The sequence below is a fragment of the Camellia sinensis genome, chromosome 10 (genome assembly GCF_055761805.1).
Source record: "Camellia sinensis isolate YWXY chromosome 10, ASM5576180v1, whole genome shotgun sequence".
NCBI lineage: Eukaryota > Viridiplantae > Streptophyta > Magnoliopsida > Ericales > Theaceae > Camellia > Camellia sinensis.
Window position 1 is genome coordinate 77,964,310 of NC_138970.1, and position 72,089 is coordinate 78,036,398.

Consider the following 72,089-nt stretch of genomic DNA (forward strand, 5'->3'; position numbering starts at 1 on the left):
TTTCACTTTTTTTCTCACAAAAGTGAAAAACCAAAAAACCCTACCCAAACAAACTTTTTAGCTCTAAGCCAAAATAATAATAAAAAAACTAACTCACTTCGTAAACAAAACCTTAGTTATTATCATATCTCATAGGAACTACAATATGCCCTATAGTAATGCAATGATGTTGATGCTAATATGTTGATAAAAGGAAATTCTATTTATTTTAGTTATGATTCAAGAGTTTTTTGGTTATACATCATGTGATATTTGGTCGTAACTCAATTTCTTTCTTTCTTTCTTTCTTTCTTTTTTTTTTTTTTTTTTGAAAGTTATGTGTCCCATAGTATTGAGTTATGTCATTTGTGATATATCACAAATGACATAACTTGCACATGGTATAGCGTTACCCCATTGATAAACTGAACTTGGATGAATCCTTTGCTATATGCTCTCCTTAGCCTTGACTCCCTTATCATGCCCCTACAAGATAATGGGAGTAAGGTCAACAAATATCTTAGACTGAAGGTAGAGAAACCGGGAGACAGAATGAGGCTTTGTGAGAACATTAACAACTTGATCAGTATAAGAAATATCATGAATTTGAAGCAATCTTTGAGCCACTGTTCTCAAACAAAGTGGTAATCTACTTTAATATTCTTAGTTCAAGCATGGAAAACAAGGTTAGAAGCAAAAGAGATCGCAAACTAGTTAGAACACCAAAGAGTGGGAGCTAAGGTGGGAATATGAAGATCAGTGAGAAGCATTCGAACCCAAAGAAACTCAGTAGTGATTTGGAAAAGTGCTTTATACCCTGCCCAATAGAAGAACATGCCATTATTGGTTGTACTTTAGCTGCCCAAGGAATCAAATTAGTACCTAGAAACACATAGTAATCAGTTGTTGATCGTTTATCAGAAGGATTGCCAGCCCAATCAGCATAAAAAAAGACATGCAAATCAAAGGAATCGGGCCAAAGGAAATACCATATGTCAATGTACCTTTGATAAATCTTAACAACCTTTTTACATGAATGAAATCCTCACAGTAGGATTATACATGTGGTAACAAGAAAGATTTACTGCAATAGCTTATATCTGGTCTTGTGATGGTGAAATATTGTAAGGCAACTACTACATTATGATAGCAAACTGATTGAAAGAAAAGGTAAAGTAGAAGAGTGAGTAACCAGAGGATTTTAAGGCAAGGATTGTACAATAAGGTTTACAATCTATCACACCAGCCTTGTGTAAAACATCAGTGGCATACTTGTGTGAGAAAGAAAATAGCCAAAAGATGTAGTTGAAATTGAGATTCCTTGAAAATAAGACACATGATCGAGCTCTTTAAGAGAGAAACCGAATGCATTTGGTGAAAAAGAGAAGTGATAAGGGTGGAGGGATTCTCATTGACCAAAATATCATCTACATACACTAGCAAATAAGTGAGAGTAGTGGAAGTCTTCTAAACATGGTCTATTTGAAACCAATTGCAAGAAGACTTGTTCTGCATACAGTAGCAAATAAACGAGAGTACTAGAAGTCTTTCGAACAAAGAGAGAGGGATCATAAATGCTCTATTTGAAGCCTATTGAAAGAAGAAATATTGAAAAGCAAGAGTACCAAGCTCTTGGTGTTTGCATAAGACCATAGATGGCTTTGTGAAACTTACAAACAAAATTAGGATGAACTGAGTCTTTAAAACCAGGTGGCTGGGCCATATACACTTCCTCCTCTAATTGGCCATGAAGAAAGGCAGTAAAGATGCCTGATTGCAGAATTGGTCAGTTGAAATAAGATCAATTGAAATGAAGAGTAAAACCGAGTAAAATGCGAACTGTAGGCTATTTAGGCACATGGCTAAAGTGTCATGAAAATTGACTCCATCACCTTAAAGATAGCCCTTCGCACTACTTATTGAGCATTATATCGAGAAATAGAGTGTAGACACCCCATTTTTTACCGTCCTCAAGACTTGGACGTCACCGCTTCTCGGTGATTATCCATGTTTGTGTTCGTTTGGAGTTCCTGGAGGTCTCGACTCGCGCGCCCTGCCTCGGGATCTCCGAACTCGACCGTTTAGTGTCTGGTTTCGCACGAAACACTTGTGTTTTGCCTTGGAGGGGCAGGGAATGCCTTGTGAGGCATCCCCACACACCACCGGCAGTGGCTAGAGGCCACCGGCTGGTTTTTGCTGCCATCGGCACTATTTGTTGCCGGTCGGCACATTTTATTACTAGTCGGCGTAGTTTGTTGCCGGTCGGCACTCTTTTTTGCCGAAATGACATTTTTGGGCAACCGACCACTGTTCATCTACTTTATGGAGATATTTTGTGCCAGCTGTGATAGCTGGCACCAACTCTGCCTCCCTCCATACACGTGTATGGAGGGATCTCCCTCTAACCAAGCTTGTTGTATAAGCTTTGCAAGAGGGAGTCCTATAAGAGGAAGGCTCTCCTCTTTGATCTAGGTTAGAGTTTTGGAAGCAAAAACCAGAGCTTAGAAATATAGATACATCCTATCTCTATATCTCCCTCTCTCTCCTCCTTTGTGTGTGTTTCTTGGCCCAAAAGTGTGTTTTTACCTTACTTTTGCACCAATACACACACTATTACACCTAGCTCCGAGATTGAGGGACTTGGGGGGTTGATTCTTGAGTTTTTGGACTGATTTTGATCAAAAGAAGAGGGCTAGACCATTTGTTCTTCAAAGGTTCTTCAAGGGTGAGCATCTTGCTTTATATTCCCCAAACTTGCAATAGTTATTTACCTATCTTGCTTGCTGATTTAGCTTTTGTGAAAAACATGAAAAAGGCTTATATTTTCATGCTTTAGAACTTTCATTAAGGTTGTCTTGTAGTTTGAGTGCAAACTTACCTTGTTAGGCCTCATTTGGCCCCTTTTGTTGCCTCTTTGGTAAGGCTTTGTTTACTTCATTTTTTTTGATCTCCTCACCACTGAAAACTAGTGTATTTTCAGTGGTAAGGAAGGTGGTTTGAAGTCTTGCATAGGGGAGGGACACCCCTCTCCCTTCATTGTCTTGTTTCTTTACTTTTTGGCTTAAAAATGTAGCATGTATGCTTGATCATTTTTGGCCTCATTTCAGAAGTTTTTTGGGTGTTTTAGGTCATATGTGACCTCTTTTTTTGGCCGGATTTATGTCTCTTTGCATGCTTAAAGTACTTGCTTTGTATTGCACCATGTGGCCTAGAAAGGCCCCTTGTGCTTAGGTCATGATTCTTGCATATATTGGCATGCTTCCATGAAGGTTTTGGTATTATTTTATCATGTTTGAGGTCTGTGGGTCATCTATCTCAGCCATGTTTGCCATGTTTGGTGTCCTTCCTTTGTGTTTTGGCTTGTAAGCCTTGAGCATATTGACCTCTAGCATGCATAGTTTGGACCATCCTCATGTTTTGGCATCATTTAGGACCATATTTTAGTCCATAAATCATGCTCATATGTGTGCATTTGTAACCTCTTTTGTGCCTTGAAGGTGTGCCCTCTTATGCCTACACATGAGCCTTGGTGCACACACTCCTTTGGAGTCATTTTAGCTGCCATATTAGGAGGTTTTGGAGTCCTATTTTGTCTGTAAAAACTCTGTTTTTTACTTGTCTAAACCATGCCATGATTTGGTCTTGTTGTTGGAAGTGAAGTGGCCCTTTTTGTGCCTTAGCCTTGAGACCATTGGCTTGCATGTTGGTATGAGAGTTTGTTCACCATTTTAGGCACTTTTGGCCACTGTTTTAAGATGGTTTGAGGTCTGCCCCTTTGTGGTTTATGGTCACCCTTGCATGCTTATCTCATGTCCATTGCTTTATTGCTTCATTAAGCCTTGTAATGTGTTGATCCCATTGCTCAAATGGTCCATGCTTGCATCATATTTATATCTTGCATGCCTAACATTGTATACTTGCCATATTAGTTGCATGACATTGGGCATGTCTTGCATAATTGGTATCATGTTGCACCTCGAGCCATGTTTGCATAACATGCATTGCATTATTTGGTTTGGGTGTCAAGCCAAATGTGAGGATCAAGGGACATTCATACTTCAAGTGATGTAATGTGCCTTGATTCTCGGTCATCGAGGCCTTTGACTCCGACTTGATAAGGCTTTGGTTCTCATTTGTGATTGCATGCATTTTTACATCAAGTGGAAAACTTGATCCTTTGGGCTATCATGCACCATTGATGGCTCGAGGATCGAGGGCCATGCTTCCTTGAGTTTAAAGCATGATAGGAAGCATGACCATGCTTACATATGCCTGGAATCCCATGCCATACTGTCTGTCCTCTGTTTGCTGTCAAAACTGTCTTCTGCAGGAAGTTTCTGCCGACCGGCATAATTTAGTGCCGACCGGCAATCTGTTTACGGCCGATAGATCCAAAAACGGCCGGTGGGAATTGTACACTGCCGGTGGGGATTTCCCCCAGCCGGTGGTACTCTGTGGCATGCAAGGAGCCTGTCCTAGGGCTTTGGGAATTTTCAGAGAAGCAGGGCAGTATAAACAGAGCTGGTAGTGATGTGGTACGGGTTCTTTGGGCGAGCCGGATTTCGAGCATGCATCATTCGCGCATCCCAAGGCTGAGGCTGAGGCCATCCTCTTCTTTCTTTTGCATTTTTTTTATTAATTAATTAGAAATTCTGTAATAATTTATTTGCTTATCGTTTGGACTGTAATACTTATTTGGCCCCTCCGAGTGAGGGCAATTATGTAATAAGTGTGGGTGAGTGTGTGTATGTCTTCCAATCCCCACTTCTTTCTTCCCTTTTATTTACCTGCTTATGATGGTAGATTAGGGCATTTTTGAAATTAGCATACCTTATGCTATGCATGCGTGCATTCATGCATTTGTATTACACGCATTAGGCTCGGTACATCATGCTAACTGCATTCGTATTTCAAATTCCAAATTGAATACGTGAATCAATTGGTTGCATCTCATATGCCATATTTAGGTTAACCGAGCCTACTCTAATTACATTTTTGCATGCGATGCATTAGTCATTTTAACATGAATTAGGACATGCATATTTGCTAACTAGTTTACTGTTTTGGCACGGAGTACGATGTAAGTAGTTATGCTTTAGCATCCCGCATGCCTGTGAGTCTTGCCATGACAGTATGCTTGCCATGTGGCTAAGTGCTTATATGAGATAAATTGTTTGAATGCCTGTGGGTGAAGGGTGGATTGTTTGAATTGGAAAAAACTCATTAAAATCTGTGCTTTAGCCTACTTGCGAGTAGCAAATTCCAAAACGCTTTTCAAAAATAAACGGATATGCAATGCTTATTTCCAAATTAGGCAATCTAGTCTATACTTGTTTGCTGTGCGCATAATATAGTAATTCTAGGCTAATAATTGGAATAAGAACACATAAAGTTTTCAAAAACGGATATCATGATTAGTAGAGGCCGGTCTTCGAACCGGGCGAGAGGGGGTGCTCATAGCTGACCTTCCTCAATCGTACCCTAGATCCCGAGCGGAGACAACTCCGGTGATGACGGACACGTGGCCTTCGGCACCGAGTCAGGGTTTCCAAAATTTCCCCATTTTAAAAATATTTAGGTGGCGACTCTGTATCTGGCAAAGCAGTCCATGTTTGGCACTACTTTCTTAAAATCTGTTTTCTCAAAACGATTTGCCAGATTTGGACTCTTTGGTTCAAGATTAAGAACCGTGACAATTTGAGAGTCCGAGCTGTAGTAACCCCAAATGGACAGAACGGGACTCACCCTCCCGGGGCGTTCGGGGGACGTCTACAGTTTCTGGCGACTCCGCTGGGGATTTTGGAGAGCTTGACTCGAACTCGTGATATCCTGTTTTGATTTCACTTATGTGTTTCATTGCATTGCATTTGCATTGGTGCGCATAGGAACACAGGGTTTGCCATCTGCCATTCCTGAACGGTTTGCCGGAGGCTTGTCTTGTCAAGGCATGACCATAAGGCTGACCGATTGTGGGCTCTGCCAGTATGGGAACACAAACCCCGGTTTTACTAGGGCACCCTCTTTGACCATTTGACCTAGTGCATATTCGGATCGATAGTGACCATTCCAAACTAGGACAGGTTGCTTACCCGTTTATAGGTTATTTGAAACCGCTGTGTGCGTAGTGAAACCCTAGCTCCTGACAAAATAGGACAGGGAAACCCTACCCCAACATAGGGGTGTTTTGGCTCTCACTTATCTGCTATGTGCTTTAGAGTGCGTCTCTACAAGAATGCATGTATCAGTTTTCAAGTCTGGGCATCAGGCCTGAGGGCATTACTATCAGTATTTGGGAGTCAGCTTTACCCGTGGGTATCAGACTCAGATTTGAGGCAGAATTATGGGGCAGAATTCAGCAGAGGGCACACTCACTCAACTATGCTCGTATCTGTTCATATGGAATCAGGCTGAGATGCTGTCTGTTTTCTCTTTTGTTAGGTAGTTTGGGAACCATAGCTTCAGAAGGCTCCGATATCCCCCGAGGTTCATCGAACTTATGCTGATAGACTTTGCTAGGTCAGAGATTCAGTTCACGGGCAATCAGTGTTCCTCCGCTAGAGGCAGGGTAAAAGGGCTAGTCGGGCACAAATCACCGATTCAGCAGTTACCAGATCAGTGGCCCTTATCTACCCCACCAGCGAACAGTCAGGCTGAGGTCTCATTTTCTACTGCAGGGATAGATACCAATCAGTCAGATGGATCAGCAGAACACGTCAGGGATGGAGGCAATGATGCGCCAGATGCAAGAAAGTATGAAACTCATGCAGCAGGATGCTGCCCGTCAGGAGGAATTTGCCAAACAACAGGCTGCGATCATGGCTCAGTAGGCCGAGCTCATCATCAAGCTGCAACAGCAAAGCGACGCTCCGCTTCACAACAAGTTCCTCCCCCAGCAGGAGCTCCAACACCTGGGGAGACACCAAATGCCCAGGAAGGTATGGACATTCCGGTAGGGCCGGATCCGCCCCCAATTTTACCCCAACTATCCAAAACACCTATCAATCTACCGGACTCTCCCTTCGAGTTCGAGGTCGACCCCACAGCGTTGAAGTTAAGCAAGCTTGAAAAGTTGTTCCAGAAATCCCAGGGGGTAAAGTCCATCCCGGGCATTGAGGACGGGTACGCCGACGTAGCTGTAACTCTGCCGGATAGGTTCAAAATGCCTCACATCGACCGTTTTGATGGGTCAGGAGATCCCATGGTCCACCTGAGCTTGTTTTCAGATGTTTTGCGCTCGATGGGCTTGACAAGATTACAGAAGCTCTCCCTTTTTGGCAGGACCCTGTTGGGTATTGCGGTCACCTGGCATGCCAAATTGGAGGATTCAGTGAAACGAAGCTGGGAGGAGATGGCCGAGGCCTTCATCGTACAATATTCATACAATACCCAAATCGAGATTACGACCCGTGATCTTGAGATGATGAGGCAGGAGCCGAAGGAGAGCTTATCAGAATTCGTAGCCCGCTGGAGGGCCAAGGCTTCAATGATGACCCTTAGGCCCACTGACAAAGATCAAATTCGGAAGATTGTGCGCAATCTCCAGCCGAAGCTAATGCAAAAGATGATTGTAATCCCCTTCCCTACCTTTGCTGATCTACACGAAATGGGGGTGCAGATCGAGGATGCCTTAAAACAAGGCCTGATTGGTAATGACCGGGAGCAGCCCCGCAGAACTTTCAATCGAAATACTACTGCAGGCCCGAGTGGCGCTACAACTACCAGGACCTCCGAAGTGAGTATGGTCACCACTAACCCTTCCCCAAGGACTACGGTAGCCACACCATTCTCCGGTGCGTCCGGAAGCAACCCACAAATAGCCAAATACCCTCCCAGAAATACCAGAACCTTCGCTCCGCTTTATATGCCCCTGTCCAAAGCTTTGGGGGTTTTGATCAGAAAAGGGCATCTGAAGCCCCTAGAGCCGCGGCCCCTACAGGAAAGACTCCCCGCTGCCCACAATCCAGCCAAGTATTGTGCGTTCCATCAGCCGCACGGTCACGATACTGACCTGTGTTTTCGATTATGTCATGAGATCCAAGATCTCATTGATAATGGGGTGATTTTACCCCTAGAGAAACCCAATGTTACTACAAATCCTCTCCCCACACATAACCAAGCTCCACCACCCAAAAGAATCAATTTCATCCACACTGGGGTCGCGTCCTACGATCCTAGTATCTATACCACACCCTCCTACCTGCCTAAGCCGGAGGTTTCCCTTCCTGATTGCACCGATTTGTGCATGATGGACGTCTCCATAACCCAACCTAAGCCAGTGGTGGTGACCATCGAGGGCAGGAGGGAGAAGACTCCGAAAGAAAAGGGGGTTGTCAAACTAGAGTCTGCGGAATCTGGGAGTGATGTTGGGAACACTTACAGTCCGAGTGACTACATTTCACCAGTGGGCCAGAATAGACCAGATATCGAATTTCCAGCCGGGGGAGAGCTGTGTGTAATCCAAGGGGACAGTCCAGGACAGGGAACGGATAATTTGGCAGCCGTGGAAGAGGATATTGCCAAGTTCCAATTTTACGATAACCAAGATCTAGAAGACTCAGCCATCAACTGGTTCGATAATGAAGAATCGGCGGAGGCCACGGGATGGTTGGACGATCAGCCAGACGTAGTAGGGGAGTTCCAGTCAGAACAAGGCCCGGCAGGGGCAGGAATGACAATAACGGCCGGGAGGGTCGAGGAACAGAATACATCGCCGGAGAGCGCCGGTGTCGAGAATTTCGCTCGAGAATGGAGCATTTTCAGTACAGGGATCATTGAGCAGTCTACTGCATTGACACAGTCAGAACAGGAAAGATTCGAAGATTCTGAGAGGATCAGGAAAATAAAAAAGGCCACGTGGGGGTCGAAACTGCCACAAGTACAGGAATGGAGAATGCTGCGAGCATAGGGATAAAAGGTACTACAAGTATCGGGATAGTTATGCCAGAACCAGACAGATGCCTATCAGCTGCAGATGGTATGTGGTGGGAAGACGACGACCTATGTCTGGCCCACACGGACGACGATTGGGAAGGTAACCAACCAGATGATACCTGGTATATCGGCGAAGTCAATCACATGACTAGGAGTGGACGGTATTTCAAGCCTCCACACCTAGATCAACCGGAGGCGTCTGGAAAAGATAAGGAAGCAGAGAAGCAAAAGGAAAAACAACTCGAAGACGAGGCTGTATTGAGACAATTGAAAAAGATACAAGCGGACATCTCCATCTGGGGACTGCTCATGGCTTCTCGAGTACATAGGCAGGCTGTCCTTTCAGCCATGGACAAAGCCAAGCTTTCCATAGACACCACGCCCGAGCAGCTGGTGGGCTTAGTCTTTTCGGGAGGAAGTTCCCCGGCATTGAGTTTTTCTGACAAAGAACTGCCACCTGAGGGTGCGAACCATAACAAGCCACTCTACATCTCTATCGAGTGCAGAGATAAATGGATACCCGTGGTGCTTGTCGACACAGGGTCGGCCATCAACGTCTGTCCGGCAAGAACAGCCTACGCGATCGGTTTGAAAGTCGCGGATTTTGTGCCAACGGCCCAGGTGATTCGGGCGTATGACAACACAAGCCGGGAAGTAATGGGGACAGTTAAGATTCAGACAAAGGTTGGGCCGGGACAGCACGAGATAGATTTTCATGTCTTGGAGGTTCCTGCAACGTTCAATCTGCTTTTGGGGCGGCCGTGGCTGCATCAGGTAAAGGCGGTCTCCTCTACCCTACATCAAGTGGTGAAATACCCCTATGGGAAGAGAGTAGCCATTGTTTTTGGAAACTCGTCAATTCATCCGCCACCGGAAGTGTCTACGCCTGTTCTAGAAATTGAACACGGTGTAGAAGATGTGTTCATATCGTGTTTTACCTTGGCTGAGGCTCGGGTCGTACAGAACATCATGGCAGCTAATGAAGGGATATATGTCAGTGCTCAGATAGTCTATCTCATGAACAAACTCCAACATATCCCCGGGATGGGATTGGGCAAGAGCGGCCAGAAAGGCGTCGCAGCATTGGCCGATGTGCCGCACAACCCTCACACCTTTGGTTTGGGCTACCTACCCACCAAAGAGGATTGGATAAGGAAAGGAAAGGAAATGGCCGGAAGGGCCAGAGCGAAACAGATAGGGAAGCCCTTTGACTTAATGCACCAGCCCATTCGGGGTACCCTAAATGGACGCTTCGTCCGGGAGGGGGAGGACTTCCCGTTCTGTGGCTTCCCAGAGCCGTGGCTGAACGCGGAGAAGAAGCGCGTACCGGGGTTTGAGATTTTCTTTGATTTGCAGTTGCCTGAGGATGACATCGCCGAAGGGCAGGCAGATCTATCGGCTGAGGCTGAGCAGAGTAGGGAAGTGCAGTCTGAGGACGCTGAAAATGAAATGGGGGTAGCACTGGCATGTCTACTTTCAGATCCTCCGATTGAACAGAAGTGCTTGGGGGATAACTCCTCGGTATGCATGATTGGGAATGAAGCGGCTGCGGGCCTACCATCAGCTATTTTGGATGCATCCATTGCACCTTCTCTCATCTGGCAATATGAAGAAGGCTTTTTATCTAGCAGCACCGGGTCAGGTAGTGAGTCGGAATCTGATTCCACCGAATCTTGCGCATCGGAATCAGGTTCCAGCTCGACTGAGTCTGAGTCCGGTATTCCTGGGGGTGATAACCCGGATGCCACAGTCCTGTCTAGGTCGTCATTTTCATTTTCTTTTGAGTCTGTTATAACAGAGGAATCCGACGGCTTGGAAGTATTTAATGAGAACGACGTGGATGTGGTTTCTGAGTATTTTTCTGTGCCTTTGATTTATTGCTTAAATCAGGATTTTCAAAATTTTGATGAAAACGACGAGGAAGAAATTCCTCCGGTTTTGCAACGATTAATTGATCAAGAGCAGGAAAGATTTGTTAAACCCTTAATGGATGAAATCACTACCGTGAATGTTGGTACTGAGAAGGACCCGCGGCTGGTCCAAATCGGGTCCACGTTGTCTTCTGAGGAACGCGAGCGCTTAGTCGCTTTATTAAAAGATTTCAAAGATGTTTTCATATGGTCCTACGAAGACATGCCTGGAATCAATCCTGAGATTGTACAACACCGGATCCCTCTTGATCCCGAGGCCCGACCTGTCAAGCAGAAGCTCAGAAGGATCCGCCCTGATTGGGCCATTAAGATCAAGGAAGAGGTCGCCAAGCAAATTGATGCAGGCTTCCTGCTGGTATCTGAATACCCGACTTGGTTGGCCAACATTGTTCCGGTGCCGAAGAAGGATGGCAGAATTCGGGTCTGTGTAGACTTCGGAGATTTGAACAGGGCCAGTCCGAAGGACGACTTTCCCTTGCCGCACATTGACAAATTGGTAGATTTCACGGTAGGACACGCCTTGCTTTCGTTTATGGATGGCTTTTCAGGCTATAATCAGATAGTAATGGCACCCGAAGACCGGGAGAAGACTGCATTCACTACCCCGTAAGGTACATATTGTTATAGAGTGATGCCATTTGGGTTGAAGAACGCTGGAGCTACTTATCAACGGGCAGCAACTACAATATTGCATGATATGATCCATAAAGAGGTCGAGGTGTATGTGGACGACATGATTGTCAAGTCCAAAGAAAGAGAAGGCCACTACACCGCCTTACAAAAATTCTTTCAAAGGATCAGAGAGTTTCGGCTGCAGTTGAATCCCCAGAAGTGTACTTTTGGTGTTACAGCAGGGAAGATGCTAGGGTTTCTGATTACACAAAGGGGCATCGAGGTCGACCCTTCCAAAATCAAGGCCATCTTAGAAATGCCACCACCAAGGACTGAAAAGGAGGTGCGAGGCTTTCTGGGTAAAGTGCAATTCATAAGGCAGTTTATCTCTCAATTAACCTTGACTTGTGAACCACTTTTTGGTCTCCTGAAGAAAGGAAAGAAATTCCAATGGGACGGTCGATGTCAAGCAGCTTTTGAACAGATCAAAGAATATCTACAGAACCCGCCCGTGTTGTCACCACCAGAGCCAGGGAGACCGTTGATATTGTACCTTTCGGTAACTGAGACTACCATGGGCTGCATGCTCGCACAGGAGTCAGAAGACAAAGTGGAAAGGGACATCTACTATCTGAGCAAGAAGATGCTGGATTACGAGACCCGCTACACTCCGCCGGAGAAGGCTTGCTTGGCCTTGGTATGGGCTACCAGGAAGCTGCGGCACTACCTGTTAGCTCACTCTGTAATGTTGGTTTCACATTTGGATCCCATCAAATATCTTTTCGAGAAACCAGCACTTACGGGTAGGCTAGCTCGTTGGCTGCTATTGCTTTCTGAATTTGACTTGAAGTATGTAACACGCAAGTCAGTGAAAGGAAGAGCAGTAGCGGAGTTCCTTGCCGACCACCCGGTTGAGGGGGATGAAGCGGTTGAGTACCTATTCCCAGATGAAGCCATTCTGCACATCGAAGATGAAACTTGGACGATGTACTTTCACGGAGCGTCAAACCAGTATGGGTATGGGATAGGGGTGTTGCTGATAGCACCTGATGATTCCCGTATCCCTCTAGCATTCAAGCTCCGGTTCAAAGTCTCGAACAATGAAGCAGAGTATGAGGCATGTATTGCTGGTCTAGAAGCAGCCCTAGAACCAGGGGCAAGACGGTTGGACGTCATTGGGGACTCAAACCATGTTGTATCTCAAGCAAAAGGAGACTAGAAAGTCAAGGAGGAAAGGATGATAATTTACCACCAAACCTTAGATTTGTTAATTCCTCGGTTTGAGAAGCTAAATTTCACCCACCTCGTAAGAGAGAACAGCAGGTTCGCAGATTCACTAGCAACTCTATCTTCCATGATAGACATCCCGTCCGGAGTCCGGATGCGTCCAGTTATCATTGATCAGAAGTTTGCACCAGCATACGAGTCGATTTCTGCCATAGATGAGGCTCAAGATGACAACCCCTGGTATTACGACATTTGGAACTTCTTGGAAAATGAGACGTACCCACTAGGGGCAAATGCCAAGGATAAGAGGGCCATCAGAAGAATGGCTGTTCAGTTCAACATCTGCGGGGGTAAGCTGTACAAAAAGGGGTCATCTGGGAATGCATAAGCTTTGTGTAGAAGCCGAAGAGTCGAAGCGCCTGATGGAGGCCATCCATGGAGGGGAGTGCGGTGCACACATGAATGGAGTAATGCTAGCCAGAAAGATCCACAGACAGGGTTACTACTGGTCAACCATGGAGAAGGATTGTATCGGCTTTGTTCGGCGATGCCACAAATGCCAGATCCATGCAAACCGTATGAACATCCCACCATCCAAGCTATACAACATGACGTCCCCATGGCCATTTTCCGTTTGGGGAATTGATGTGATTGGGGCTGTTACCCCGAAGGGGTCGAACGGACATGAGTATATCCTGGTAGTGATAGATTATTTCACAAAGTGGGTCGAGGCCCAATCGTACGCGGTGTTGAAGGCGTCGCACGTCGCAAAGTTCATCAGAAACAACATCATCTGTCGCTACGGGGTGCCAAACGAGATTATTTCAGATAACGGATCCTACTTTAAGAAAGAAGTGGTTGACTTGTTGGAGAAGTATAACGTAGCTTTTCATAAGTCATCTACATATCTGCCGCAAACCAACGGAGCAGTTGAGGCCGCCAACAAGAACATCAAGCATATACTGCGGAAGATGGTGGAAACCTACCGGGATTGGCCAGATAAGTTGCCATTTGCTCTGTGGGGCTACAGGACTTCAATTAGAACTTCTATCGGAGCGACTCCGTATTCGTTAGTTTATGGAATGGAGGCCGTTCTGCCTATCGAAATTGAAGTTCCGTCTTTACGGGTATTGGCTGAGTGTCAGATAGCTGAGGCAGATTGGCAGCAGAGCAGGTTTGAAGAACTCATGCTCTTTGACGAGAGAAGGCTGAAAGCACTGTATCACGTTCAGAGTTATCAGCGCAGGATTGCTCGGGCTTTCAACAAGAAGGTTAAGTCCAGAAATCTAAAGGAAGGGGATTTGGTGCTCAAGGACAACCGAGCTCCCATCCACGACCCGAGGGGCAAGTTCAGACCCAATTGGACTGGTCCCTACATCATCAAAGCTATCTGGTCTGGTGGAGCTGTGGTTCTGATGGACTTAGATGGCTTAGAATTCTCCCAACCGATCAACATGGACAAGTTGAAGAAATATTACCCTTGAGAGGCTCGCTAGGCCGAAAACCCGAAAGGGCGACCTAGGCAAAAGTTAGAGCACAAAAAAATTAAAAAATATAAAAACTGAGCTCGCAAGGCTGAAAACCCGCAAAGGGCGGCCTTGGCAAAAGTTAGAGCGCAAAAGGAGAGTGAAAATACTCGAGCGAACCTAAGCTGGAACTACGTAAGGCTTGATTCCCATGTTTGGGATACGTAGGCAGCTTCATCCTGAAGCTCAGCCATAACACTTCCCCGATCAATTTCGTCCATTTGATCATCTCAGTCATCTTTGTCTATCAGCATCCGTTGGAATCTCCAGTGCAGTGCCACTCAAACTAGGGGCAACTTTCCGTTGCTGTGCAGTGCTGCGGCGCTCTTCAGACTAGGGGCAACTTTCCAGTTGCAGGGATCTGGGGTTGTGCATCTCAGTGACAGATCTCAGGCGTGTCCAGTTCTGATCCACATCGAAAATGATTTTGAAAAGTTTTAATAAAAGTTGACTTTGTTCAAATAACCTTTTTACAACTTTGACCATTTTTGGACCAAAGTGGAAAATTTTCAGTACCACAACTTTCAATTTCATTGATTTCAAAACAAAGTTCTCCTGCTCTTGTATACAATCGAAGTTGCTTTTTTTTATTACATTCATAAAGAAAACTTGAAAGTACTAATAAAGCAATAAATCTGGGGCATAGTCAAGTCAGGTGCTCCTGCGCCCCCTCCTAGAGCTGGTCGAAGCCTCTGGTGCCAAGCTGGGCCCAATCTGTGCTTCTTCGTTGAGCCAATCCACGCACTCATCAGACAAAGTGCAGCTGAAAGTAGGAGCGGGAGCCAGGAGTTCTCTCATCCTCCATGCGGTGGCCTGCCAAGCAAGCTGTGCTCCTCGGGCCGGGAATGCAGCAGGACACTCTATCCCCTCTGGCGGGCAGGTCTGATCATGACCAAATTGGCGTCGAATCTGAAATGGGAAGTAGAATACACAGTGAGTGAGACCAACCAATTGAATCCCAGTCTACCGGGGCATATTGTAACTCATTGCCGGAAGGTTCAACCAAGGGCACCGCCAAGCAATACGGTCTGCGGACAAGCGGCACATCCAAGCGAACCACCATCCCTCGTCCAAGGCATTGACTAGGCAGTGCCGGAAGAAGTATCCGCGAGCTGAATATGCTGGGCAAGAGTCCACAACCTGCAGTTTGTCCATCAACCATACCTGGGGAGGGATAAAAAATGAGAGAGTAAAGAATAGAGAGACGTACGAGGAGAGAAAAGTGAGAATAGGGTTTTTGTGAGAAAAGACCGAGCTTGAGGGCCGAGTGATGTGAGCAATACATAAATGCGAGATTGGGTGGGAAACATACCTGCAGTAGTAGTGGACTCCCTGCTAATCTAGTCGTCTCATGATGATAAAAGGCGTCTAAACCCATTAGCGTCTCGGCCATAGTCATCGCGATGCAGCTCTTGCCCTCCTTCAAGCCTTGGGCAACCTCAATCAGCCGGACACTAGCCCCTCCAGAACCTGAGACGAATAGAAAATGGGATAGCATACACAAGCAGAGGGCATGTCGCCGGAAGCCTTGCCAGTAATGGTTGTTGCGATCACCAGCCTCAAAAAATCGATTGGCCAAACTCGGAATGTCCAACATCCCGTCACAAATCAGAGACCGAGCATCACGCATGTTGAGTCCACACATTCGCCCTAGGGATTGGGCATGGCCAAAATTAAGTTGGGGTAGGAGCTCCTCGTCACGCTTGGACTCCATTAAGGCTCGGAAATCTTCAAAGGTAGGACATACCTCTTGCCCAGCAAAGCTAAAGACGTGTGTCACCAGATTCCAAAACCTTGTCGCGGCATGAAGAAACGGGAGGTGCAATGGGGTGCGACCCAGAGTGAATAGTGAATTTATGCCAAAATCCCAGAAATTCACTTTTTCCAAGCCATCCAAGCCAGCAATCCAAGCCGTGAGATTTTGAGCAAGAAACTCTTCCATTGGAGCAAATTAGTGTGAAAATGAGAGAAACTATGAAGCTGGGATCTTTTGTAGGAGATAAGGTTGAATGGGGGACAGGTGTCAACATTCTAGTGATCCCCTCATTAAGTGCCGGCCGGCCAAACTCTTTGCCGACCAACCATAATAGTTTGCCGACCGAGAAATTTCATGGCCGATAGCCATTTCTTGCAGCCGGTGGTCTCTACTCCAAGCCGGTGGGCTTCCTTCTGGTTTCCTGAGCTGTTTATGCTAGGAATTGGGGAACTTCACCACCTCCAACCCCTCCCCGGCGACCGGTTCTTGCGGGGGCACGCCTGTCCGTTTGACAAATTATTGTGCATTTGCTTATCGAGTTGTATTTCACCCTCTTTGAGCTCTTGATTTGTTTATCGAGTTGTACTCACACTTGTTTGGTTATATCATGTCTTTGTTTTGCTTATCGAGTTGTAAGTCGGTTCACTACCTGATTATTACGATGCAAATTTCCAAAATGAGTTCAATTTCGTTCACATTGTGGTGTGATACCTTGCGATGCGATGCATAGGAAGTTTACAAATACAACATCTTTTGAATAAAATAGATTGTTTCATTTCCATCACGTGTTTTGCAAAATGTGTAATTTTGAGAAAAAAATAAAACCTGCCCGAGGCAGTGCAATGTGCTTAAACTACCAGTAAAAAAGAAAGTAAAGCATAGAGTGGCAAGGTAGCAAAGTACCAGAATTGATACCAGTGAAACTCCCCTTGCGGTTAACGCACCTTCCGCACCTCTGTTCGGGTCAACCACGTCGTTGGACGCCTTCACAATACGGGAAAGCACACCTTTGAAACGTGAACCTTCTAGTTGACCTCAGGCCACAACTACTGCGAGCAATGCTCGATGCGTGCAAAGAATGTCCTGCCCCGTATCCTTTTCATGCTTTGTGAACTCCACAAATTGTTTCAATTATGCTGTGTAATAGTACATTCCTTTACTTGCGTATACCGCATGTTAATTACATTACCTGCGTAGACCGCATGTTTGTAATCATTTCTTTACTTGCGTAGACCGCATGTTAATTACATTACCTGCGTAGACCGCATGTTTGTAATCACTTCCTTTACTTGCGTAGACCGCATGTTAATTACATTACCTGCGTAGATCGCATGTTCGTAATCACTTCCTTTACTTGCGTAGACCGCATGTTAATTACATTACCTGCGTAGACCGCATGTTTGTAATCAATTTCTTTACTTGCGTAGACCGCATATTAATTACATTACCTGCGTAGACCGCATGCTTATAATCATTTCTTTACTTGCGTAGACCGCACGTTAATTACATTACCTGCGTAGACCGCATGTTTGTAATCATTTCTTTACCTGCGTAGACCGCATGTTCTGATTGCGTAGACCGCATATTAATTTCATTACCTACGTAGACCGCATGTTTTGATTGCGTAGACCGCATATTAATTTCATTACCTGCGTAGACCGCATGTTTTGATTGCGTAGACCGCATATTAATATCATTACCTGCGTAGACCGCATGTTTTGATTGCGTAGACCGCATATTAATTTCATTACCTGCGTAGACCGCATGTTTTGACTGCGTAGACCGCATATTTAATTTCATTACCTGCGTAGACCGCATGTTTATAATCATTTCTTTACTTGCGTAGACCGCACGTTAATTACATTACCTACGTAGACCGCATGTTTGTAATCATTTCATTACCTGCGTAGACCGCATGTTTTGATTGCGTAGACCACATATTAATTTCATTACCTGCGTAGACCGCATGTTTTGATTGTGTAGACCGCATATTAATTTCATTACCTGCGTAGACCGCATGTTTTGATTGCGTAGACCGCATATTTAATTTCATTACCTGCGTAGGCCGCATGTTTTGCTTGCGTAGACCGCATACTTGTTAATTTCATTGCCTGCGTAGACTGCATGCTAATGATCAATTTCGTTGCCTGCGTAGACCGCGTACTCCACTTACATCTCCGTATTTTCACAGCCTTGTTTTGCTCCCCACTTGCTTTGCGCTGTCACGCATTTCGAGTACACTACTATGCATCTTGTTAACGATATTGTACCTGTTAAGTTTGTTTTCTCTACAGGCACAATATTGTATGTACGGTTCATTTGAGGCTGGTGCAACCAGACGAGCCGCACATGTATTATATTCTCCGAGTCAGACATATTGAGAATTACATGATTCTCTTACATCCCTTCTGCATTGTAGTGTAGTTTGGTGTATGCTAGCTTAAAATTGTCGCATGTGTGCTTCGTTACAACTTTCTTTGCATGATCATAAGTTATGTCCGGCTCTGTGCATTGTCTTGCATTTTGCCCCTGCCTTCGGGCGCATATCTTGTTTGTCTTGCATGTTTGTCTGAGTCTTCGGCCTTGTCAAAAATGGGTCGTCTCTGGACTTTGACATTCACTCCCGTCATTGTTATGACTTTCGAGTTCTGTCAAAGAGGGGCAACTGTAGACACCCCATTTTTGACCGTCCTCAAGACTTGGGCGTCACCGCTTGGAACACTCGGTGATTATCCATGTTTGTGTTCGTTTGGAGTTCCTGGAGATCTCGGCTCACGCGCCCTGCCTCGGGATCTCCGAACTCGACTGTTTAGTGCCTGGTTTCGCACCAAACACTTGTGTTTTGCCTTGGAGGGGCAGGGAATGCCTTGTGAGGCATCCCCACACACCACCGGCAGTGGCTAGAGGCCACCGGCTGTTTTTTGCTGCCATCGGCACTATTTGTTGCCGGTCGGCACATTTTATTGCCGGTCGGCGTAGTTTGTTGCCGGTCGGCACTCTTTTTTGCCGAAATGACATTTTTGGGCAGACGACCACTGTTCATCTACATTATGGAGATATTTTGTGCCAGTTGTGATAGCTGGCACCAACTCTGCCTCCCTCCATACACGTGTATGGAGGGATCTCCCTCTAACCAAGCTTGTTGTATAAGCTTTGCAAGAGGGAGTCCTATAAGAGGAAGGCTCTCCTCTTTGATCTAGGTTAGAGTTTTGGAAGCAAAAACCAGAGCTTAGAAATATAGATACATCCTATCTCTATATGTCCCTCTCTCTCCTCCTTTGTGTGTGTTTCTTGGCCCAAAAGTGTGTTTTTACCTTACTTTTGCACCAATACACACACTATTACACCTAGCTCTGAGATTGAGGGACTTGGGGGGTTGATTCTTGAGTTTTTGGACTGATTTTGATCAAAAGAAGAGGGCTAGACCATTTGTTCTTCAAAGGTTCTTCAAGGGTGAGCATCTTGCTTTATATTCCCCAAACTTGCAATAGTTATTTACCTATCTTGCTTGATGATTTCGCTTTTGTGCATAACATGAAAAAGGCTTATATTTTCATGCTTTAGAACTTTCATTAAGGTTGTCTTGTAGTTTGAGTGCAAACTTACCTTGTTAGGCCTCATTTGGCACCTTTTGTTGCCTCTTTGGTAAGGCTTTGTTTACTTCATTTTTTTTGGATCTCCTCACCACTGAAAACTAGTGTATTTTCAGTGGTAAGGAAGGTGGTTTGAAGTCTTGCATAGGGGAGGGACACCCCTCTCCCTTCATTGTCTTGTTTCTTTGCTTTTTGGCTTAAAAAGGTAGCATGTATGCTTGATCATTTTGGCCTCATTTCAGAAGTTTTTTGGGTGGTTTAGGTCATGTGTGACCACTATTTTTGGCCGGATTTATGTCTCTTTGCATGCTTAAAGTACTTGCTTTGTATTGCTCCATGTGGCCTAGAAATGCCCCTTGTGCTTAGGTCATGATTCTTGCATATATTGGCATGGTTCCATGAAGGTTTTGGTATTATTTTATCATGTTTGAGGTCTGTGGGTCATCTATCTCAGCCATGTTTGCCATGTTTGGTGTTCTTCCTTTGTGTTTTGGCTTGTAAGCCTTGAGCATATTGACCTCTAGCATGCATAGTTTGGACCATCCTCATGTTTTGGCATCATTTAGGACCATATTTCAGTCCATAAATCATGCTCATATGTGTGCATTTGTAACCTCTTTTGTGCCTTGAAGGTGTGCCCTCTTATGCCTACACATGAGCCTTGGTGCACACACTCCTTTGGAGTCATTTTAGCTGCCATATTAGGAGGTTTTGGAGTCCTATTTTGTCTGTAAAAACTCTGTTTTTTACTTGTCTAAACCATGCCATGATTTGGTCTTGTTGTTGGAAGTGAAGTGGCCCTTTTTGTGCCTTAGCCTTGAGACCATTGGCTTGCATGTTGGTATGAGAGTTTGTTCACCATTTTAGGCACTTTTGGCCACTGTTTTAAGATGGTTTGAGGTCTGCCCCTTTGTGGTTTATGGTCACCCTTGCATGCTTATCTCATGTCCATTGCTTGATTGCTTCATTAAGCCTTGTAATGTGTTGATCCCATTGCTCAAATGGTCCATGCTTGCATCATATTTATATCTTGCATGCCTAACATTGTATACTTGCCATATTAGTTGCATGACATTGGGCATGTCTTGCATAATTGGTATCATGTTGTACACCGAGCCATGTTTGCATAACATGCATTGCATTATTTGGTTTGGGGTGTCAAGCCAAATGTGAGGATCAAGGGACATTCATACTTCAAGTGATGTAATGTGCCTTGATTCTCGGTCATCGAGGCCTTTGACTCCGACTTGATAAGGCTTTGGTTCTCATTTGTGATTGCATGCATTTTTACATCAAGTGGCAAACTTGATCCTTTGGGCTATCATGCACCATTGATGGCTCGAGGATCGAGGGCCATGCTTCCTTGAGTTTAAAGCATGATAGGAAGCATGACCATGCTTACATATGCCTGGGATCCCATGCCATACTATCTGTCCTCTGTTTGCTGTCAAAACTGTCTTCTGCAGGAAGTTTCTGCCGACCGGCATAATTTAGTGCCGACCGGCAATCTGTTTACGGCCGATAGATCCAAAAACGGCCGGTGGGAATTGTACACTGCCGGTGGGGATTTCCCCCAGCCGGTGGTACTCTGTGGCATGCAAGGAACATGTCCTAGGGCTTTGGGAATTTTCAGAGAAGCAGGGCAGTATAAACAGAGGTGGCAGTGATGTGGTACGGGTTCTTCGGGCGAGTCGGGTTTCGAGCATGCATCATTCGCGCATCCCGAGGCTGAGGCTGCGGCCATCCTCTTCTTTCTTTTGCATTTTTTTTATTAATTAATTAGAAATTCTGTAATAATTTATTTGCTTATCGTTTGGACTGTAATACTTATTTGGCCCCTCCGAGTGAGGGCAATGATGTAATAAGTGTGGGTGAGTGTGTGTATGTCTTCCAATCCCCACTTCTTTCTTCCCTTTTATTTACCTGCTTATGATGGTAGATTAGGGCATTTTTGAAATTAGCATACCTTATGCTACGCATGCGTGCATTCATGCATTTGTATTACACGCATTAGGCTCGGTACATCATGCTAACTGCATTCGTATTTCAAATTCCAAATTGAATACGTGAATCAATTGGTTGCATCTCATATGCCATATTTAGGTTAACCGAGCCTACTCTAATTACATTTTTGCATGCGATGCATTAGTCATTTTAACATGAATTAGGACATGCATATTTGCTAACTAGTTTACTGTTTTGGCACGGAGTACGATGTAAGTAGTTATGCTTTAGCATCCCGCATGCCTGTGAGTCTTGCCATGACAGTATGCTTGCCATGTGGCTAAGTGCTTATATGAGATAAATTGTTTGAATGCCTGTGGGTGAAGGGTGGATTGTTTGAATTGGAAAAAACTCATTAAAATCCGTGCTTTAGCCTACTTACGAGTAGCAAATTCCAAAACGCTTTTCAAAAATAAACGGATATGCAATGCTTATTTCCAAATTAGGCAATCTAGTCTATACTTGTTTGCTGTGCGCATAATATAGTAATTCTAGGCTAATAATTGGAATAAGAACACATAAAGTTTTCAAAAACGGATATCATGATTAGTAGAGGCCGGTCTTCGAACCGGGCGAGAGGGGGTGCTCATAGCGACCTTCCCCAATCGTACCCTAGCTCCTGAGCCGAGACAACTCCGGTGATGACGGACACGTGGCCTTCGGCACCGAGTCAGGGTTTCCTAAATTTCCCCACACTACTACAAATATAGATAAAGATCACACTTTTTTGGTGTGATGTATGTTTTTTAATCACACCTTTTAAGTTTTATTAAAGTGTGGTCTTTAAGAGTGTGATTAAAAATGGTCATTTTTAATCACACTTTTTAAGTGTCATTAAAAAATGCTTTCATCACATCTTTTAAGTGTGATTAATAATATTTAGATCACACCTTTTAAGTGTGATTAAAAACATTTAGATCACACCTTTTAAGTGTGGTTAAAAACATTAGATCACACCTTTTAAGTGTGGTTAAAAACATTAGATCACACCTTTTAAGTGTGATTAAAAATATTTAGATCACACCTTTTAAGTGTGATTAAAAACTTTAGTTCACACCTTTTAAGTGTGATTAAAAACTTTAAATCACACCTTTTAAGTGTGATTAAAAACATTTAAACCACACCTTTTAAGTGTGATTAAAAATATTTAGATCACACATTTTAAGTGTGGTTAAAAATATTTAGATCACACATTTTAAGTGTGATTAAAAACTTTAGTTCACACCTTTTAAGTGTGATTAAAAACATTTAGATCACATCTTTTAAGTGTGATTAATAACTAATAAAACCTGTAATAAAACAAATTGACATATTTGAAGAATAATCAATATTATTTTTATACGCGCATTTCAAGAATGTAATACACATTATATACTATACTTTGAATCACAACCACATATTGAATAGAATAACGTCGTACATTTCATAAATGAAAATTAAATATGTTCAAAAGTATATACAAAGGAATTAAATAAAAAGTTTTAAACTATGCTTACATATATTAAAAAATGAAAAAACTTAAAAACTAAGTTCTTGAATTCTTTGACCATATTTTGTATCTCTCCAAGAATTTCTAACCTGAAAAATAAAAACAAAAATTAATTCAGAAACCGCTAGAAGCATATGAATAAACTAACTATTTGTAGAGATTGTTCTAGTCTTATAAAAGATAAAATCCTACCGATCACACCCTTTCAAATGTCTTAAGACTTGGACAACAAGTATCATTTCTTATATCGCTGAAGGGAGGCAAAGATGAACTGAAAGATGGAAAGTGGCCAGCAATCAATGAAGACAAGGTTTCACCAGTCCTCCACAGGCAGCAATTTGCTGACAGCACACAGGTTGTCATTTGTTAAATTCATCAGAACCTGCCACAAGGAGCATAGTATAAATGTTGACAATCATCACATGAATCACAACCACGTCAAACAGATTCTCAATAAAACACATTTTTAGCCACTCCATTGCTGATGCTCTCATCTTTTCTCCAACTTCTATATTTCAATATTCTATTTGGCATAAGTAAAACCAATAATATAAAAAAAAATTAGAACTGATGGGCAACTTATTAATGTTGTAATTTATCAAAGATATTTTGTTACAGGAAGGATCATGCTCTCTTTCATTTTCTATTTGTCTTCCTCGATTAAACAACACACAATCAAATCTTAAAATCAATCAAGTTTTAGAGCAAAGCACACACCCTTGTGAATCAATTCAGAACAAAGTGGCTTAATGACAGTTGTTAATGTCACCAACTACATGTAAAACGATAAAATTTGTATGCTATGTTGCCTGTTGTCTTTATGTTGAAGTTCACACCAGTCACTATTTGTTTATCTATTGTTCTGAATCCTTTCTTTTGCGTATGAAGTTTATGCTAGTAGTGGTGTTGGTGGTGGTGGTGGTTAAGTTTCTATTTTCCTATATACTTGTGTTACTCATTTTACTGTTGTTACTTATCAAAGAAAAAATTACTACAATAATTTTTACAATAATTAGGCACCTTGGTATTAACAGGCCTTATTAACTCAAATTACTTAATACACTTTATGGGTAAATATCTAATTACACATGTTAGAAAAATACAGATTTGAGACAAATGATGAGTCATAAATACATTTTTATGAAAATTTTCGGTATTCATAAAACAACTGAATAACATTAAATTGGGCATGGTTAAGTTTGAAAACATTAGGTTATGGTGTGCCAATATCAAAAAGGTATAAAGCCTTCCATCCCAAAGGACATTCCACCCTCCTATCACTAATTTCAATAAGAATAATGATACATAAACATAGTTTTTATATATGATTCTCACGAATTCAAAAATATCATTCATTTTCAAATCATTTTCCTTTCACTAATATTACTTAAACAAGCAGTAAGTAATAAAATAATAAAATGATTATTAGGAAAAGTTGAGAAAGAGCTAACCTTTGGCTAAAGGCTTTGAGACCAAAGGTGGGAAAGTTACTAAATCCACAGCCATCAGCAGCAGTAAAGAACCATTGAAAAAGTGCATTAGTAAAGCTACCACAGAGGGAATAGAATAGCATCATTACTTGTTTCCTGCATCCAAATTAATTAACTCATTAGCTCCCAAAAAAATTTAAAAAAATAAATAAACAAGATGCTAATTCTAATAATTTTCCCCCACCAGCCCTCACAACTTAAATTTTAAAAAAAGATAAAAGTAAAAGGAAAAATTGTAGATCAAGAATATGAATAAACCTAAATGTTAAAAGTCAATTGTTTTTGTTAGAAAAAGTGTGGTATAAATATTTCTTCTCTTTTTTCCTACATTATCCATAGAAGGGTCAAACTATTCATTGGGTGTACTCGACTAATCTCAAGGCTCACGCAAAGCATTTCCTTCCATGCGAGTCAGGCAAATCTTCGACTATGCTCACAGGCATAGTCCCTGAGCAATTGATAGCACTCAATGGGAGGAGAAGTTATGTGGTGGTCTTGGGGCATGGCTAGGTAGTGTCCAAGAATATTGTGATTGGTAGAATGAGTGGAGCCTATAATTTGGTGTTTGGCAATAGAAGAACAACTAGGGATATGACATTTGATAATTGATAGGAGTATTACCATGTGATGCTCCAAGACTATCTAATAATTTTTTCAAATGGGAGTTGAATCTCAAACTTAATGCATCATGAGGGCCAAGTGGTAAGTAATATCAGTTTTAGTTCTAAATAGTTACATTGTGTGGTAAATAATATCAATTTTAGTTTTAAATAGATACATTCAATAAGATTAGGGTAAGAGACAATATTAGTTACTTGGCTAGTTTGGCTCCTTTAGGAGTGTGAAAGCTGTTGATGAGGTAGGCAGTTGCAGTTCCACTAGGGTATGTTAACTTGTACTTGAGTATCATCATCTGAGGAGGAGAGGAAAAACAATTCAAAAAAAAATTACAAATTAAAAAGCTTATCAATTAAATATATTATTAAAATTAAAATTGGTTTGTTGTAATAATCTATTATTATTATACCTTTCTAAGGGGTGCAATTGAAAAGAGACCAACAAAGCTGACAAGAAAAAGAAAACCAATCATCCAACCCAAAGATAGATTCTTCACATTGATTGGGTTGCTTGCTTCATCTGCTTGAGCTGCAATACGTCCACTCATTCCTAGTAGATAACTTGCAGTCCCACCTGATATAATTTATTTTGAAAACTTCACTTAAGCTCTCAAAAAGAATAAAAATAAATTCTTTTATGTAAGAGCTTTTCCAAGGGGGGGAAAATCTAGCATACAAGAGGAACAATTTTGTTTTTAGTAGGCAAGAGGCCCCCCAATTTCCACTACCATGCAAGGAAAATATCTAACTTCTCTAAAGATTGAAAAGCATCAAGGCATCAGCCATGTGCCTCAGAAGTCCCATAATCCATAAGGCTTCTTGCAACTAAATAAAAATGTAAGCTTTGATTCCAACTTTGCCTATTTCTCTCCAAAATTATTGGGGGTGAAAAGCAAAAATAAAAATAAAAATAAAACTCGAGAAAACTAAGCATGGTCAAACTATTTGAAGATGGACAGTAGGAAAGACATCCTTACATTAAAGATATTGAAGGATGCTTTCCTTGAAGCACATAGGACCAATATCCTTAGTTATGATACCTAATGCCTGAAAAGTGACACTACGATCCTCCATGATCATTTTAACATATCAACCTTCATCAAACTACTCTCAGCCCATATTATGTCAAGCAAAACATAGGAGGTGTACGTGTGTGCTCACATGTGTGTGCATAGGGGGAGAAAGAGAGGACCTTCTCTTGCCCTCAGGCCTCTGCCAACTTGCATTTCTCTATAAAACAAAACATCACTATTTGTAACTGATTACCGGCACAAAATCAAACAATGGATCAAGATAAGATAAAATTGAAGGAAAAAAAATGCAAGAACAAAATGAACCCAATACACATTTATCAAAATACCCTACAGACAACTGAGTATCGAACAAGAGATCAATAACATATTTGGAGGAATGTAAACATCCATTGCCAAGTAAATTTAAGAATCCACATGAATACGGCAAAGAGAAACAGGTACTACAGAACTTGGCTTCAAATAAAAACAACATTAAAAATCAAAATAGTAACAATGCAATAGCAACAAAAGCAACATACTTAGATAAACAACCTGACCAACTTTTACTGCTTGTAGCAACTTTTCTTCGGGGAGGAAATTACAATAACCCTGTGGTGGACAAGTTACACAAATCAGTGAGATGATAGAGACTGTAACATGTTTTGTATCAGTTTTGGTATACTCCGCATCATATCTTTTGTAAACAGGTTCAATAGAAGAAACAATTGAATATATAATTTCAACAAAGAATGAAGTGAAATAATTTAGGATCATTAAAAGAAGAATAAAGTGCAACAAATTCCTATCATATTTTAAGTATCTACCACCTGAAGTCCTTTTCCAAAAAAACAAAAAGATTGAAAAAGAACATGAAAGCCAAAAAGTATTTAACATCCAACAAAAAAAAGTGAAACCAGGAAAAAAAGGAAAAAAGAAAATGTAAAAGCATACAAGGTTTACCACATTGAGTCTTGAATAGACAAAATTCATAACAAATAACATCATTTTCTTTCAACTTCTACCATCAAGAAGAATCCAATGCGGAACAGATAAGTCAGATGAGGATAAAGATTAAGATTTTTATTTATTTCGGAATTTTATTTATCTAGGAGTTTTATTTACTTGGGAAGTCAAGTTTGTTCAGGATTAGTTTGATTTGTCTATACATATGGACTTCATGTGATGGATTTAGTAGACTATATGATTTGTATTTTGATTCATTGAGAAATTTGATAACAGATTGTAATCCCCTGTTTATTCTTCTCTCCTTCTTCAATCTTCTTCTTCCTACTGGTGCTACATCAGAAAACACAACCACAAACTATTTTAAATCAAAATATATTGTTGAAGTTTCAACATCTAACTACTAATTTGGTTCAAAATGTCACCATTAAATGTAAAGCATTGCCCCAGAAAGTTGAAAATCAATCAATGCCAAGTTCGATAGATACAAAATTATTATTTAGGGTTTCAATTCACACTAACTGATTAATATATGGAAATTGTACTCTATTTCACATATTGTTAAAAGCAATCCAGGACACATTTCTAGAAAATTAACAAATCATAGTAAAATTGTGAACAAAGTAACAGTAACAGAGATCAGAATCATCAGAATCTAAAAACAATTATATACATACATATATATATAGAGAGAGAGAGAGAGACCTTTACAGCTAGTGCCCCTGTAAGTGTCTTAAATGCAAATTCTAGGCACGAATCGGACCAGGAATCCCCAGATGGATTGACTTCAGATCCTAAATTTTCCTGGTTTTTCATCTCAGTTTTTGGCCTTGCTGGTTGATCTTCTGGAACAGCTTGGTCCTCCAAAGGCTTCTCGTTAATGTCTGACAGTTCTGTGCCTCTCAAATCATGATCTGTAATCTGCGTTGAAATCGTCTGCAACGGTTTGACTTCAGTTTCACCAGACTTTCCAGCTGCAGCTCCATGAGCTTGTTCGCTTAACACACAGTTGGCCACCATCTTGAGTTTGAGCTCCTCGAGTCGTTTTGAAGACCGATGAGGCAAATCAAAGATTCAGAAGAGAGAGAGAGAGAGGAAGAAGAAACAAACCTAGTAGTCGATTGGTTCAGTAACCCTAGCAACCGAAGAGAAGAGATGAGATGATCAGCCTAGCAATTGTTTTGGCCTTCATCATCATCAGATAGAGAGAGAGATATTGAACCCTTACGATGTTCCATCAAAATAGTTATTTGGGGGGAAAAATGTTGGCGCCCAAAATTTCATTTTAGCGCTTCTTTCTTTTTTCTTTTTTTTTTTTTCTTTTTTTTTTTTTTACTTTTATCATACAATTCACGATATGCATTGTGCGTCATGAAAAAGGCAATATTTTTAATGACAGGTGATGTGTGCGTCGTAAAAAGTATAATACTTTTGACGGTGGCCGTGGTGTGCACCGTGAACAATTCCCACAAAAGTAGGTAACACAGAGGGTCTGTTTGGTAACATTTACGTTTTCAGTTTATATTTACAAAAATTTTATAAATTAGTTTTTGTTTATTTTTAAAAAAACATAAACTAAAAACGAGTTTCGTAATTGACAAAATGTTTAAAAAAATTTAAAAATATAAAAAAGAGTGAGAAATGGCAAGTGGTGGCAAGTAGCGCAAAAGACGGTGGTGGAAAGTGGTGACGGGGGGTGATGGGTGGGTGGGTGGGTGGGTGATGGTGACGAGTGGTGGGTGGTAGCGAGTGGGTGGTGGTGGCGGGTGGCGGGTGGTGGGCGATGGTGGCAGGTGGGTGGCGGATGACGGGTGGTGGCGGGTGGGTGGCGGCGGCGGGTGGTGGTAGTGGGTGGGTGGGTGGGTGACGGTGGTAGTAGTGGTGGGTGGGTGGATGACGGTGGCAGGTGGTAGTGAGTGGGTGGTGGTGGTGGTTGTGGTGGGTGGTGATGACAGGTGTGTGGCGGGTGGGTGGTGGTGGCAGGTAGGTGGCGGGTGGTGATGGTGGGTGGGTGACGGTGGCGAGTGGTGGGTGGTGGCGAGTGTGTGGTGGTGGTGGTGGTAACGGGTGGTGGATGGTGGTGGTGGGTGGTGGCGGGTGGCGGTGGTTGTGGGTGGGTGAACGTGGCAGGCGGTAGCGAATGGGTGGTGGTGGTGGGTGGTAGGTGGTGGTGGGTGGTGGTGGTAATGGCAGGTGGTGGGTGGTGGTGGTAGGTGGGTGGCAGGTGGTGGGTGGTGGTGGCAGGTGGTGGTAGGTGGTGGGTGGTGGTGGCAGGTGGTGGTGGCTGGTGGGTGGTAGATGGCTGGTGGGTGGTGGCTGGTGGTGGTGGCGGGTGGCGGATGGTGGTGGTAGATGGGTGCTGAGTGGTGGTAGCAAGTAGGTGGATGGTAGTGGCGGGTGGTGGGTAGATGGCAGGTGGGTGGTGGTGGCGAGTGGGTGGCAGGTGGGTGGTGGTGGCGAATGGGTGGTAGGTGGGTGGTGGGTGATGGTGGCTGGCATGTGGGTATTGGTGGCGGGTGGTGGCTGGTGGTGGCAGGTGGGTGGTGAGTGGTGGTGGCGGAAGACGGTAGTGGAAAATGGTGGCGGGTGGTGGCTAGTGTTGGGTGGTAAAAAAAAAAAAACTCAAAACTCAAAACGGAAACACATTTTTTGAGTTTACATTTTTTTGCCAAATTTATAAACTGAGACCACTGATTTATAAATCAAAAATTTACCAAACAAGTTTTTATTTGACTTTTTAAAATTTTTGTAAATATAAATAGAAAACTGAAAACGTAAGTGTTACCAAATGGCATCTTAGCAAACAGGCTTTAGATTGTAAAAATGTTGTAAAATTAACAAATAATTAAATAAGTTACCAACGTAAGAAATGACTTATCAAAAGATTCTTAGGCCATATATGGTTTGATTTTTAGAAAAAAAATTAAAAAATTAAAAATTAATTTGGTTAAGAAATAAAAACTAAAAAATAATTATCATTTAAGGGTAAAAAATAATTATCATTTTAACTTTTGGGCAGGTTATATACATACGTATGGCTGTTTCAATTTAATTTGTAAAAAATTATTTCTAACCACTCGAAAGATAAAAATGATATAAAAATGATAATTATTTTTTATTTCTTAACCAAATTAATTTTTAATTTTTTTTTAAAAAAATCAAACCATACATAGCCTAAGAATTTTTTGATAAGTCATTTCTTATGTTGGTAACTAATTTAATTATTTGTTAATTTTACGACATTTTTACCATCTGAAGCCTGTTTGGTAACCATTTCGTTTTCGGTTTTCAATTTATATTTACAAAAATTTTAAAAATTGTCATAAAAACTTATTTGATAATTTTTTTGATTTATAAATGGTTGTCTCAATTTGTAAATTTGAGGAAAAAACGTAAATTCAAAAAATAAGTTTATGTTAGTTTTTAAACAGAAATTTAAAAATTTTACTAACACTTTTTTTTTTCAATTAATCTTTTTTCAAATAATTTTGTTTCCCAATTAATTTTTTTTCAATGAATTTTTTTCCAACTAATACTAACCGATGGGGCAATTGGTAATGCTACTTTAAACCTTAGGGAGGGGATTGTAATTTCTAAAATGTAAGGGGTGTCAATATAATTTACCCAGTAAGGGCAAAATTAATATTTAAAAAAATTAAATTGCTAAGGGGGGAATCTGTAATGAAACTTTAAACCTCAGGGAGGGAGATGTATTTTTCAAAACGTGAAGGGGGAACTGTAATAAACATAAACCTTAGTGGGTGTCAGTGTAATTTACCCTATATATATACATAATCACACTTAATTAGAAAGTGACATAAAAAATAAATGTTATCACACTCAATCAGATTAAGTGTGATTAAAAATTTGGGAATTGTATATTTTATATAAAAATCAATTTGAAATATTTTATACAATCACACCTATTTAGGAAGTGTGATTAAATATATATATATATATATATATAATCACATTTATTTAAAAAGTGTGATTAAAAAGTAGTAATGTATATATAATTACATTTTAATTAGAATGTGTGATTAAAAAATATATAAATAATCACACTTTAATTAGAAAGTGCGATTAAAAAATATATATAAATAATCACACTTTAATTAGAATGTATGATTAAAAAATATATATATAATCACACTTATTTAAAAAGTGTGATTAAAAAGTAGTAGTGTATATATAATCACACTTTAATTAGAAAGTGTGATTAAAAAATATATAAATAATCACACTTTAATTAGAATGTGTGATTAAAAAATATATATATATAATCACACTTATTTAAAAAGTGTGATTAAAAAGTAGTAGTGTATATATAATCACACTTTAATTAGAAGGTGTGATTAAAAATATATAAATAATCACACTTTAACTAGAATGTGTGATTAAAAAATATATATATAATCACACTTATTTAAAAAGTGTGATTAAAAAGTAATAGTGTATATATAATCACATTTTAATTAGAAGGTGTGATTAAAAAATATATAAATAATCACACTTTAATTAGAATGTGTGATTAAAAAATATATATATAATCACACTTGTTTAAAAAGTGTGATTAAAAAGTAGTATTGTATATATAATCACACTTTAATTAGAAAGTGTAATTAAAAAATATATATATATAATCACACTTAATTGAAAAGTGACATAAAAAATAAATATTATCACACTTAATCAAATTAAGTGTGATTAAAATATCAATCTAACTTTTTTTATCACACTTCAAATAAAAGTGAGATCTTTTTTTTTGTCAAAGTGTGATCTTTAACTATTTTTGTAGTAGTGCCATTTTAAAAATATTTAGGTGGCGACTCTGTATCTGGCAAAGCAGTCCATGTTTGGCACTACTTTCTTAAAATCTGTTTTCTCAAAACGATTTGCCAGATTTGGACTCTTTGGTTCAAGATTAAGAACCGTGACAATTTGAGAGTCCGAGCTGTAGTAACCCCAAATGGACAGAACGGGACTCACCCTCCCGGAGCGTTCGGGGGACGTCTACATAGAGCCATCAAAATTTCTCTTACTCTAAAATACCTGTTTGCAAACTATAACATTTCTATTAGCAGGAAGAGAAACCAGAGACCAAGTGTGTTATCTAAGCAAAGCTTAAAGTTCAGGAGTATAAAGTGTAAATAAGTCATATTTTAAGGAGACTTGCTATAATTTACTCATATAAATAATCAAACTAAATGACAAACCCAACATTTGTTGAAGATTGGCTCAGATTTTCAATGATGGCTGTTAATTAAAGAAAAAATTGAAGAAGCTATACATTTTCAGTCGAGCTACTCATGGTAGGGTGGCTAACTGTGATAACCCTGTTCCGTATTATGCTAATTAATCTTAATTATGATTGTGATTATGTGTTTAATATGATTTGAGTGTCAATTATGTGATTATATGTGATTTTGAATTTTTATTTGTTCACCGTGGGAAAATCTGTTCAACTTACTGTTAGAAACTAAAAATTGAAGGCCTTATCGGCCACAGAAACCAAAATTGACTATGCCATTGTGATTGTCATAATTTTTAGGGCCTGTGGTGAAATTTAATTGAAAACTGATTTGGAATGATTTAATTAGTTTAAAATGATTGAATTAAGCACCACTGATTAGTTCTAATTAAGTGAGATTAGGGAAATTATATATATATGAGCTAAGTGTGCTTAAGCTCACATTTTTTAGCCCAAATAAAATTCTACACCCTAGAGAGAGAGGGTGAACCGAATTTAGAGAGAGAAAGGAGCCATTTTTGAAGATTCTGCAAGGGAACTCAAGATTTGGAAGGCTAGGCTCAAGAACTATCTATAATTTGAAAGATTTGAGCTCCAAGGTGAGTAAATTCATGAGTTTGAGCTTGTGATTTTGTGAATTCAAGAGTAAATGGTAACCAAGAACATGAGTTGTGTTGATTGTGATGAGATTGAAGTCTGTATGTACATGCATGTGTATAATTACCATAAATTGCCATATAGTTGCATATTTGAAGGTAAAGCATGCTAATCATGATGAAATTAAGATCAATGTGTGCATGCATATAGCAATTTGTTATGGGTCCTCATGTTTGTGTATAAGACATGTTGATTGGGTTGAATTGGAAGTCATTTATGACATGCATCCATGAAAATGAGACTATGGACTCAACTACATGTTTTGGAGATGAATTTGGCAAGAATTGTATGAGTATGAAATTAATCCATGGAAATTGAACTTCAAAATGTTGTAATTTAGCACTTGTATCATGTTAGAAGGTTTGCATGTGAAGTATGAGTCATTATATGCAAGATACATTAGTTTGAATGCAAGTTTGAAGGTCAAAATGGCTGCTGGAAAACCCAAAATCCGGCGTGTCCGCTCGAGCGTGAAATGCTAGCTCCCAGCAGTTTTGCAGACAGTGTCGTCCGCTCGAGCGGGGAGAATCACGCTCGAGCGTCCAAGGCATATGTTTGACCCTCAGCTCGAGCGTCTGAATTAGCACTCGAGTGTGAATATGAGGAAACCAGTACTTTTGCAGACCGTGGGGGTCCGCTCGAGCGGCGAAAGCCACGCTCGAGCGGGAAGCCCTGTTTCAGAAATTTTGTAAAGATGTTATGTGTTCTGTTCTCCGTTTTCTTCCAGTTCTAAGCACTCCTAGGCATGCATTAAACATTACAAATGAGTTTAAAGGATAAGAAAGAAGCCTAAGAGGGATGTATGAATTAAGAACGGATTGAATCGTTTGTGACCTATATATGTGTTATGTATTATGTAGGGTCAAGCACAAGGACGAATCCACCAGCTGAACACTGTGAGTAATATCTTAATAAGGATGGTTTAAAGTATGCCATGGTCCAATTACTTACTCCTATTTGAGTTTCGTAAGTTTGTTAATTTGAAAGGTGGACGATATTTGTCATTCCATATTATTGGGCCAAAGGCCGTTTCACATGAATGAATGGGCCAAAGGCCGTTTCACATGAATGAATGGGCCAAAGGCCATTTCACATGAATGATTGGGCTAAAGGCCGTTTGACATGAATGAATGGGCCAAAGGCCGTTGGATATGAATGATTCGGCCAAAGGTCGTTTGAGATGAATGATTGGGCCAAAGGCCGTTTGATATGACTGATTGGGCCAAAGCCGTTGGACATGAATGAATTGGGCCCGAGGCCGTTTGATATGTCTAGACCTGTAGTTGCCTGATGTATGAGACAGAAACATGAATTAGGCCCAAGTTCGTCTGATGTATTTGTTTTAAATTCCATTCATATATCTTCTTCATTTGATAGTATTCACTGGGCTTTCGCTCACTCTCATTCATGTGTCTGTAGGTGAGCCAAGAGATGTGCAAACCCAGCCCCAGTAAGGTCTGTGAGGAACCGTCAGAGTTTTGATGGAGTCAGCCTATATGTCTCACGCACGAGACTAGTTTTCACCTTTTGTTCCTTTGTTATATTTTCGCTATGTCGGTGAAAACTTTGGATCACGTTTGTATTTAAGCTTTTGGTTTGGCTGACTATGACTTGAATGATTCTGTTGTGTAAAGCTTGTATGTTAACTTCCTTTGATGTGGGTTATTAACGACTACACGTGAAATGTTATGATGTGCCATGTAAGCACAGCTCTATGGACAAAAGTTTTAAGTTGCTTCCGTTTTGGCCCCCTTAACTCTGTTGAGATATGTCTTACTTGGTTTGAGGCCGTAGGTAATCTCTTGATTACTGGCCGGTTATGACCTTAATCCATGGGGACGGGTTTGGGGTCATGACAGAGTGGTATCAGAAAACGAGTTAATAACTCACACATTTATCCAATAGAGCAATTAGCATCTAGAAAAGGTCTAGGATGCATTCACGTGATAAGTACGAATCTGAAAGCATCAAGAATGTGCTTAAATGTTTTAAGATGAATGATTATATGTTATGTGATTGTGATTTACTTGCATTATAAATTAGGTGAATATGTAAGCTCCTTAAAATATGCATACTTGTGAAACTTTTGTATAAAGAATAATGCAAGTCTAATCAGATAGTGAGAACAGAAGGTGATGAGATAGAAGAGTCCTCTACTGCCAGAATGGATAGGATGGAAAGATTGATTCAGGAAATGACAGAAACATTGAGGCAACAACAACAGTGGCAGCAACCACATCCTCCACCTCCATCTCTGGCATCCCCTGTGCCAGACTTACAGAATGATGATCGGATAATAGCTCTCACCAAAGAGTTTAAGAAAATGAAACCCCTACAGTTTCATGGAGGATTAGATCCGTTGAAGGCCGAAGCATGGGTTCTCGGCATCGAAAAGCTATTGGAGGTATTTCCTTGTTCAGAGACACAGAAAGTACTCCTAGCCACCTTTATGCTAGAAGATGAAGTAAGAAGATGGTGAATGTTAATGCGTGAGAATCATAAAGGCATTGGCTGGGTGAAATTCATGGAAGTTTTCTACGATAAGTACTTCCCTTAATGTGTCTGTGGCAGGAAAGTATCAGAGTTCATGGAACTTAAGCAAGACAACATGACAGTAGCTGAGTATGAGGCCAAATTCACTCAGTTGGCTAGGTTTGCACCTCATGTGATCGATACCGACTACAAGAAAGCGAGGCATTTTGAAGGTGGGCTTCGAAGTGATATTTTAGAAAGGGTGAATGTTCTCAAGCTGGAAACCTATATTGGGGTGCTAGACCGCGCCATAATATCCGAAGCTAACATAGCTAGACAGACCAAATCAACAACTGACTGGAAAGGTAATAAGAGACAAGGCTTCTTTTCGAAGAGGAAATTCTTAAAGAAGCAGAATACGGGCTCCTCAAGTACTTCTAATTCTTCTCGAGATACATCTCCTATGTGCAATATCTATAGTAAAAGGCATCATGGAGTTTGTTACCGTGTGTCGGGAGCCTGCTTTAAATGTGGTAAAACAGGGCACATGGCCAGAGATTGTAATCAGAACGGTGGAAAATTAGTTGCTAGCTCAACAGCATCGATCCCAAAACCGGGAAATACTATGAGATCTACTGCCACCGGAGATACCGTCAGGCAAGGGAGAGTTTTTGCGCTTGTTCCAGACAATACACGGAATGCTGCAGTCGTTTTCTTAGGTACTATCTCTATATGTAATCAGGATGCTTTTGTACTAATTGACTTCGGATCAATATGCTCTTTCGTAACTTGTGCATTTGCATCTAGATTGAGTAGAACTCTAGAATCTTTGCCATACTTATGTAGACACCCCATTTTTTACCATCCTCAAGACTTGGACGTCATTGTTTGAACACTCGATGATCATCCATGCTCGTGTTCAGTTTGAGTTTCTGAAGGTCTCAGCTGCGCGCCTTGCCTTAGAACCTCTCAACTTGTCTGTTTTGTGCTTAGTTGTGGACCAAGAGCTTGTGGTTTTTGTTTCTGAGGGAAGAGGGTGGCTTGTTAGCCAACCCTACAACCCATCGACCAGGCCTCTTGCTTATCAGCCTCTCCTTCTTGCCATCGGCCATAAGTGTCGGCCGATTGGCACTCCTTTTGGTCGATCGGCCACTTTTTTGGCTGAGCCCCCTTTTTCTGCTTTTGCAGATTCTTTTCTTCCGACTGGTGCTAGTTGTTGGTCACTTGGTGTATCCTTCATACGCGTGTATGGATGGGTTTGAACCAAGTCCTAGCTTGTTCAAGAAGCTTGGGACTTGGTTTTCTATAAGAAGGGAGGCCCCTCTCCCTTTCCAGAGGTTCTGAAAATTGAGATGCAAGATACATATCTCTCTATATATATATATATTTCCCTCTCTCTCTCTCTCTCTCTCTCTCTCTCTCTCTCTCTATATTGGCCATTGTTTGTGCCTTAAAGTGAGTGTTCTTCACACATTTTGCCTAGAACCCCTTAGCCAAACCTCTTGACCTTGGAGCTGAGGTTCCATAGGACTTGTTTTACCATCCTAAAGTTGGTTTTGGCTCAAAAAAGCTACTAGTTTTGTTGTTCTTCAAGGGTGAGTCCCATATCCTCTTTTAAGCTTTGTGTTGCTTAAGTATTTAGCCAACTTTGCATGCTTCTTTTGGCTTAGCTTCCATCTGAAAAAATTCTTGTTTTGAAGTGCTTAACATGTTGGTTTGAGAGCACTTTGGTGTTGGGGTTGGTCTACCCCCTTTAGAGCCTTGTTTGGCCTTGTTTTGAACCACGTCTTTAGGCCTTCGAGATGAACCCTATTTGGCCTCTTCACCACTGAATTCTAGAGGAATTTTAGTGGTGGGAAGTGTGTTTTGAGGTCTTAAATAGGCGGGGGTTGTCCCCCCTCCTCTTCTCTTGAATGCTTGTGTTCATGGCTCATCAAGTTAGCATGTTTTTATACCTCTTTGTGGCTTCATTTTAGCATGTCTTAGGCCTTGTTTTTCCATGATATAACACTTTTTTTGTCTTGGTTTGATCACATCATGCATGCTCCTTGCACTTGTAGTGCAAATCCTCTCATTAGCCTAATATGCATCATGCTTTTGACCATCATTCTAGCATGCTTTTGGCTCTACTCAAAGAAGCTTTTACTCATATTTTACCATGCTTAGGCTCTGATTCATGTTGTCTTGGTCATGCACGCCTTGTTTTATATAGCCAGAGTGCATTCTAGCTTGTTAGCTTTGAGTTTCCAAGCCACTAGCATGCATTTCTTGGGCTATTTGCATGATTTGGCATCACTTGGTATATGATTTCAGTGCATATGGTGTGGCCATACTCTCTCATGCTTCACTATTTCAATGCTTTTGGTGAGTCATGCTTTATGCCTTAAATATGAGCCTATATGCATGCCATGTTGCCTAAGCTTGTGGGCTTCCATATCAGTGCATTTTTGGTGTTATTTTGACATTCCATGACTCTAATTTTAGTTGGTGATGTCATCTCATGCTTGGTTTTGGTGGGTGTAATGCAATCCTCCTCATTGGCTTTGTATGCGTCATGTTTTGTGCTTACCATGCTAGCTTGTTTTGGCCTCATTGCATGCATGTTTTGGCCTTATTTTGACCTGCCTTGGGACTGTTTTGAGTCACCTTAGCCCTTGGGGGCTTGCTTGATATGGCCATGATGTAAGTCCTTTGGCTAGCTTTAAGCTTTGAGCCTACTAACATGCCTTATTTGTCATACGTGCATGATTTGGTGTCATTTGGAATGTGATTTTAGAGCCTATTTCACTGCCATGCTCTCACATTTTTCACTCCTTCAATGTGTTTGAGAGTTGCACCTTTATGGCTTGCTTGTGAACCAATTGGCATGCATACTTGTATATACTTTCACACTTCATTTTCAGCATGTTTTGGCCATTGTATTGGCATGCATGAGGCTTGGTTGGGGTTGGTTTGGTCCATTGAATATTGCATTACATGACCCTTACCATTGCATTGTTGTTCGCATGTTGTTGCATGTTCATGATGTTTAGCATGTTGTTGCATACTTGGTCCATTGCATATTGTTGCATGCTTGTTGCATTGCATGATTTTTGCATGCTTGTTGCATTGCATTGTGTGTGCATGCATTGCATTGCATTGTGTTTGGATAGGGTGTCAATCCAAACATAAGGAACGAGGAACGTTTTGTACTTGAAGTGATGAAACGTGCCTCAATTCTCGGTCGCTGACCCTCTTGATCAAGCATGATAGAGGTGAAGGTCCCTTATGTGGTATTTGTGTGCATTCATCAACATTGATTTGTGCAACTTGGCCTCTTTGGCCATCATCCATTGAGATGCGTGATTGATGGCTTGAGAACCGAGCACTACACTCCTTTGAGCTTAAGACATGATAAGGGGTGTAGTTGCACACACATTTTCTTGTAAATACACTACCATGCCTCTGTTAGTGCTCTATTGCAGCAAAGGGAGAATTTTCCAGAAGCAGTGGCCGATCGACCACTTAGTCTGTCGATCGGCTATAAAAATTTGCCGATAGCCATAAACGCTGGCCGATGGCCACTCCTCTTGGCCAATGTCCTCTCAGCATGTCCATGAGGTGAATCAGAAGTATTTTGGAGGTTGGCACAATTTTCAGAAGTCTAAAACAGTGCAAACAGAGGCATCACGAGGCACGGTGGTGGATTTCCAGGAGGACGTGACCGAGCATGCATCATTCATCATTCCGAGGAAGAGTTGTGGCAACCTATTTTAGTTTCTTACTTAGTTGGTTTTGTAACTTAATTAATTTGTTTAGTTAGTTAAGTGTTTTGTAATAATTAATTAGCTAGGATAGTTAGTTAATTAGTTGGTTTGTATTATTTATTCGGACCCTCCTCCGAGAGGGCGATGTTGTAAATAAGTGTGCGTGTGTGTGATGCATGTCTTCTAACCCCCATTTCTTTCTCCCTTTTACTTACCTGCTTTCGATGGTTTGTTTTAGGGCATATTTCAATTAGCATCCTTATGCTAGCATGCGTGCATCCATTCATCTGTTTTGCATGCATCGGGCTCGGAGCATCATACAAACTACATTGTGTTTCAATTCCAATTTGAATACATGTTATCTAATTGCATTCACATGACATCTTAGAATAGCCGAGCCTATCTTAGTTTCATTTTTGCATGTGTTGCATTAGGCATCTTAACATAGGTAGGATCATGCATTGATTACTAACTAGCTTCTGTTTTGGCTTGGAGTACACTGTGAGTGTTTATGCTTTAGCATCCTTGCATGAGTGTAAGTGACTACCATGATAGCATGCTTGCCATGAGGTTATGTGCTTAAGTAATTAACTGCATGAATGCCTGTGGGTGAAGGCCTAATTTCCTAGATTGGAACAACTCGATGACTGTGAGTTTTAAGCCCACTTAAAATGGCAAAATCATGTTTTTCTAAGCCCACTTGAGGGTGGCAAATCTGCGTCTTAGCCTACTTGCGAGTAGCACTTTCAAACCACTTTAAAAAAAAACATGAGTTCGCGTGATTGAGTCTATACTTGTATGTTATGCGCATCACATAGTAAATTAGGCTAATAAACCGAAATAAGAACACATGTGTTTTCAAAAGCAACATATTACGTTAGTAAAGGCCGATCTTTTGATCGGACGAGCGAGGCTGCTCATTTCAGGACCTTCCCCTATCGTACCCAAGTTCCTGAGCCGAGGTAACTTTGGTGATGACGAACACGTGGCCTTATGCACGAGTCAGGGTTTCCTAAATTTCTCAAAATAAAATATTTAGCTGACGACTCTGAAATTTGGCAAAGCAGTCCATTTTTGGCGATTTTTGATTAAAATCAATTTTCCAAAACGATTTGCCGAATTTGGACTCTTTAGTGATTTATCAGTCTTACATTGCACTTTGTGAGATTAGATTCAGAACTGTGACACGAGTCCGAACTGTAGTAGCTAGAACAACGATTCGGGCCCTCACGCGCGGAGCGGAGTTTGGGTGATCTACAACTTATTATGTGTATCTAATCCATCTGAGGAATCTGTATTATGTGAATCTATATATCGTTTTTGTGACCTGTGTATTGGGAGTGCTATTATGTATGTAGATTTGTTGCCCTTGAACTTTAGACACTTTGATATAATTTTGGGCATGGATTGGTTAACTAAATATTGTGCCACCATTGATTATGTAACAAAACAGGTTGTGTTTAAACTACCAGAACATGAAGAAATTGTGTTTGTGGGTAACGGGGTAGTGCCTCCACCTTATTTGATATCTGCAATGAAAGCGTGTAAATTGATCAGGAAAGGGTGCCAAGGTTATTTATGTTGTGTGCTATCTGAACAATCTGTGAATGTTGAACTGAACAGTATTCCTATTGTTAGAGAATTCCCAGATGTGTTCCCAAATGAATTACCAGGGGAGTTAGTGGACAGGGAGATAGAGTTTACTATTGAAGTTGTGCCAGGCACTCAGCCGATTTCTAAAAATCCCTACAAAATGGCTACTGCTGAAATGAAAGAATTGAAAGAACAGTTGCAAGACATACTTGATAAGGGGTTTATTCAACCCAGTACTTCACCATCAGGCGCACCGGTGTTATTTATGAAAAGGAAAGACAGAACCTTACACTTGTGCATCGGCTATCGAGAACTGAACAAGGTAACCATAAAGAATAAATATCCCTTACCTCGTATTGATGATTTGTTTGACTAGTTGCAGGGATCACAAGTGTTTGCCAAAATTAATTTGAGATCCAGGTATCACTAGTTGAAAGTGAAAGCAGAGGATGTTGAGAAAACTGTGTTTTGAACAAGGTATGGACATTATGAATTTCTGGTTATGCCATTTGGAGTGACTAATACTCCTGCAGCATTTATAGACCTAATGAACCGAATTTTTAAGACCTACCTTGATGATTTTGTTGTGGTTTTCATTGATGACATTTTGATATACTCAAGGGATAAACTTGAACATGAACGACATCTGAGGACTATTTTGCAAACACTTACAGAAAAGAAATTATTTGCCAAACTAAAGAAATTTGAATTTTGGTTGGATGAAGTTGTTTTCTTACGGCATGTTATTGCAGACGTCCCCGAACGTCCCGGGGGGGGGGGGGAACCTCATTCTGTTCATTTCGGGCTCACTACAGTTCAGGACTCAATGTCACGGTCCTGTATCTAATCTCGCAGAGTGCAATGCAAGACCGATAAATCATCAAATAGTCCAAATCCCGTAAATCGTTTTGAAAAACCGATTTTTTAGAAAAAAGTGTCAAACATGGACTGCTTTGCCAGATACAGAGTCGCCACCTAAATATTTATTTTGGGGGAATTTAGGAAACCCTGACTCCTTGCCTAAGGCCACGTGTCTGTCATCACCAAAGTTGCCTCAGCTCCGAAACTTGGGTACGATTAGGGAAGGTCAGCTATGAGCACCCCCGCTCGCCCGGTCAAAGATCGGTCTCTACTAACCATGATATCGAGTTTTGAAAATATTTTGTGCTCTTATTCCGGTGTATTAGCCTAGAATTACTACGTGATGCGCACAGTAAAACAAGTATAGACTGGATTGCCTAAGTTGGAACAAAGCATCGTATATACGTTTGTTTCGAAATATGGATTGAAGTTTGCTACTCGCAAGTAGGCTAAAACACGGGTTTCGACAAATTATTCCAACTCAAGCAACCCAACCTTCACCCACAGGCGTTCAGGCAGTTATATCACATAAGCATATAGCCTCATGGTAAGCATGCTATCATGGCAATCACTCACACGCATGCAAGGATGCTAAAGCATAAGCACTTACCGAGTCCTCCGAGCCAAAACAAAAACTAGTTAGTAATTAATGCATGATCCTAGTTCATGTTAAGATGGCTAATGCAACACATGCAAAATGCAACTAAGATAGGCTCGACTATTCTAAGATGGCATAGGAGATGCTACAACTAACCTGTATTCAACTTGGAATTGAAATACAATGCAGTTAGTATGATGCGCCAAGCCCGGTGCATGCAAGACATATGAATGATGCAAACATGCATAGCATAAGGATGCTAATTGAAATATGCCCTAAATCTAACCATCGTAAGCGGTTTAAATAAAAGGGAGAAAGAAATGGGGGTTGGAAGATATGCATCACACACACTCACACTTATTATAACATTGCCCTCTCTCAGAGGGTCCGAAAGAATAATACAAATTTAATTAACTAATCAAGCTAATTAAATATTACACAACCACTTAACTAATTAACAAATTAACTAGTCAACTAAAGCAGTAAAGAGGCCGCCGCAGCTCCGCCTCGGAATGCTTGGATGATGTATTCTCGATTCGCCTCGCTCGAAAACCCGTCGCCATGCCACTGTTGCCTCTGTTTACACTGTTCTGCACCTCTGAGAACCATGAAAACATTTGTGATGCTTCTAAAACACTCCCTGCACATTTTGGGATGCAACCGGCCAAGATAGAACATTATCAGCCATGGAAATGTGGCCATCGGCCAAAAATTGGATCACCGGCTGGAAATTGATGGTCGGTCAACAGTAAAAGTGGCCGGCCGGCCATTTCTTCCTGCAGAATCCTGGTTTTGCTGCAACAGAGGACAGACAGTGCATGGCATGGAATTTTCAAGACAGTGTGTGCATAGCCATCCTCCTCTATCATGCTATGATCTCAAGGGAGTATGGTCCTCGGTATTTGGGCCACCAATCATACATTTCGATGCGTGATGGCCAAAGGTACCAAGTTTACGAATCAATGTAAATGCATGCAACAAAACAAACAGATGCTTCACGCCCTATCATGTTGAGATCAAAGACGTCGGCGACCGAGGATTGAGACGTGTTTCGTCACTTTAAGGATGAACACACCTCATTCCTCATGTTTAGTTTGACACCCCAAACCAAACACAATGCAATGTATGTATGCAATATGGCTCGAATATGTAAAATGGCTCAATTATGCAACATGAAGCTAAGTTAGCAAAGCATGCCAAATGTAATGCAAACTAAACATGCAAATGTGCAATATGCCAAGCATGCAAAATGCAATGTAGCAAATATGGAAAAATATGCAATGGAACTAGCATGTGACAACACACAACGAACCAAATATGCAACCAACATGCGACAAACATGCAATGGTGGACTTAAACCGCAAAGGACAGACCTCAGCCTTGCTATAAACAGTGGCCAAAAGTGATGGGTGAAGGGACCAAAATGCAAAGCAAGCAAGCATGCTAATTAGCCTATCACCTAAACATGAAGAGGGAACTTTTAAACGCATTCAAAAGAGACTAACATGGACAAATGGCAAGTATGAAAATCTCTGAAAATGTGCAAGGGATGATGCCAAATCACCCAAACCATGCAAGTACGGTATGCAATGAAGGCCAAAACTTGAGGCTAACAAAAGGGTTCAAGCCATGGTCATACCAACCAAGCCTCAAAGAGCCAAAATGACTTAAATCAGTCATAAGGCAGACCAAAATAAGGCTAGGACATATATTGGATAGGGTCAAAACATGCTAAGAAATGGGCCCAAAACAAAAGGCATTCAAGGCTATAAAAGGGAGCATTCTACTACAGCTATCACAACCAAACATGGCGTGGATTATGTGATGAAAAACAGAGTTATAATATGCTAAAATGTCCCCCCAAACCCACTTAGATGGCATCTAAATGACTTAAACAAAGAGACATGCGCAATGGCCCAAACATGGAGCATAAGACCACAACTCTTCAATACATTGAAAGGGTGGTAGATGCAAGCATATAAGCATAAAACATGGACTGAAATAGCATGATAAGTGATTCTAAATCACTGAAATGGCTCAAGCAAAGCATGCTCATGACTCACACACTCAAAGCCTACAAGTTAGAATGCAAAGACGCTATACAAAGCATGGCAAACATGGCTAAGACAACTAAAGTCGGACCTTAAGCATTGTAAAACATGACTAAAAACTTCACAAAGCTAAGCCAAAACATGTGAGCATGGTGGTCCAAATGCAAGACGCGTGTTATGACAATAAAGGGGATTACAAAGCAAGTGTATGATGCATGCAACGGACTATCAATCTGACCAAAAATAAAGGTATAATATGACCAAATAACACCCAAAAGCCTCTAAGATGGAGCTAAAACCAACTACGCATGCATGCTACCTTTATGAGCCAAAAACACAAGCATATGAGACATAAGGGGAGAGGGGTGTCCCTCCCCTATGCAAGACCTCAAAACCCCTTCACCACCACTGAAAATCCTCTGGATTTTAGTAGTGAGAAGGCCAATACACAAAAGTTCTCAAAGCTCAAACAAAGAAGGCACAAAAGGGCCAAACAAGGCCTAAGAGGGGGGAGGACAAACCCAAACACCAAAATGACCTTAATGAAACATCTTAAACATAAAAAATTAGAACTTTTGTTAGTTATACACTAAGCTTAAAACAGCATGCAAGATAGGCTAAAAGCTAGTGCAAAAATGGGAATATAAAGCAATAGTGCTCACCCTTGAAGAACACTTGAAGAACAGCAACTCCAGCCCCCTCCTTCTGATCAAAACTCACTCAAAACTCCAAGAACAAACTCTCAACACCTCCAAAATTGAAGTATGGTATAACACTAGGTGTTTTAGTGCAAAACTAAGAACAAAACACCCTTTTGGACACTCTAGCACACACAAATGAAGAGAGAGAGGGAGATATAGAGAGAGAGTGATATATATATATATATATATCATATATATCTCAGATTTGTTGAACCCCCACTAATGGAAGGAGAGGCCTCCTTTTATAGAACAAAACAAGGACCAAAGCATTTTAGAGAAGCTAAGGCAAAAGGGGTCAAGCTTCCTCAAGAAGCTAGACCAAAGGTCCAAGCTTCTTGGGGAAGCTAAGACAAAGGGTTCAACCTTCTGGAGGAAGCTAAGACAAAGGGTCTAAGCTTCTTCAAGAAGCTTAGAGCAAAAGGGTGCAAAGGGTGCAAGTCCTCCATAGTGTATGGAGGACAAGTCCGTGCACTCCAGCTGGCACAGCTGGCATGCACAATGCTTAAAAAAGGCAAAAAGGAGGCACCGGCCAGAAAAAGAGACAATCAGCCAAATAAATGGCCGACCAACCAAACAATTGGTTGGTAGACATAAAGCAAGGCCGGTAGCTTTATGCCACGGCCGGTGGGTTTAAGGGATGTCTAACAAGCCACTTTTTACCCTTAGGTGCAAAAACTACAAGTCCTTGGTCTACAACCAAGCACAAAACAGTCAAGTCGAGAGATTCTAAGGCAAGGCGCGTAGCCAAGTCCTTCGGGATCTCAAAATGAACACGAACATGGATGATCACCGAGTGTTCAAATGATGACGTCCAAGTCTTGAGGACGGTCAAAAATGGGGTGTCTATAGTTATCAATAAGGAGGGGATTTCAGTGGACTCGCAGAAAAGATAGGCAATTGTAAGTTGGCCTACACCGACAAATGTAACAGAAGTCCGCAGTTTCATGGACTTAGCTGCGTACTATCAGAGGTTCATGAAAGACTTTTCAAAAATAGCTGTGCCTCTTACCAAACTAACACGCAAAGGGCAGTCGTTTGAGTGGAATGATGAAAGAGAATCTGCCTTTCATGAACTGAAAACAAGATTGACCACTGCACTAGTATTGACACTACCATCAGGTATGGAAAACTTTGTAATTTTCAGTGATGCATCTTATAAAGGTTTAGGTTGTGTACTAATGCAGAATGGAAGAGTAATTGCCTACGCCTCTCGGCAGTTGAGACCACATGAGAAAAACTGCCCAACACATGATTTAGAATTGTCCGCAGTTGTGTTTGCTTCAAAAATCTGGCTGCATTACTTGTATGGGGTAAAATGTGAAGTTTACACAGATAACAAGAGTTTGAAAAACTTCTTTACGCAGAAAGAGTTGAACATGCAACAAAGGAGATGGCTTGAATTTATAAAAGACTATGATCTTGAGATTCAGTATCACCCCGAGAAAGCCAATACAGTTGCTGATGCCTTGAGCAGAAAATCGATAGGGAATATGGCTTGTTTGTTTACGGAACAGAAAGAGATCCTGCAAGATTTTAAGAAGTCCGAGAATGAGGTAGTATTGTGTGAATAGTGCGGATTGATAGCCGTCATTTCAACCGAACCAACAATTATTGACGAGATTAAACGAAAACAAAAAGAGGATGAATTTCTTAAGAAAGTGATTGATGTATTTGACACAAGTCCGAAAGCAGAGTTCAGCATTGAAAGTAAAGTATTGAGATTCCGAGACCGGATGTGTGTCCCAGACATTCTGGAACTAAAGAAGAGAATTCTAGATGAAGCTCATAAGTCAGTATTTGCTATGCATCTGGGTAATAATAAAATGTATCGGGATTTGAAACAAAGCTACTGGCGGCCTAGAATGAAGAAAGAAATTGCAGAATATGTGTCCAAATGGCTTCAATGTCAGCAAGTTAAAGCTGAACATCAGAAACCAGGCGGTCTACTTCAACCTTTTCCTATTCCTGAATGGAAGTGGGAACATGTGACTATGGACTTTGTTGTTGGTCTACCCCGAACTCCTCGTGATATGGATTCTATTTGGGTTGTAGTTGATAGCCTGACTAAATCTGCACATTTTCTACCTGTTAGAACTACATTTGATGCTTATAGACTGGCTTCTATATGTGTTGATGAGATTGTTCGTTTACACGAAGTTCCGGTGTCCATTGTTTTGGATAGAGATCCGAAGTTTGTGTCTAGATTGTGGAAAAGTTTGCAAAAGGCGATGGGAACTGAATTGAGATTCTCAGTACCACATTCCATCCATAGACAGACGGACAATCAGAACGGACAATACAGGCCTTTGAAGATATGCTAAGAATGTGTGCCTTAGATTTTCAAGGGAGTTGGGAAGATTATTTGCCACTAGCAGAGTTTGTATACAATAACAGCTTCCACTCCATCATCGGTATGGCACCATACGTGGCTTTGTTTGCTAAAACGTATAGATCACCGATTTGTTGGACAGAGGTCAAGGATAGGGCTCTACTTGGGCCTGAAATTATGCAAGACACTTCTGAGAAGATCAGAACTATTCATCAAAGGCTCAAGACAGCTCAGAGTCGACAAAAGAATTATGCAGATGTTCGAAGAAGACCTCTCGAGTATGAGGTTGGTTACCACGTGTTTATACGCATGACCCCGATGAAGGGTCAAGTAAGATTCGGTAAGAAAGGGAAATTGTCATCCCGTTACATTAGGTCGTTCCAAATTCTAGAAAGGCTTGGTTCAGTTGCTTATAGAGTTGCTTTGCCACCAGGATTTGAACAAATCCATAATGTGTTTCATGTGTCGATGTTGAGGGGTTATCTTTGGGATCTGCTTCATGTGATTGATTATCACTGGATAGCTCTTGATGAAAATATGGAATATGCGGAATGGTCGAAACGAATCGTTGACCGACAAGTGAAACAATTGAGAAGCAAGTCCATCTCGATGGTAAAATTCGAATGGAAAGAACACTATAGGATGGATGCAACATGGGAAAAAGAAGATGAAATGCGACTACGCTATCCACATTTGTTTCCCGACGAAGGTAAAAATAGTTTGGAGGACCAAACTTCCTAAATGAGGGAAGACTGTGATAACCCTGTTCCGTATTATGCTAATTAATCTTAATTATGATTGTGATTGTGTGTTTAATATGATTTTGAGTGTCAATGATGTGATTATATGTGATTTTAAATTTCTATTTGTTCACCGTAGGAAAATCTATTCAACTTACTGTTAGAAACTGAAAATTGAAGGCCTTATGGGCCACAGAAACCGAAATTGACTATGCCATTGTGATTGTCATAATTTTTAGGGCCTATGGTGAAATTTAATTGAAAACTGATTTGGAACGATTTAATTAGTTTAAACTGATTGAATTAAGCACCATTGATTAGTTCTAATTAAGTGTGATTAGGGAAATTATATATATATATATGAACTAAGTGTGCTTAAGCTCACATTTTTTAGCCCAAATCAGATTCTACACCCTAGAGAGAGAGAGGGCGAACCGAATTTAGAGAGAGAAAGGAGCCATTTTTGAAGATTTTGCAAGGGAACTCAAGATTTGGAAGGCTAGGCTCAAGAACTATCTATAATTTGAAAGATTTAAGCTCCTAGGTGAGTAAATTCATGAGTTTGAGCTTGTGATTTTGTGAATTCAAGAGTAAATGGTAACCAAGAACATGAGTTGTGTTGATTGTGATAAGATTGAAGTCTATATTTACATTTATGTGTATAATTACCATGAATTGGCATATAGTTGCATATTTGAAGGTAAAGCATGTTAATCATGATGAAATTAAGATCAATGTGTGCACGCATGTAGCAATTTGTTATGAGTCCTCATGTTTGTGTATAAGACATGTTGATTGGGTTGAATTGGAAGTCATTTAAGACATGCATCCATGAAAACGAGACTATGCACTCAACTGCATGTTTTGGAGATGAATTTGGCAAGAATTATATGAGTATGAAATTAATCCATGGGAATTGAACTTCAAAATGTTGTAATTTAGCATTTGTATCATGTTAGAAGGTTTACATGTGAAGTATGAGTCATTAAATGCAAGATACATTAGTTTGAAGCTCAAAATGGCTGCTGGAAAACCCAGAATCCGAAGTGTCCACTCGAGCGGGGTAATGGCCACTCGAGCGTGAAATGCTAGCTCCCAGCAGTTTTGTAGACAGTGTCGTCCGCTCGAGCGAGGAGAATCATGCTCGAGCGTCCAAGGCATATGTTTGACCCTCAATTCGAGCGTCCGAATTAGTGCTCAAGCGTGAATATGAGGCAACCAGTTCTACACGGGCCCGAGTGGGCCTCACTACAGTTCGGACTCGATTTTGTGTCACGGTTCTTAATCTGAACCAAAGAGTCCAAATCTGGCAAATCGTTTTGAGAAACAGATTTTTTGAAAAGAAGTGCCAAACATGGACTCCTTTGCCAGATACAGAGTCGCCACCTAAATATTTTTTATGGGGAATTTAGGAAACCCTGACTCAGTGCCGAAGGCCACATGTCCGTCATCACCATAGTTGCCTCGGCTCGGGAGCTAGGGTACGATTGGGGAAGGTCAGCTATGAGCACCCCTCTCGCCCGATCCGAAGATCGGCCTCTACTAACCGTGATATCCATTTTTGAAAACATTATGTGTTCTTATTCCATTTATTAGCCTAGAATTACTATGTTATGCGCACAGCAAACAAGTATAGACTAGGTTGCCTAATTTAGAAATAAGCATTGCATATCCGTTTGTTTTGAAAAAAAATGTTTTGGAATTTGCTACTCGCAAGTAGGCTAAAACACGGATTTCAACGAGTGTTTCCAACTCAGGCAATCCAACCTTCACCCACAGGCATTCAAACAGTTTATCACGTAAGCATCTAGCCACATGGTAAGCATGCTGTCATGATAGCATTCACACGCATGAGATATGCTAAAGCATAAATGCTTACCGGGTACTCCGAGCCAAAACAATAAACTAGTTAGCTAGCATGCATGGTCCTAGTTCATGTCAAATTGACTAATGCAACACATGCAGGATGCAATTAGAATAGGCTCGGCTAACCTAAACATGGCATGTGAAATGCAATCAATTGATGCACGTATTCGATTCGGAATTGATGTACAAATGCAGTTAGTATGATGTACCGAGCCCAGTGCATGTAAGACAAATGTATGGATGCACGCATGCATAGCATAAGGTATGCTAATTTAAAATATGCCCTAGTCTACCATCATAAGCAGGTAAATAAAAGGGAAGAAAGACGTGGGGTTGGAAGACATACACACACTCACGCACACTTATTACATAATTGCCCTCACTCGGAGGGTCCAAATAAATATTACAGTCCGAATAATAAACCCATAAATTATTACAGAATTTCTAATTAATTAATAGAACGAAAACAAAAAGAAAGGTGGCCACAGCCCCCGCCTTGGGATGCGCGAATGATGCATGCTCGAACCCGTCTCGCCCGGAAAGTCCGCACCATACCACTGCCGCCTCTGTTTACACTGCCCTGCTTCTCTAAAAATTTCCAAAGTTCTGGGACAGGTTCCTTGCACACTGTAGAATACCATCGGCTGGAGGAAATGCCCACCGGCCATAGGTAATTTCCATCGGCTGCTGATGGAGTTATCAGCCATTCACAAATGGCCGGTTGGCATTGGATGATGCCGGTCGGCAGAAACTTCCTGCAGAAGACAGTTTTGACAGCAACAGAGGACAGACAGTATATGGCATGGGATTTCAGGGACATGTGGGCATGGTCATGCTCCCCATCATGCTTTGAACTCAGGGAAGCATGGCCCTCGATTCTCGAGCCATCAATTGTGCATGATAGCCTAAGTGATCAAGCTTGCCATTTGATGTAAAAAATGCATGCAACACACAAATGAGGACCAAGACCCTATCATGTCGAAGTCAAGGGCCCCGGTGACCGAGAGTTAAGATGCGTTACATCACTTATAGTATGAACGCTCCTTAACCCTCACACTTGGTTTGACACCCCAAACCAAGTAATGCAATGCATGTTACGTACTCATGACTCAAAGATACAATATGAGATTGAGATGCAAGTCATGCCAAGTACCATGCAACCACCATGGCAAGTATGCAATGCTAGGCATGCAAGATGCAAATGCAATGCAAACATGGACGATTTAAGCAATAGGAATGTCGTGTTACAACACCCAATGAAGCAATCATGCAACAAACATGAGACAAGTATGCAATGGTGGGCTTAAACCATAAAGGGGCAGACCTTAATCCACCCCAAAACAGTGGCCAAAAGTGCCCAAAATGGTGGACAAACACTCATGCCAATACCCAAGCCAATGGACCTAAAACTAAGGCACAAAAGGGGACACTTTACTTCCACTAACATGACCATTCATGGCATGAATTAGACAAGCAAAAACAGAAACTTAGCATGCAAAATGGACTCCAAACCCACTGATATGGCAGCTTGAATGGCTCCAATGAGATGCATGCACCAAAGCTCATTTCTAGGCATAAAAGGGCACATCCTCAAAGCATGAAGGAGGTCACATATGCAAACATAAAAACATGATTTATGGACTGAAATATGATCCTAAATGATGCCAAATCATGGGAAAGGTCTAAGCTATGCATGCTAGAGGCCAATATACTCAAAGCTTACAAGCCAAAACACAAAGAGATGGCACCAAACATGGCAAGCATGGCTGAAACAGATGGCCAATAGGCCTTAAACATGGTAAAGTAATGCCAATACCTTCATGAAATTAGGCTAACACATGCAAGAATCATGGCCTAAACACAAGATGCATTTCTAGGCCAAATAGAGGAATGTAAAGCAAGTATATTAAGCATGCAAAAGGGCACAAATCCGACCAAAAACAGAGGTTACATGTGACCTAAAAACACCCAAAAACCTCTGAAAAAGGGCCAAAATCAATCAAGCATGCATGTTACCCTTTAAGCCAAAAAGCAAGGAAATGAAGCAATGAAGGGAGAAGGGTGTCCCTCCCCTATACAAGACTTCAAACCACCTTCCTCACCACTGAAAATCCACTGGTTTTCAGTGGTGAGAAGGCTAAGACACTCAAACAAACAAGGCCTTACAAAGGAAGCACCAAAAAGGCCAAATAAGGCCTAAAAGGGTGAGTTTGAACTCAAACCACAAAATACCCTTAACGAAAGTTCTTAAGCATGAAAATATAAGCTTTTTTTATGTTATGCACAAAGCCTAAATCAGCAAGTAAGACAGGTAAAAAACTAGTGCAAGTTTGGGGAAACTAAAGCAAAGTGATTACCCTTGAAGATCCTTTGAAGAACAGATGATGCAGCCCTCTTCTTTTGATCAAAACCAGTCCAAAAGCTCAACAAACAACCTTCAAAGTGCCTCAAAGTCGAAGTAAGGTGTGGTAGTTGTGTTAGTGCAAAACTAAGGTAGAAATGCACTTTAAGGCCACCAAACACACACAAGGGAGGAGAGAGAGGGAAATATAGAGAGAGAGTGTATGTATATGTATAAGCTCTGGTTTTTCTCTTCAAACTTCCCAACCTAGAAGAAGGAGGAGAGCCTTCCTCTTATAGAAGTCCCCCTTGCAAAGCTTACACAACAAGCTTGCTTAGAGGGAAATCCCTCCATACACGTGTATAGAGGGGAACAGATTTGGTGCCAGCTATCACAGCTGGCACAAAATATCTACCTAAAGTACATGAACAGTAGTCGGCTACTCAAAATTGCCATTTTGACAAAAAGGAGTGCCGACCGGCAAAAAATAGTGCCGACCGGCAATATAGATTGCCGATGGCAACAAAACACTAGCCGGTGGCCTCTGGCCAAGGCCGGTGATGTGTGGTGATGCCTCACAAGGCATTCCCTGCCCCTCCAAGGCAAAACACAAGTGTTTGGTGCAAAACCAGACACTAAACAGTCGAGTTCGGAGATCCTGAGGCAAGGCGCATAGCCGAGACCTCCGGGAACTCCAAACGAACACAAACAAGGGTAATCACCGAGTGTTCCAATGGTGACGTCCAGGTCTTGAGGACGGTCAAAAATTGGGTGTCTACAGTTGCCCCTCTTTGACAGAACTCGAAAGTCATAACAATGACGGGAGTGAATGTCAAAGCCCAGAGACGACCCATTTTTGACAAGGCTGAAGACTTAGACAAACATGCAAGACAAACAAGGTATGCGCCCGAAGGCAGGGGCAAAATGCAAGACAATGCACAAAGCCAAACATAACTTATGATCATGCAAAGAAAGCTGTAACGAAGCAATACATGCGACAATTTTAAGCTAGCATACACCGGACTACACTACAATGCAGAAAGGATGTAAGAGAATTATGCAATTCTCAATACGTCTCACTCGAAGGATACAATACCCGTGCGGCTCGTCTGGTTGCACCAGCCTCAAATGAACCGTACATGCACTATCGTGCGTGTAAAGAAAACAACTTAACAGGTACGATGTTATTAGCAACATGCATATTAATGTATTTGAAAATGCGTGACAACGCAAAGCGAATGGGAAGCATAACAATGCTGTGAAGGCACAGATATGTAAGTGGAGCATGCGGTCTACGCAAGTAATGAAATTAATTACAAACATGCGATCTACGCAAGTAAAGTAACTAACATGCGGTCTACGCAAGCAAAACATGCGGTCTACGCAGGTAATGAAATTGAATAAACATGCGGTCTACACAAGCAAAACATGCGGTCTACGCAAGTAATGAAATTAACATGCGGTCTACGCAAGCAAAACATGCGGTCTACGCAAGTAATGAAATTAGCATGCGGTCTACGCAAGTAAAACATGCGGTCTACGCAAGCAAAACATGCGGTCTACGCAAGTAATGAAATTAACATACGGTCTACGCAAGTAAAACATGCGGTCTACGCAAGTAAAGTAACTGACATGCGGTCTACGCAGGTAATGAAATTGACATGCGGTCCACGCAAGCAAAGTGTATAAAGAGAAACTTGAACACACGTGAGTGAAAACATATCATTCATAATGCAGGGATGTAAAATACTGTAACACAGCATAATTGAAGCGATTTGTGGGAATCCTCAAGACATGAAAAGGATACGGGAAGGGACGTTCTTCGTACGTATCGAGCATCGTTCGCAGAAAGTTGTGGCCTGAGGTCAACTCGAAGGTCCATGTTTCAAAAGTGTGCTTCCCCGCATGGTCTCAAGTAATGAAGGTGCCAAACCATGTCGTTGACCTGAACAAAGGCACGGAAGGCGCGTTTGACCGCAAGGGGAGTTTTGTTGGTATCAATTCCGACACTTTGTTACCCTGTCATTTTATGTTTTACTTTCCTTTTTACTGGTAGTTTAAGCACATTGCACTGCCTCGGGCAGGTTTTATTCTTTCTCAAAATTACACATTTTGTAAAACACGTGACGGGAATGAAACAACCATTTTGTTCAAAAGATGTTGCATTTGTAAACTTTCTATGCATCGCATCGCAAGGTATCACACCACAATGTGAATGAAATTGAATCTATTTTGAACATCCGAGTATTTGCATCGTAATAATCAGGCAGTGAACCGACTTACAACTCGATAAGCAAAACAAAGGTATGATATAACCAAACAAGTGTGAATACAACTCGATAAACAAATAAAAAACTTAAAGAGAGTGAGATACAACTCGATAAGCAAATGTTCAATAACTCGCTAAGCAGACAGGTGTGACTCCGCAAGAATTGATCATCGGGGGAGGGATCGGAGGTGGTGGAGTTCCCCAATCCCTAGCATAAACAGTTCAGGGAACCAGGAGGAAGCCCATTGGCCAGGGGGAGAGGCCATCGGCCACAAGGAATGGCCATCGGCCAAAAATTTATTCGGTCGGCAAAAGGTAATGGCCGGTCGGCAAGATATTCGGCCGGCCGGCTATGAATGAGGGAATCACCAGAATGTTGACACATGTCCTCCACCCAACCTTATCTCCTACAAAAGACCCCAGCTTCGTAGTTTTTCTCAATTCCACACTGATTTGCTCTAATGGAAGAGTTTCTTGCTCAAAATCTCACAGCTTGGATTGCTAGTTTGGATGGCTCAGAAAAGTTGAATTTCTGGGGTTTCGGCATGAATGCACTATTCACTCTGGGTCGTACCCCGTTGCACCTCCCGTTTCTTTATGCCGCGGCAAGGTTTTGGAATCCGGTGACGCATGTCTTTAGCTTCGCTGGGCAAGAGATATGTCCTACCTTTGAAGATTTCTGAGCCTTAATGGAGTCCGAGCGCGACGAGGAGCTCCTCCCCCAACTTAATTTTGGCCATGCCCAATCCCTAGGGCGAATGTGTGGACTCAGCATTCGTGATGCTCGGTCTCTGATTTGTGACGGGATGCTGGACATTCCGAGTTTGACCGATCGTTTTTCTGATGCTGGTGATCGCAACAATCATCACTGGCAAGGCTTCCGGCGACATGCCCTCTGTTTGTGCATGCTATCTCATTTTCTATTCGTTTCAGGCTCGGGAGAGTCTAGTGTCCGGCTGATTGAGGTTGCCCAAGGCTTGAAGGAGGGCAAGAGCTGTATTGCCATGACTCTGGCTGAGACGTTGATGGGCTTAGATGCCTTTTATCGTCATGAGACGACCAGGTTAGCAGGGAGTCCACTACTACTACAGGTAATGTTTCCCACCCAATCTCGCATATGTATTTGTTCACATCACTCGGCCCTCAAGCTCGGTCTTTTCTCACAAAGCCCTATTCTCACTTTTCTCTCCTCGTACATCTCTCTATTCTCTATTCTCTCATTTTTCATCCCTCCCTAGGTATGGTTGATGGATAAACTGCAGGTTGTGGACTCTTGCCCAGCATATTCAGCTCGCGGCTACTTCTTTCGGCACCGTCTAGTCAATGCCCTGGATGAGGGATGGTGGTTCGCTTGGATGTGCCGCTTGTCCGCAGACCGTATTGCTTGGCGGTGCCCTTGGCTGAGCCTTCGGGCAATGAGTTACAATATACCCCGGCAGACTGGGATTCAATTAGTGGGTCTCACTCACTGTGTATTCTACTTCCCATTCTGGATTCGATGCCAATTTGGCCATGATCAGACCTGCCCGCCAGAGGGGATAGAGTATCCTGCTGCATTCCCATCCCGAGGCGCACAGCTTGCTTGGCAGGCCACCGTGTGGAGGATGAGAGAACTCCTGGCCCCCGCTCCTACTTTCAGTTGCACTTTGTCTGACGAGTGCTTGGATTGGCTTAATGAGGAGGCACAGGTCGGGCCTACCTTGGCATCAGAAGCTTCGACCAGCTCTAAGAGGGGGCACAGGGGCACCTAACTTGACTATGCCCCAGATTTATTGCTTCATTAGTACTTTCAAGTTTTCTTTATGAATGTAATAAAAAGCAACTTCGATTGTATGCAAGAGCAGGAAAACTCTGTTTTGAAATCAATGAAATTGAAGGTTGTGGTACTGAAAATTTTCTGCTTTGGTCCAAAAATGGTCTTAGCTGTAAAAAGATTAATTTGAACAAAGTCGGCTTTTATTAAAACTTTTCAAAATCATTTTCGATGTGGATCAGAAATGGACACGCCTGAGATCTGCCACTGAGATGCACAACCCCAGATCCCTGCAACTGGAAAGTTGCCCCTAGTCTGAAGAGTATTGCAGCACCGCGTGGCAACGGAAAGTTGCCCCTAGTCTGAGTAGCACTGCACTGGAGATTCCAATGGATACTGATAGACAAAGATGACTGAGATGATCAAATGGACAAAGTTGATCTGGGAAGTGTTATGGCTGAACTTCAGGATGAAGTTGCCTACGTATCCCAGAGATGGGAATCAAGCCTTACGTAGTTCAGGCTGAGGTTCACTCGGGTATTTTCACTCTTCTTTTGCGCTCTAACTTCTGCCAAAGCCACCCTTTGCGAGTTTTCAGCCTTGCGAGCTCAGTTTTTATATTTTCTAATTTTTTGTGCTCTAACTTTTGCGTAGGTCGCCCTTTCGGGTTTTCAGCCTAGCGAGCCTCTCAAGGGTAATATTTCTTCAACTTGTCCATGTTGATCGGTTAGGAGAATTCCAGGCCATCTAGGTCCATCAGAACCACGGCTCCACCTGACCAGATAGCTTTGATAATGTAGGGACCCGTCCAATTGGGTCTGAACTTGCCCCTTGGGTCATGGATGGGAGCTCGGTTGTCCTTGAGCACCAAATCCCCTTCCTTTAGATTCCAGGACTTAACCTTCTTGTTGAAAGCCCAGGCAATTCTGCGCTGATAACTTTAAACATGGTACAATGCTTTCAGTCTTCTCTCATCAAAGAGCATGAGCTCCTCAAACCTGCTCTGCTGCCAATCTGCTTCGGCTATTTGACACTCAGCCAATATTCGTTAGGACGGGACCTCAATTTCGATAGGTAGAACGGCTTCCATCCCATAAACTAGTGAATACGGAGTCGCTCCGTTAAAAGTTCTAATTGAGGTCCTGTAGCCCCATAGAGCAAACGGCAGCTTATCTGGCCAATCCCGGTAGGTTTCCACCATCTTCCGCAGTTTATGTTTGATGTTCTTGTTGGCAGCCTCAACTGCTCCATTGGTTTGCGGCCGGTATGTGGACGACTTATGAAAAGCCACGTTATATTTCTCCAACAAGTCAATCACTTCCTTCTTGAAGTGGGAACCGTTATCTGAAATTATCTCATTTGGGACCCCGTAACGACAGATGATGTTGTTTCTGATAAACTTTGCGACGTGTGAAGCCTTCAACACCGCATAAGATTGGGCCTCGACCCACTTCGTAAAGTAATCTATCGCTACTAGGATAAACTTATGCCCATTTGATCCCTTCGGGGTTACAGCTCTGATCACGTCGATTCCCCAAACTGAAAACGGCCACGGGGACGTCATGTTGTACAGCTTTGACGGCGGGATGTTCATGCGGTTTGCATGGATCTGGCATTTGTGGCATCGCCGAGCAAAGCCGATACAATCCTCTTCCATGGTAGACCAATAGTAGCCTTGTCTGAGGATCTTTCTGGCCAGCATTACTCCATTCATATGTGCCCCACATTCCCCTCAGTGGATGGCCTCCATCAGGCGCTTCGACTCTTCAGCTTCTACACAGAGCTTATGCATTCCCAAATGACCTCTCTTGTACAGCTTACCCCTGCAGATGATGAACTGAACAGCCATTCTTCTTATTGCCCTTTTATCCTTGGCATTTGCCCCTAGTGGATACGCCTCCTTCTCCAAGAAGTTCCAAATGTCGTAATACCAGGGGTTTTCATCCTAAACTTCGTCTATGGCAGCGATTGATTCATACGCCGGCACAAACTTCTGATCAATAATGACTGGACGCATCCGAACTCCGGACGGGATGTCTATCATGGAAGATAGAGTTGCTAGTGAATCTGCGAACCTGTTGTTCTCTCTTACTAGGTGGGTGAAATTTAGCTTCTCAAATCGAGGAATTAACAAATCCAAGGTTTGGTGGTAAATTATCATCCTTTCCTCTTTGACTTTCCAGTCTCCTTTTGCTTGAGATACGACAAGGTTCGAGTCCCCAATGACGTCCAGCCGTCTTGCCCCTAGTTCTAGGGCTGCCTCTAGGCCAGCAATACATGCCTCATATTCTGCTTCATTATTCGAGACTTTGAACCGAAGCTTGAATGATAAAGGGATACGGGAATCGTCCGGCGCTATCAGCAACACTCCTATCCCATACCCGTATTGGTTCGACGCTCCGTCAAAGTACATCGTCCAAGTTTCGTCTTCGATGTGCAGAATGGCTTCATCTGGGAACAGGTACTCAACCGCTTCATCCCCTTCAACCGGGTGGTCGGCAAGGAACTCCGCTACCGCTCTTCCTTTTACTAACTTGCGTGTTACATACTTCAAATCAAATTCAAAAAGCAACAGCAGCCAACGAGCTAGCCTACCCGTAAGTGCCGGTTTCTCGAAAAGATATTTGATGGGATCCAAGCGTGAAACCAACATTACAGAGTGAGCTAACAGGTAGTGCCGCAGCTTCCTGGTAGCCCATACCAAGGCCAAGCAAGCCTTCTCCAGCGGAGTGTAGCGGGTCTCGTAATCCAGCATCTTCTTGCTCAGATAGTAGATGGCCCTTTCCACTTTGTCCTCTGACTCTTGTGCGAGCATGCAGCCCATGTTAGCCTCAGTTACTGAAAGGTACAATATCAACAGTATTCCTGGCTCTGGTGGTGACAACACGGGCGGGTTCTGTAAATATTCTTTGATCTGTTCAAAAGCTGCTTGACATCGGCCGTCCCATTGGAATTTTTTTCCTTTCTTCAGGAGACCAAAAAGTGGTTCACAAGTCAAGGTTAGTTTTGAAATGAACCGTCTTATGAATTGCACTGTACCTAGAAAGCCGCGCACCTCCATTTCAGTCATTGGTGGTGGCATTTCCAAGATGGCCTTGATTTTGGAAGGGTCGACTTCGATGCCCCTTTGTGTAATCAGAAACCCTAGCATTTTTCCCGCTGTAACACCGAATGTACATTTCTGAGGATTCAACCGCAGCCGAAACTCTCTGATCCTTTGAAAGAATTTTTGTAAGGCGGTGTAGTGGCCCTCTCTCTCTTTGGACTTGACAATCATGTCATCCACGTACACCTCAACCTCTTTATGGATCATATCATGCAATATTGTGGTTGATGCCCGTTGATAAGTAGCTCCAGCGTTCTTTAACCCAAATGGCATCACTCTGTAGCAATATGTACCTCACGGGGTAGTGAATGCAGTCTTCTCCCGGTCTTCGGGTGCCATTACTATCTGATTATAGCCTGAGAAGCCATCCATAAACGAAAGCAAGGCATGTCCTACCGTGAAATCTACCAATTCATCAATGTGTGACAAGGGAAAGTCGTCCTTCGGACTGGCCCTGTTCAAATCTCTGAAGTCTACACATACCCGAATTCTGCCATCCTTCTTCGGCACCGGAACAATGTTGGCCAACCAAGTTGGGTATTCGGATACCAGCAGGAAGCCTGCATCGATTTGCTTGGTGACCTCTTCTTTGATCTTAATGGCCCAATCAGGGCGGATCCTTCTAAGTTTCTGCTTGATAGGTCGGGCCTCGGGATCAAGAGGGATCCGGTGCTGTACAATCTCAGGATCGATTCCAGGCATGTCTTCGTAGGACCACGCGAAAACATCTTTGAAATCTTTTAATAAAGAGACTAAGCGCTCGCGTTCCTCCAAAGACAACGTGGACCCGATCTGGACCAGCTGCGGGTCCTTATCAGTACCAACATTCACAGTAGTGATTTCATCCATTAAGGGTTTAACAAATCTTTCCTGCTCTTGATCAATTAATCGTTGCAAAATCGGAGGAATTTCTTCCTCGTCGTTTTCATCAAAATTTTGAAAATCCTGATTTAAGCAATAAATCAAAGGCACAGAAAAATACTCAGAAACCACATCCGCATCATTCTCATTAGATACTTCCAAGCTGTCCGATTCTTCTGTTACAACAGACTCAAAAGAGAAAGAAAATGACGACCTAGACAGGACTGTGGCATCCGGGTTATCACCCCCAACAATACCGGACTCAGACTCAGTCGAGCTGGAACCTGATTCCGACTCACAGGACTTGGTGGAATCAGATTCCGGCTCACTACCTGACCTGGCGCTGCTGGACAAAAATCCTTCCTCGTACTGCCAAATGAGAGAGGGTACGATGGATGCATCCAAAATAGTTGATGGTAGGCCCGCAGCCGTTTCATTCCCGATCATGCATACCGAGGAGTTATCCCCCAAGCACTTCTGTTCGATCGGAGGATCTGAAAGCAGACATGCCAGTACTTCCCCCATTTCATTCTCAGTGTCCTCAGACTGCTCTTTCTTACTCTGTTCAGTCTCAGCCGATAGATCTGCCTGCCCTTCGACGATGTCATTCTCAGGTAGCTGCAGGTCAAAGAAAATCTCAAAACCCGGCACGCGCTTCTTCTCCGCGTTCAGCCATGGTTCTGGGAAGCCACAAAACGGAAAGTCCTCCCCCTCCCGGACGAAGCGTCCGTTTAGGGTACCCTGAATGGGCCTATGCATCAACTCAAAAGGCTTCCCAACCTTCTTTGCCCTGGCTCTTCCGGCCATTTCCTTTCCTTTCCTTATCCAGTCCTCTTTGGTGGGTAGATAACCCAATTCAAAGGTATGAGGGTTGTGTGGCGCTTCGGCCAATGCTGCGACGCCCTTCCGGCCGCTCTTGCCCAATCCCATCCCGGGGATGTGTTGGAGCTTGTTCATGAGATAGACTGCCTGAGCACTGACATATACCCCTTCACTAGCAGCCATGATGTCCTGTACAACCCGAGCCTCAGCCAAGGTAAAACCCGATATGAATACATCTTCCATACCGTGCTCAATTTCTAGAACAGGCATAGATACTTCCGGCGGCAGATGAATCGATGAATTTCCGAAAACGATGGCTACTCCCTTCCCATAGGGGTATTTCACCACTTGATGTAGGGTGGAGGAGACTGCCTTTACCTGATGCAGCCACGGCCGCCCTAAAAGCAGGTTGAAAGTTGCAGGAACCTCCAAGACATGGAAATCTATCTCATGCTGTCCCGGCCCAACCTTTGTTTGAATCTTAACTGTTCCCATTACTTCCTGACTTGTGTTGTCATACGCCCGAATCACCTGGGCCGTTGGCATGAAATCCGCGATTTTCAAACCGATCGCATAGGTTGTCCTTGCCGGCAGACGTTGATGGCGGACCCTGTGTCGACAAGCACCACGGGTATCCATTTATCTCTGCACTCCACAGAGATGTAGAGTGGCTTGTTATGGTTCGCACCCTCAGGTGGCAGTTCTTTGTCAGAAAAGGTCAACATCAGGGTAGTCCCTATCGAAAAAACTAGGCCCACCAGCTGTTCGGGCGTGGTGTCTATAGAAAGCTTGGCTTTATCCATGGATGAAAGGACATCCTGTCTATGTACTCGAGAAGCCATAAGCAGCCCCAGATGGAGATGTCTGCTTGTATCTTCTTTAATTGTCTCAATACGGTCTCATCCTCGAGTTGCCTTTCTTTTTGCTTCTCTGCCTCCTTATCTTTCCCAAACGCCTCTGGTTGATCTAGGTGTGGAGGCTTGAAGTACCGTCCACTCCTAGTCATGTGATCGACTTCGCCGATATACCAGGTATCATCCGGTTGGTTACCTCCCCAATCCTCGTCTGTGTGGGCAAGACATAGATCATCGTCTTCCCACCACATTCCATCTGCCGCTGACAGGCACCTGTCCGGTTCTGGCATGACTATTCCGATACTTGCAGTACCTTCTATTCCTATGCTCGCGGCATTCTCCATTTCTGTACCTGCGGCAGTCTCAACTCCCACGTGGGCTTTTGCCTTCCTGATTCTCTCAGAATCTTCGAATCATTCCTGTTCTGACTGTATCAATGCAGTAGATTGTTCAATAATCCATGTACTCAAAATGCTCCATTCCCAAGCGAAACTATTGACACCGGCGCTCTTCGGCGATGTACTCTGTTCTTCGACCCTCCCGGCTGTTACTGACATTCCTGCCCCTGTCGGGCCTTGTTCTGACTGAAACTCTCCTATCACATCTGGCTGATCGTCCAACCATCCCGTGGCCTCTGTCGATTCCTCATAATCGAACCAGTTGATGGTTAAGTCTCCTGGATCTTGGTTACTGTAAAATTGGAACTTGGCAAGATCCTCTTCCACAACCGTCAAATCATCCGTTCCCTGTCCTGGACTGTCCCCTTGGATTGCACACAGCTCTCCTCCTGCTGGAAATTCCACATTTCGTCTATTTTGGCCTATTGGCGAAATGTAGTCACTCAGACTATAAGTATTCCCAACATCACTCCCAGATTCCGCAGACTCTGGCTTGACAACCCCCTTCTCCTTTAGAGTCTTCTCTCTCCTACTCTCGATGGTCACCACCGCTGGCTTGGGTTGGGTTATGGAGACGTCCATCATGCACAAATCGGTGCAATCGGGAAGGAAAACCTCCGGCTTAGGCAGATAGGAAGGTGTGATATAAATACTAGGATCGTAGGACATGACCCCAGTATGGATGAAATTGATTCTTTTGGGTGGTGGAGCTTGGTTATGTGTGGGGAGAGGATTTGTAGTAACGTTGGGTTTCTCAAGAGGCAAAATCACCCCATTATCAATGGGATCTTGAATCTCATGACGTAATCGGAAACACAGGTCAGTGTCATGACCGTGCTGTTGATGAAATGCACAATACTTGGCTAGATTGTGGGCAGCGGAGAGTCTTTCCGGTAAGGGTCGCGGCTCTAGGGGCTTCAGATGCCATTTTCTGATTAGAAACCCCAAAGCTTTGGATAGGGGCATATAACGCGGAGCAAAGGTTCTGGTGTTTTTGGGAGGGTATTTGGCTGTTTGTGGGTTGCTTCCGGACGCACCGGAGAATGGTGCGGCTGCCATAGTTCTCGGGGAGGGGTTGGTGGTGACCATACTCACTTCGGAGGTCCTGGTAGTTGTAGCGCCACTCGGGCCTACATTAGTATTACGATTGAAAGTTCAGTGGGGTTGCTCCCGGTCATTATCAATCAAGCCTTGCTTCAAGGCGTCCTCAATCTGCACCCCCATTTCATGCAGATCAGAAAAGGTAGGGAAGGGGAGTACAATCATCTTTTGCATTAACTTCGGCTGAAGATTGCGCACAATCATCCGAATCTGGTCTTTGTCCGTGGGCCTTAAGGTCATCATCGAAGCCTTAGCCCGCCATCTGGTTACGAACTCTGAGAAGCTTTCTTTGGGTTCTTGCCTCGTTGTCTCGAGATCCCGGGTCGTGATCTCGATCTGCGTGTTGTATGAGTACTGCAAGATGAAGGCCTCAGCCATCTCGTCCCAACTTCTCTTAACATCATCCTCCAATTTGGCATACCATATGGCTGCTACGCCCGACAGGGTTCGGCCAAATAAAGACAGCTTCTGCAGTCTAGTGAGGCCCATTGGCCTTAGGATGTCTGAAAACAGCCGCAGGTGCACCATGGGATCCCCGGATCCGTCAAATCGATCAATTTGTGGCATCTTAAACCGGTCTGGCAGCGTCACGGCTGCGTTGGTGTATCCATCTTCAATGTCCGGAATGGACTTCACACCTTGAGATTTCTTAAACAGCTTTTCAAGCTTGCTCATTTTTAATGCCATGGGGTCCACCTCGGACTCGAAGGGAGAATCCAGTTGATTGATAGGAGTGGGTGCCTTGGATAGTTGAGGCAGAATTGGGGGTGGAGCCGGCCCCGTTGGGATGTCTGTATCTTCTTGGACATTCCGGGCATTTGGCGTCTCTTCGGGTATCGAAACCCTTAGTGGGGGAGGGACTTGCCGTGAAGCAGATGCTCCAGTTTGCTGCTGCAATCTCACGATTAACTCCGCTTGCTCATTCATAACTGTGGCTTGTTGTTTGGCGAATTCCTGTCGGACAGCATCCTGCTGCATCACTTTCATGCTTTCTTGGAGTTGGCGCACCATCTCTTCTAAACTAGCCATGCTGTTTTGTTCTGACTGAATTATCGGTATATGTTCCCTTTCTGTGGGTGAAACAGAATCTTGATCCCTACTATACACAGGTGGGGTAGATAAAGCCCTCTGTACTGACTGTTGAACTGATGCCCTCTGCCTAGTTGTCCTCCGTCTAGTAACCGGGTGTAGAGAGTGGTACACTGGTTGTTCGTCTACCAGATCCTCAGATCGATGGAGCCGACGACCTCTGATCCAGAGTGCTTGGGGAATATCTACCGGGTTGGAAGCAATGATGCTAAACTACCTAGCAAAAAGATAAATAAAGCAGTAAATAAACTAACAATCGGACAGCACAACGGCGTAAAATAAACACATATAACACACAGTTGGTCATTAATAATACACAGTTGGTAAGCCGAACACACTGTTCCTCGATACTGATTACTTTCCCCAGAATCACTGTTCCCAAAACTGAACCTGATACCCGCAGATAACTGATTCTCAAAAACTGATACTGATGCCCTCTGGTCTAATACTCAACCTTGCAAACTGATATGTACGTTCCTGTAGAGAAACACTCTAAAAGCACATAGCAAGTAAAGAAAGCCAAAACACCCCTATGTTGGGGTAGGGTTTCCCTGTCCTATTTTGTCAGGAACTAGGGTTTCACTACGCACGCAGCGGTTTTCAAACAACCTAACATCGGGTAAGCAGCCTGTCCTAACTTGGAATGGTCACTATGGATCCGAATATGCACTAGGTCGAATGGTCGAAAAGGGTGCCCCGGTAAAACCGGGGTTTGTGTTCCCATACTGTCAGAGCCCATAACCGATTAGCCTTATGGTCATGCCTTGACAAGACAAGCCTCCGGCAAACCGTTCAGGATGGCAGATGGCAAACACTGTGTTCCTAGGTGCACCAATGCACATGCAATGCAAAGAGACATATAAATGAAATCAAAATAAAATATCACGCGTTCGAGTCAAGCTCTCTAAGTCCCCAGCAGAGTCGCCAGAAACTGTAGACGCGCCCGCGTGGGCCTCACTACAGTTCGGACTCGATTTTGTGTCACGGTTCTTAATCTGAACCAAAGAGTCCAAATCTGGCAAATCGTTTTGAGAAACAGATTTTTTGAAAAGAAGTGCCAAACATGGACTGCTTTACCAGATACAGAGTCGCCACCTAAATATTTTTTATGGGGAATTTAGGAAACCCTGACTCTTTGCCGAAGGCCACATGTCCGTCATCACCAGAGTTGCCTCGGCTCGGGAGCTAGGGTACGATTGGGGAAGGTCAGCTATGAGCACCCCCTCTCGTCCGATCCGAAGATCGGCCTCTACTAACCGTGATATCCTTTTTTGAAAACATTATGTGTTCTTATTCCATTTATTAGCCTAGAATTACTATGTTATGCGCACAGCAAACAAGTATAGACTAGGTTGCCTAATTTGGAAATAAGCATTGCATATCCGTTTGCTTTGAAAAAAAATGTTTTGGAATTTGCTACTCGCAAGTAGGCTAAAACACGGATTTCAACGAGTGTTTCCAACTCAGGCAATCCAACCTTCACCCACAGGCATTCAAACAGTTTATCACGTAAGCATCTAGCCACATGGTAAGCATGCTGTCATGATAGCGTTCACACGCATGAGATAAGCTAAAGCATAAATGCATGGTCCTAGTTCATGTCAAATTGACTAATGCAACACATGCAGGATGCAATTAGAATAGGCTCGGCTAACCTAAACATGGCATGTGAAATGCAATCAATTGATGCACGTATTCGATTCGGAATTGAAGTACAAATGTAGTTAGTATGATGTACCGAGCCCAGTGCAAAAATAATAAACGCATAAATTATTACAGAATTTCTAATTAATTAACAGAACGAATACAAAAAGAAAGGTGGCCACAGCCCCCGCCTTGGGATGCGCGAATGATGCATGCTCGAACCCGTCTCGCCCGGAAAGTCCGCACCATACCACTGCCGCCTCTGTTTACACCGCCCTGCTTCTCTAAAAATTTCCAAAGTTCTGGGACAGGTTCCTTGCACACTGTAGAATACCATCGGCTGGAGCAAATGCCCACCGGCCATAGGTAATTTCCATCGGCTACTGATGGAGTTATCGGCCATTCACAAATGGTCGGTCGGTATTGCATGATGCCGGTCGGCAGAAACGTCCTGCAGAAGACAATTTTGACAGCAACAGAGGACAGACAGTATATGGCATGGGATTTCAGGGACATGTGAGCATGGTCATGTTCCCCATCATGCTTTGAACTCAGGGAAGCATGGCCCTCGATTCTCGAGCCATCAATTGTGCATGATAGCCTAAGTGATCAAGCTTGCCATTTGATGTAAAAATGCATGCAACACACAAATGAGGACCAAGACCCTATCATGTCGAAGTCAAGGGCCCCGGTGACCGAGAGTTAAGATGCATTACATCACTTATAGTATGAACGCTCTTTAACCCTCACACTTGGTTTGACACCCCAAACCAAGTAATACAATGCATGTTACGTACTCATGACTCAAAGATACAATATGAGATTGAGATGCAAGTCATGCCAAGTACCATGCAACCACCATGGCAAGTATGCAATGCTAGGCATGCAAGATGCAAATGCAATGCAAACATGGACGATTTAAGCAATAGGAATGTCGTGTTACAACACCCAATGAAGCAATCATGCAACAAACATGAGACAAGTATGCAATGGTGGGCTTAAACCATAAAGGGGCAGACCTTAATCCACCCCAAAACAGTGGCCAAAAGTGCCCAAAATGGTGAACAAACACTCATGCCAATACCCAAGCCAATGGACCTAAAACTAAGGCACAAAAGGGGACACTTTACTTCCACTAACATGACCATTCATGGCATGAATTAGACAAGCAAAAACAGAAACTTAGCATGCAAAATGGACTCCAAACCACTGATATGGCAGCTTGAATGGCTCCAATGAGATGCATGCACCAAAGCTCATTTCTAGGCATAAAAGGGCACATCCTCAAAGCATGAAGGAGGTCACATATGCAAACATACAAACATGATTTATGGACTGAAATATGATCCTAAATGATGCCAAATCATGGGAAATGTCAAAGCTATGCATGCTAGAGGCCAATATAATCAAAGCTTACAAGCCAAAACACATAGAGATGGCACCAAACATGGCAAGCATGGCTGAAACAGATGGCCAACAGGCCTTAAACATGGTAAAGTAATGCCAATACCTTCATGAAATTAGGATAACACATGCAAGAATCATGGCCTAAACACAAGATGCATTTCTAGGCCAAATAGAGGAATGTAAAGCAAGTATATTAAGCATGCAAAAGGGCACAAATCCGACCAAAAACAGAGGTTACATGTGACCTAAAAACACCCAAAAACCTCTGAAAAAGGGCCAAAATCAATCAAGCATGCATGTTACCCTTTAAGCCAAAAAGCAAGGAAATGAAGCAATGAAGGGAAAGGGGTGTCCCTCCCCTATACAAGACTTCAAACCACCTTCCTCACCACTGAAAATCCACTGGTTTTCAGTGGTGAGAAGGCTAAGACACTCAAGCAAACAAGGCCTTACAAAGGAAGCACCAAAAAGGCCAAACTAGGCCTAAAAGGGTGAGGTTGAACTCAAACCACAAAACACCCTTAACGAAAGTTCTTAAGCATGAAAATATAAGCTTTTTTATGTTATGCACAAAGCCTAAATCAGCAAGTAAGATAGGTAAAAAACTAGTGCAAGTTTGGGGAAACTAAAGCAAAGTGATTACCCTTGAAGATCCTTTGAAGAACAGATGATGCAGCCCTCTTCTTTTGATCAAAACCAGTCCAAAAGCTCAACAAACAACCCTCAAAGTGCCTCAAAGTCGAAGTAAGGTGTGGTAGTGTGTGTGTTAGTGCAAAACTAAGGTAGAAATGCACTTTAAGGCCACCAAACACACACAAGGGAGGAGAGAGAGGGAAATATAGATAGAGAGTGTATGTATATGTATGAGCTCTGGTTTTTCTCTTCAAACTTCCCAACCTAGAAGAAGGAGGAGAGCCTTCCTCTTATAGAAGTCCCCCTTGCAAAGCTTACATAACAAGCTTGCTTAGAGGGAAATCCCTCTATACACGTGTATGGAGGGGAACAGAGTTGGTGCCAGCTATCACAGCTGGCACAAAATATCTACCTAAAGTAGATGAACAGTAGTCGGCTGCTCAAAATTGCCATTTTGACAAAAAGAAGTGCCAACCGGCAACAAATAGTGCCGACCGGCAATATAGATTGCCGATGGCAACAAAACACTAGCCGGTGGCCTCTGGCCATGGCCGGTGATGTGTGGGGATGCCTCACAAGGCATTCCCTGCGCCTCCAAGGCAAAACACAAGTGTTTGGTGCAAAACCAGACACTAAACAGTCGAGTTCGGAGATCCTGAGGCAAGGCGCGTAGCCGAGACCTCCAGGAACTCCAAACGAACACAAACAAGGGTAATCACCGAGTGTTCCAATGGTGACGTCCAAGTCTTGAGGACGGTCAAAAATAGGGTGTCTACACCAGTACTTTTGCAGGTCGTGGGGGTTCGCTCGAGCGGCGAAAGCCACGCTCGAGCGGGAAGCCCTGTTCCAGAAATTTTGTAAAGATATTATGTGTTCTGTTTTCCGTTCTCTTCCATTTCTAAGCACTCCTAGGCATGCATTGAACATTAAAAATGAGTTAAAAGGATAATAAAGAAGCCTAAGAGGGATGTATGAATTAAGAACGGATTGAATCATTTGTGACCCATATATGTGTTATGTATTATGTATGGTCAAGCACAAGGACGAATCCACCAGCAGAACACTGTGAGTAATATCTTAATAAGGATGGTTTGAATTATGCCACGGTCCAATTACTTACTCCTATTTGAGTTTCGTAAGTTTGTTAATTTGAAAGGTGGACAATATTTGTCATGCCATATGATTCGGCCAAAGGCCGTTTGACCTGAATGATTGGACCAAAGGCCGTTTGACATGAATGAATGAGCCAAAGGCCATTGGATATGAATGATTAGGCCAAAGGCCATTTGACATGATTGATTGGGTCAAAGGCCGTTTGACATGAATAAATGGGCCAAAGGCCGTTGGATATGAATGATTGGGCCAAAGGCCGTTTGACATGACTGGTTGGGCCAAAGGCCGCTTGACATGAATAAATGGGCCAAAGGCCGTTGGATATGAATGATTGGGCCAAAGGCCGTTTGACATGAATGAATGAGCCAAAGGCCGTTGGATATGAATGATTGGGCTAAAGGCCGTTTGACATGATTGATTGGGCCAAAGGCTGGTTGACATGAATGAATGGGCCAAAGGCAGTTGGATATGAATAAGGACATGAATGAATTGGGCCCGAGGCCGTTTGATATGTCTAGACCTGTAGTCGCCTGATGTACGAGACATAAACATGAATTAGGCCCAAGGCCGTCCGATGTATTCGTTTTAAATTCCATTAATGTATTTTCTTCATTTGATACTATTCACTGGGCTTTCGCTCACTCTCATTCATGTGTCTGTAGGTGAGCCAAGAGATGTACAAACCCAACCCCAGTGAAGTCTGTGAGGAACAGTCAGAGTTTTGAGGAGTCTACCCATATGTCTCACACACGAGACTAGTTTTCGCCTTTTGTTCCTTTGTTATATTTTTGCTATATCGGTGAAAACTTTAGATCACCTTTGTATATAAGCTTTTGGTTTGGCTGAATATGACTTGAATGATCCTGTTGTGTAAAGCTTGTATGTTAACTTCCTTTAATATGGGTTATTAACGAATACGTGTGAAATGTTATGATGTGCCATATAAGCACATCTCTATGTGCCATTTTATGTTAACTTCCTTTGTATATAATTCTCTCTCTATACAGAGTAGAGAAAGAATTATAGAGTGTGTAATTCTTTGTTCCAGATATAGTGAAATCCGTCGCCCATGGACGCAGTCGATTTGTCAAACCACGTAATTCTTTGTGTGTCTTGCTTGTGTGCTTGTGTGTGATTGTTTCTGCCTCATAGGCACAACACATTTCTCATTTCTGCCTATGTTCAATAGTCCTATGCACACAATTGTTTTTTTTTTATTTATAGAAAATTTGATAAATACGTTGAACTGGTGCCACATGTAAATATATATATTGAGTTTTTGTAAAATGTGTGAAGAGTAGGTGCTATATGCAACACTTTCCATTAGGTTATTGGTTGTGTATGGTTTACTGATTTGGGTAGAAATTTTGAAAGGAAAAGAGAAAATGTATGCTGAGAGGGAGATTTGCGCTAGGCTATGGCGCCGAACCGAATCTGCACGACTTCTTGGGCTATCACATTTGGCCGAGCTATGTTGCTGACCAGAGTGCGAAGACAAGCACGTGCCCAACAGAGCTCTAATTCGGCTAGGTATTTGGTTGGATCCGCAATGGAGCATCTTGAGCGAGCCAACCACAGCCCGGAATGAATTTAGACCAGGACGAAGGCCGGCACGCCTTACGGCCAGTCAGTTCGGATGGACCAACTTCTTACAGTTCGGCCGTCCCAGTCATGATGGTGTTTCTATCCAAGGGATAGGTCGGTTATGATATCCCGGTTGAGTGTGCCACCTGGACCAATGGTGTGATGGAGGGAAAATCCACTTCTGGCACGCCTTAATACCATTTGACAGCTCCACACATGCTGTTTGGAGGTTTTCACCTTTAAACACGTAAGGTAGGTAGAGGGGAGCATTACCACTTATCCAAGGAAGGACAGCAGAGGTAGTGCGCCCATAATCCCTGAGGATGCATGGCCAGCCTAGAAAAAGGAGGCATGGGGGACGATGGAGGTAAGCAATCTGAGGAATTCCCAACTCTCTCTCTCTAAAGTGCTCTCTCCTTCTTCTTCTTCAAGTGTGCTGACTTGATCGTCGGAGGGTCTATCGGGCAGCACACCGCCGAGCAGCTCACCGTCTTTCTGTTTTCAGGCCAAGCGACGCTACGTAAAGCTCGAGTGCAAGGAGTACGGAGAACAGAGAATATTTAACCCCCGTACAATTGGTGCCGTTTGTGGAAAAACTTTGACAGACAAACCTTGCTCTTCCATCTTCTTCGGCTATTTCCATGGCTAACCATGACGAAACTCCACTGTCCGTTGTCAACGGTGTCACGCCAGAGTTTGTTCGACGGAGAGATGGCCCTCATACTATTCCTACCATGGAAGGCTTGGAAGCCTCTTCCAGGGGTGCGCGTGACAAACGCGCAAGGAGTACTGATCACTCGAAAAGTCCAGAGGGCCGTCGACGACGGGGAGAGTCGCATGCTCAGTGCCTGGAGCACAAACTCGAGAACCAGGACGTTCTCATTCACAAGATGGCAGCAGAAATAGAGGTGCTGAAGCACCAGTTGAAGGGGAAGGGTGCTGCTGGAGAGGGCAACCTCAGTGAGCGCACCCCGCTCCCTCACTCTGGCAGTTGTCGCCAAGACAAGACGTCCTCTCTCTCTATCACCAGAAGCTATGGGGTAGGGGACTCCAATCCGCAGGGGGGAAGATCTCATACACGAGACAACAGCTACCGTCCCTCACGCCCTACGTCAACG

General features: G+C 42.6%; 1 protein-coding gene across 2 annotated transcripts; it reads right to left on the bottom strand.

Moving 5' to 3' along the window:
- Positions 1–22,958: 22,958 nt before the first annotated feature.
- LOC114284239 (putative metal-nicotianamine transporter YSL11) lies at positions 22,959–28,683 on the bottom strand. 2 transcript variants are annotated; one of them, XM_082893396.1, is made up of 7 exons: positions 27,837–28,683; positions 26,708–26,777; positions 25,566–25,729; positions 25,354–25,451; positions 24,500–24,634; positions 23,241–23,430; positions 22,959–23,137 (listed from the first exon to the last, which is right to left on the bottom strand). In XM_082893396.1, the coding sequence occupies exons 1-6, from the start codon at positions 28,149–28,151 to the stop codon at positions 23,424–23,426; spliced, it is 789 nt and encodes a 262-aa protein (XP_082749522.1). In that variant the 5' UTR covers positions 28,152–28,683; the 3' UTR covers positions 22,959–23,137; positions 23,241–23,423. The 2 variants fall into 2 exon arrangements, with proteins under 2 accessions (XP_082749522.1, XP_082749523.1); XM_082893397.1 differs by having other exon boundaries at positions 27,843–28,680.
- Between the last annotated feature and the right edge of the window lie 43,406 nt (positions 28,684–72,089).

What these genes read in the sequence shown, in the direction of transcription:
- LOC114284239 (XM_082893396.1), bottom strand. Translation starts at nt 28,151, where the DNA reads ATGGTGGCCAACTGTGTGTTAAGCGAACAAGCTCATGGAGCTGCAGCT. An exon ending in CAGGGGCACTAGCTGTAAAG is followed by an intron (nt 26,778 to 27,836) that starts GTCTCTCTCTCT and finishes TGTCCACCACAG; the next exon opens with GGTTATTGTAATTTCCTCCC. An exon ending in TGGTCAGGTTGTTTATCTAA is followed by an intron (nt 25,730 to 26,707) that starts GTATGTTGCTTT and finishes AAATTATATCAG; the next exon opens with GTGGGACTGCAAGTTATCTA.